The sequence below is a fragment of the Haemaphysalis longicornis genome, unplaced genomic scaffold (assembly GCF_048455015.1).
Source record: "Haemaphysalis longicornis isolate Haplotype H1 unplaced genomic scaffold, Haemaphysalis longicornis Haplotype H1 scaffold_2, whole genome shotgun sequence".
In the NCBI taxonomy this organism is placed as follows: domain Eukaryota; kingdom Metazoa; phylum Arthropoda; class Arachnida; order Ixodida; family Ixodidae; genus Haemaphysalis; species Haemaphysalis longicornis.
In genome coordinates this window covers 67,550,096-67,622,184 of record NW_027526295.1, presented here as the reverse complement: position 1 = coordinate 67,622,184, position 72,089 = coordinate 67,550,096, and the positions used below count along the sequence as shown (strand labels likewise).

At 46.2% G+C, this 72,089-nt stretch overlaps 1 protein-coding gene across 1 annotated transcript; it reads right to left on the bottom strand.

Annotated features, from left to right (window-relative positions):
* Positions 1–22,457: 22,457 nt before the first annotated feature.
* Positions 22,458–59,862, bottom strand: LOC144167165 (uncharacterized). Its single transcript, XM_077696524.1, has 5 exons — positions 59,711–59,862; positions 47,808–47,955; positions 42,868–43,007; positions 25,920–26,037; positions 22,458–22,768 (listed from the first exon to the last, which is right to left on the bottom strand). The coding sequence occupies exons 1-5, from the start codon at positions 59,778–59,780 to the stop codon at positions 22,540–22,542; spliced, it is 705 nt and encodes a 234-aa protein (XP_077552650.1). The 5' UTR covers positions 59,781–59,862; the 3' UTR covers positions 22,458–22,539.
* Positions 59,863–72,089: the final 12,227 nt, after the last annotated feature.

The window sequence follows — 72,089 nt, the reverse complement described above, 5'->3', positions numbered from 1 at the left end:
CTCTGGTCTTCCACTCTGTTTCTGTAATTGTCCACGTGTTGTCGGTTCGTCTCATTACATACTAGCACAAATCCATTTCTATTTGCTTTATTGGAACTATATATAATCTATTCTAGCTTCTTCCTTGATGCAGGAACCTCATTTCTTGTCCCTAAGTGTTACCCCTATCATTATGCGTTCCATGGGCCGTTTAGCCGACCTAAGTGTGCTTTCAAGTGTCTTATTAAAGTGTCAAGTCTCAGCTCAGTATGTCATCACCGGTAGTATGCAGTGGTTGTAGATGTCTCTTTGCAGTGACAGAGGTAGGGTAGTTTTTATTATTTGTGAGTTCTTGCCAAGTGTTCCCCAGCCCATACCTATTCTGCGCCGGCTCTCTGTCTTGTGGTTGGAGTCAGCACTACCCATCTGTTCGAGGTATTTATATTCTGTTACTTCTTTTGGCGTTTTGTTTCCTAAGCGGAAGAAGACGTTCTTGACATGCTTATTCCTGATTACTTTGTATTTATTCGTATTTATTTTTAGACCCACGGCCGTTCTTTATGATTGTAGTTACTGAAGCATGGTTTGCATGTGTTCTGCATTCTCACCCAGCAACACATGCCATCCGCAAACCTCAAATAGTTCAATTATTCGCCGTTTATCCTTATTCCTGTGTTTCCTCATTCCAGCTTTCTGAATACCTCCTCCAGACATGCTGTGAATATTTTTGGCGAGATGATATCTGTTTTTCTTACTCTTTTTCGAATCAGAAATTTATTGCTTTGCTAGTGAAGCATTATTCTGCCAGTGCATTCCTTAAATATGTCTTCGAGCAGTCTTATGTAAGTCTGCTTTATTACCTAGTATTTTAATGCTTCTAGTCCGGCTGCGGTGAGCACTGAATCAAACGCTTTGTGTTAGTCTATAATTGGCATGTAAATGGGTTTAGTGTACTCTGCGGATTTTTCTATGCCATCATTCATGGCATTGATGTGATCCATTGTTGAGTACCCATTGATAAACCCAGCCTCCTCACTGAGTTGGTTGGAATCCAGGCTGTCACCTATAGGCTAGCTACAGCTTTGATAAACAGATTGTAAACAACTGATAGTATTTATTTATTTATTTATTTATTTATTTCAGTACCCTAAGGGCCCGTCAGGGCATTACATAGGGGGGGATTTTCTACAACACAGAATGCAAAAAAGTACAGATTAACAATTGATACAAGTGTGAACACAAAAAACATCGCAAGATAAAGGTACACAGGCGGCGGAAAAAAAAAACATGGAACAGTATAAACGGTGTGACCAAATTTACTAAGGAAAAAGAAGCGCTACAGGAAGAATTGCTTGAAGGTGATCGAGGGTGCTTTCCGCTTGAAGGTGATCGAGTAACGCGGCCTCAAATAAAGAAGCATCCGCTAGGGATGCTATCCTGGCGGGCAGATGGTTCCAGTCATTTATTGATAGGAGGAGGGGAGATGATTTGAATTTTTCTGTCCGGGCAAAAACTGGTGACACCTTGTGCGCATGATCAACACGTAACGAGATGTGATGCGCTGGAAAAATATGTTTTGAAGAAAATAGCGAGCCGTTGTAATACAGTGAGTGGAAATAAACAAGACGAGATAATTTACGACGCCCGTTAAGGTTTAGGAGACCTAGAGAATTTTTAAGGGTCGATACACTTTGGTCTCGAGAGTAAGAACGCAAAATAAACCTTGCAGCCTTGTTCTGGACTGCCTCGAGTAGGTTAGTCAAATTGTCTTGATGAGGATTCCAGATGATCGATGCGTATTCTAGAGATGACCGGATCAGAGTAGTGTACGCATGAAGTCTAGTATCAGCATTGGCTAAAAATAAGCTTCGTTTAAGAAAACCTAATTTTTTCAAAGCCTTATTGGTAATTGATTCTATATGAGCTCGCCATGACAGATCAGACGTTGAGAAGATGCCCAAATATTGAAGTTTAGTTACGTTTTCAATAACAGTGCCGTTTACTACATAAGAGTTCGTAGGGGTTCTAGAAAGCACAGAAAATGTCTTGTGTTTTGTTTTTTCGGTATTTACTTGCATTTGCCATCTCTCGCACCACTCAGTTAGCTTAGTTAGGTCGTCCTGAAGATCAGTAACATCATCTGGGGTAGATATCTGCCTGTACAAAACACAATCATCAGCAAAAAGCCGTATAGTTGAAGTTATGTTAGTGGCAATGTCATTTATGTAGTCCAAGAAAAGCAAAGGACCCAAGACAGAGCCTTGGGGAACGCCAGATTTGACACATGCGGTCTTTGAAACACAGTTATCTATTATTACTGATTGAGAACGTTCTGATAAGAATTCTTTTACCCAGCTAGTTACGCTTTCATCAAGTTTCAAGGCGGCCAATTTCCGGAGTAGACGGTTGTGAGGCACACGATCAAAGGCTTTGGACAGGTCAAGGAAAACTGCATCGATATAATTCTTGGTATGTAAGGCTTCATGAACGTCTGTTACTAATTCAAATAACTGAGTTTGACATGACCGTTTATGCCTAAAGCAATTCTGATTTTCGAAAAGCAAGTTATTTGCATTTAAATGTGACGTTATACGGGTGTAAAGGATGTGTTCGAGCAATTTGCAGCATATGGAAGTTAAGGAAATTGGTCTGTAGTTGGAGGGAGAATTTTATCGCCAGATTTAAACAGAGGCTTTACATAAGCAAGTTTCCAGTCGTCTGGAATGCATCCAGTGTCTAGAGACTGCTGAAATACTAGCGAAAGTAAAAAGGCTGAGCATGGAGATGTTATTTTTAGAAGCTTTGTTCCGATACCGTCAGGACCTGGACTTGAGCTCAGGGGCAATCTGTCGATTGCGCGAACGATACCATTTACAGTAATTGTGATAGGCTGTGCTGGGTGGATGATCAGTGGGTGGGCTACATTGCAGGATTCATCGATCGGGGATTCTAGAGTAAAAACATTGCAAAATTGTTCATTAAATAGATTAGCGCATTCATCCAACGGGAGAGCAGTACCATTACTTTGCTTGAGCACATGAGTCGTTTGCGAGTCTTTCGGGTTAACAGTTCGCCAGAATTTTTTAGGGTCGGATTTTATTAAATTAGGTAGATTGTGATTAAAATATTGGTTTTTATCTGCTTTCAAGGTGGCATCGAATAAAGCCGCTACGTGCTTATAGGTCTGCCAATCCTGAGGTGTGTTAGATCTTTTTGCCTTCCTATACGCTCTTTTCTTTCTGCTTAAGCACCTCTTTGTGCTTACAGTGAACCAAGGAGCATTAGTTCTTGTTCTAATTGTGGTTTTGGGAATGCAAGCCTCTTCTATCTCTCTCAGTTTATCACGAAAAATTATCCAGTTTTGGTTGGCAGTATGGTTTGTAAAATTTGTTTGGAAATGCGATGAAAATTTGGACAATAATCCAGTCATTTTCTCGGTATCGGCCTTTTGATAGTTACGAATGTACTTTGCGGTTTTGGTTTTTATCGGAAGCGGTAGGGAGAGCAAGCAGTGCACAAAACAATGGTCACTCACTTCTTCCAGAATGCAGGTATTCGCAATGATAGGCTGATTTGTGAAAACCAAATCCAAAATATGGTTACCGCGTGTCGGGGCATGCACAAGTTGCGTTAAATCGAACAGCTTTAATGGACGAAGAACTTGGGAACATTCCTGCCGACTAGATTGTAGGCTTGGGGGAGATGATTGCCAGTCTATATCGGGGTAATTTAAAGTCACCGCCTAATATAATAATGCATTGTGGAAATCTATCGCAGATTTTTTTAAGTGAATCCTGCAAATGATCTACGAAATCGGAGTGGCTGCACGGTGGACGATAGCACACACCAATCGCATATGTTAATCCAGAAAATCTCATTGTCACCCAAAGCAGTTCAAGAGGAGTGTCAAAAGTGAAAATAGCGGGCAGATAATTACTTTTTACTGCTATGATTACGCCTCCTCCTCGAGAAGCAACCCTGTCTTTCCTAATATAGTGAAACTATTTGTTAGCGATAATTCTTTGTTCTCGATGCTGTCTGAGAGCCAGATTTTGGTGCCAAGTATGATTTCAGCTGAACACACACATGCCATTGCTTCTACAATATCAAGTTTGGGAAGTAAGCTGCGGAAATTTGCCAGAAGAACAGAAACTTCGCGCTTTGGGCTATCTAAGGCTGGAGGATCAAGTCCACGCTTCCTTTGAGGTGCCCGTCAATTAGAAGGACCAGAATTCTGCGATGCCAACTGAACAACCCGCCCGGAAGTAGCGTCGTAACGATAAGTTATACCATGCAACTGAAGCTTGTTAAAGCGGATATATTAACGCTCATTATTTGCACGGTTGCTCTTGGCAAAGTCCCGCAGCCTTTTCCGTTCCAACTGAACTTTTTGCGAGAAATCCTCTTCGAGCCATACTTTTGGCTCCAAGTCTCTTAACTTAGGACCATTCCAGAGTGCATCAGATTTGGTCGTAAAATTCAAAAACTTGACAATTATTGGCCGTGTGAAGTCTGGACGGGGCTGCATTAACTAGCTCCTCATTTGCTCGTGAAATAGACACCCTAACCTCCTCCACGGAACCACCTACAATAGTAACACCTTTCTCAATCTGGAGTACGCTTGCTAGATTGGTTTCAATGACAGTAACTCGGGTCTTAATGTCGTTAATGCCTTGTTTCATTTCTTCTAAAACAGCAGTCGTGTTTGCATGCTGTTTGTTAGCTTCTGTCATAAAGTCCCGAAGTAGCGGCAAAACGTCCTCAATCTTTGGCCCTGGGTTTGTTTCAATGTCTCCAGCGCAAATCAAGAGCGAGGAGATGCACATGAAAGGAAGGAGTGTACACGGTTTAGGGCTAAGCGCTAAAATCAATCTGGATGCACCGACAGGGTGAGCGATGCATTTTCCATCTAACTTGTGGCAGGCAAGAAAGGTGCCAATTCTAGCGCGGTACAAGCTTACATCAATACCCATCCTGCCGATGTAGCACAAGAGGCACGAAGATTGAAATTCTCACTTTTTCGACGTAAAAAAAGGCAGGGGATCAACGGCCACCAAACATTCGTAAATATTCGACTAGACTAGTAAAAAATGCATACCTATAACAAAGCAAGAACACGTCTTAGCGCCTTGAACAGCGTGGCCGCAATCCCGAAGGGTCGAGGCAGCTTCGCTCCTTTTTGTAGTGTCCCTGGGCGCTATTTCGGCGATGACGCCAAACGGAAGGGCCAGGCGTTATCTTGTGAAGGGTGATTTGATACAGGATACGAGGAACGGCTCGTGGCAGATATATCGATGAACAGCAGCCATGCAATGCAGAGGCACCGCACGCACGAGTAGAACGGAGACCTATAACCAAGCAAGAACACGTCAGCGCCTGGAACAACGTGGCCGCAATCCCGAAGGGTCGAAGCAGCTTCCCTCCTTTTGTAGTGTCCCTTGGCGCTCTTTCGGCGATGACGTCAAACGGAAGGGCCCGGCGTTAGATTGTGAAGGGTGATTTGATACAGGATACGACGAACGGCTCGTGGCAGATATCTCGATGAACAGCAGCCATGAAATGCAGAGGCACCGCACGCACGAGTAGAACGGATACCTATAACCAAGCAAGAACACGTCTTAGCGCCTGGAACAGCGTGGCCGCAATCCCCTGATGGGTCTTAAATTTTAAGATGGGTAGGCTGATGGGTCTTAAATTTTTATGGTCCTTTGTATATCTCCTCTTATGAATCAAAATAAATGTGGCCGTTTTTCGAGTCTATGGGCATTTGTGAGTCTTTAAGCATTCCGGAAATAGTGCAGCAAGCTTTTCCAGTATAATATCTCGTCCTCATTTTCAAAGATCTACTGTTATGCTGCCGTCACCTGAAGCTTTTTTTATTTTTATGCCTTTAAGAGCTTTTCCTAGAATCGTTCTGCTACCTTAACTATATCGTCCTAGTTGTGTGTAATGTTACTCGTTTCTGAGTGCATACATCCTGTCTTTGCCGATGGCTATTTTCCTCTTAGTTGCTGTCGAGCTACCCCTATTCGTAGCGTTACCGCCATCACTGCCATGTTATACGCACGAATGCCGTTTGTTTTACTTCTGTTAGTCAGTTTCCATGGCTCGGCTAATTCAATGTTATCAGCAGGACTTGACACGTTCATGTTCGTACGTTTGGAAATTATTTCCTACGTTTTCTTAGTTGGTTTTCCAGCATTTCTCTACATGTTGCTTCTCCCTCAGCTGCTGTTCATACACTGAGTGCCAATGTTAGCTTGTCATTTAGCCTCTATACACTGATATCGTTCTGTTCGTTCAAAAGCGAGAATTTGTTTGGTACAGTTATTTTAAACTCCTGTGATCTGGTTCTGACGGATTTCATGCAGGGCTCCTTAGTTTTCACCAGCTTCCTTGTTTCTTTTTTGAGATTCATTCTTAGCTTACATCTAACCGTCCTATGATCGCTGCTTCGGGTCTTACGTAGCACATCTACTTTTTGCAGAATATTCGTGTTGTCACTTAAAATGAAGTGAATATTGTTTTTTGTTGTGCCGCCGGGACTTTTGTATGTCCATTTCGTATTCTTGTACACAAATATATTCATCAACATTAGGTTATTTCTCTTTGTGAATCCCACCAGTGTATCTCCACGACTGTTGCATTTGTCTATTAAGAAGTTTCCCATTGACCTTTTCCTAATTTGCTTCATAACGACGTTTGCGTTAGTTTCTCATCACAATAGGGAACTGCGTTGTTGCCTTGTTCATTGTCAACTCGACGTCCTCGTAGAAGCTAACTATGGCTTCATCATCATAGCCAGTTGCTGGCGCATAGCCCTGTCCTATATGTAATCTGTATCGCTTGTTTAGTTTAAACACAAAAGCTGCGACTCTCTCGGTAATGGTGGAACACTTATCTACGTTTCCTGCTATTTTCCTAGGATTAAAAATCCCACCCCATGTTCTTTCTTCCTTTACGGTCCACTGAAGCACAGAATATGCCCGCTAGTGAGCTCCATAAAACCTTCTCCCGTCCTTCTAACCTCGCTTAACCCTAATATATCCCAGTTAATGCCTGAGAGCTTTTCTAGTAGTACAGCTAAGCTCCTCTCTGGACAGCGTTCGTGCGTTAAACATTGCCACGGTCAAGTTTCAATTGCGGCTTGTCCTCACGCAGAGATTCTTAGCACCGTCTGCTGTATCGCTGGCCAGACCGCCGCCGTGGACACGGGTCTACAGCTGCTGGGGACTGAGGGCCGAGAGTTGAGTTGGTCAGTCATGAGAGGTGGCGGCCAACTACTACACCAGGGTGGCCAGATCCTTCTTTGTTGAGGGAGGGCTGTTTGTGTCCATAAGAGCCTTCCTAGCATGGTTAAACCTTTCTAGTGTAGCCCCTTAGGTATACGGGAATAGGGTTATCTCCGCAGCTGGCAGCACTCCATGCCTGCATGGGTTTGGCTCAAAGGGCCAGACGAAACAACAGAGCGAGAGGTTTACCATGGACGGGTTTGCCGCGCATGCCTGAAGTGATACTGAACCAGCGTTTGTCGGTTTAGCTTTATAGGGCCGGTTCTGATGAAATAAGCTGAGGTTCTGGCTTACTTATGACAGATCCACTGAGGTGCGGCCGTTGGAAGCGAGCCAATCGTATGCTAAATGGCAGAGCTACGAAAAATTGGCTAGTTTGAAGCAATAGTGGCCAAAAAGGCCGCTGAAAGTGCACTAGCGCCCTTCCTCGCTCTTTAAACATTATTTTAGTCCGAAAAACTGTTTATCGGGTGCTCTGCCAACAACAGTGGCCTTTTGGCAGGGCGGCGCGAAAGCTAGGCAACTCTGTGCTCTCTAAAGTCTGGAAACCTTCAGATCGGGACAGGGGTGCAAAGACTCTACCGCCGTACTTTCTACATAAAGGCCGATTACATATCTATGTAGCCCTTGGTAGGGCGGTCAGAGCGACTGGATATACTTTTTTGTGCGCCAAATGGTTGTAAGCTCATTCAAATTTTAGCGATGTTACTTTTGTCACACTGGGTCTCCTCCATACTCCTAGCTTGGTATGAGCACGGGAGGGCGACGTTGCGCATAACGTATTTAGTTTTTCTCGTTCGTAGCTTAGTTTCCGATGGTCAGAAAGTCTTCTTTAGTGTTTCTAACAATCTTTTGACTCTGCCTAGCGAATCGTTTCTTTTTTCCAAATTTAGTCCCGCCGGCTGGGCCATTTAGGCTTGTGAATACTGCGGTATGTTTAGCGTTTTGACGAGCGCTGTTATTATTTCGGTAGTTTCGATGTTTTTAAATGCCTGTCCGATGCAGAGGAAGGGTTTTATAACCTATTTCAACTGTTTGAAGGCAGCGCGAGGTTACTTAGTGCCTTATTTTGCGGTCCTCCACCGGTGGCTCTGCCGGTGGGTGCTGCTGTGACGGGCTGTTATTTTACATCGCCTGGGGACTAAGCGCGGTTCCATTCCGGGATTTCCTTATTTCTAGGAGCCTTTCCCAGCAGCGGATGTGTTTTTAAACTATTTCATCTATTTACAGGCCCCGCGGGCTGAGTTACTTGCTAATTTTTCGATTTTGCACGGCCGGTGGCCGATTACGGATAACTGTGACTGTTGTGTGTCTAAATTCAGATTTTTGGCTGTAACTTTACCAAACATGCGCCTAGCGAGCTTATTTAACTTCCCAAACTACCAGAACAGGCCCGCGATAAGGTGAGTGCGGCCTGTAAAGGGTCATCCTGTCGTCGAAGTTAGGTAGGTTTGTCCAAAGTATCTTTTATAAATAAAACTCTACTGACATGAACTTGAAATCTTGGCCCTTATCGGCGCAGCAAAACTGAAGACATATTCACTTGTGTTAACTGAGTTAAGCCAACATGAATAAGCAACTGAGGTGTCTATATAGCTTATTTCCACGAGGTTACAATATATCCGCGTATTTACGTCGAATACTTCGTTTTTCTCCTTGCTAATTTCTTTTGATTTTGTGCGCCCCACGCTGCGTTTTGTTGAGCTGCACAGGCAATGACGATGAGACAGAGAGAGAGGGAGAGAAAAACGTTTTTGGCTGAGAAAACAGGCTAACGAAAATCGTAGTCCTGTTGTTGGGGGCAGGAAAGTAGTAGTTGAGAGCTGACCCCTCCAGACATGTTGTCCTTGAGTTAGGTTGGCGATCTTGTGGAGGCCGTAGGTCAGTGTCTTCCGGGGACCTCTTCCGCCGTCTTGACCAGGCAGTCGTGTAGGCACTGGTCGCGGCTCCGAAGAGCGGCATTCCACATGTCATAAGAACGGATTTAGGCAAAGGGTCCTTGGAGGATGCCCAGAAGATGTGGGTTACGTTAGAATGGGCACCACATATAGAACAGGCCGAGGTTGGGTGCCTATGGTGCATATGGTTCATGCGATGCATATGGTACATATGGGGTGCATATGGTTCATGGTGGCAGCGTTGAAAAGGACCACCTTCAGGAGTTTGCCCCAGACGTTACATTGCTTTAATCTTAGTCATTTATCTGCCTCATGGTAGATATCGCGGGAGAGGAGGTAATAGGTGGTAATGTCGTGAATCTGACAAGTAGGTCCCGCGCAGAGCAGGGTCAGGTGTAGGGATACGGGCTCGACCCAGCTGGGATAGTGAGTCCTCGGGCTAGGTTATGAACCGCCTCGTTTCCTTCGAGCCCGGAATGCGCCGGGGTCCAGATCAGTTGTACTGGAGATGGTGGGGGGTTCATTCGCAAACTTTTTAGTGCCGTTAGGAACATGCGTCCAATGGCAATATTTTGGAGAGATGTTTTAGAATCTGTTATGATTTTTCAGGGGGCAGGGTAAAGTGAAAGGGCCAGCGCTATTGCCGCCTCTTCTACCAATTCTGTGGTGGGCATCCGGACTGCAGTAGAATCGAGGGTTATAATGTTTGGGTAATTGCAAACGGTGTTGGTCGTGAAGGCCTCATTGTGTCTATACTCCGCTGCTCCTGCTTACGCGATTTGTGAGTCGTTTTTGTACATCTTGTGCAGGGTGCGGGCTTGTTCTTCCTTCCGACCGGTGTGGTTTGTGGAATTTATGGTTTGGGCGAGTGGTTTGGCTTTGATGTGAGTGTGGATATGGGGGGGAATGGTTGTCGCCTTTTGGAATAGGGTATGGAATCCTATTCGCAGGTTATGGAGCATGTGCCTTCCTACGAGGATTCGAGCAACGTGTTGGTAGTACCCATTAGACGGACTTCGATAACTTCCCTTGCCATGCTGTGAAGGCGTAACCATTCTTGTCTGGCAGTGGACGTGGCGGGGGAAGACGTAGCGCCGTCTTTTAGGAGCGTGTGATGAGAACATCTATTTTGTTAGTTTCTGTCGTTCTCATTCTAATGTAGGTAATGGAGTAAACTATCATGATCACGACGAAGACTTGGGGCAGGCGGACCCGCTCTTGCTTTATCATGCCTGAGTGCTTATTGGTGCCGCTTTTGAACAGATTATTCGTTTGGTTTACATGCCGTTCTTTCGTCTTGAGGAAGTTTTGATTTAGTCTGGTGGATTGTATCTGCAGCCGCGGGACTTTGAGGCCCGTGAGCTCTTGGATCTCCCTCCCTTCGACGTGGAGGTTGATGTTTGACCGGAGTTTTTCTTTCAGGTTTCGGGGAATGATGAGTAGCCAAGACTGCCGGTGAGCAGACCAAGCCCGCTATTCCCGCCTACGCCACCACCACTTCTCTGCCTCTCTGCAGCATTTTTCTGATGAGGCAATCATTCCCCCGGTTAATAGAAAGGGTGATGTCATTTGCGTAGGAACTAGAGGTTGGGGATCCGCAATAATTTTGGGGGATGTCTATTATTCCTAGATTGAAAAGTAATGGTGACAGGACGGCTCCGTGTGGAGTGCCTTGACTGTCTAGCGGAATAGTGGCTTAGGCGATGCTATCGAGATGAATGGGTGCTGTCCAGCTTGACTAGAACTACTTAACGTAATTGTAGGTTCTTTAGCCCGAATTGACCGATCCTAAACCCGGCATTGGCATTATGGCCTCGTGCGGGGCGTTGTCAAAAGTTTTTTTTTCAGGTCCAGGTCCAGTATCGCCGCCGTACTTAGGCATCTTGGGGGTTTGATGATTTGGACGACTATTGTTTTGATGATACGAAAACTGCGCAAGCACATTTGTACTGTGTACAATTTGTAAGAAGATATATCCAAATTAAAACTGTGAGCTCGCTCCAAAGCTAGTATTCAAAAATGTTTGCATAAAATTATTTCTGCCCTACCCAGCACCCTGACGATTGCCGGGGAGGTATTGTTGATTGCTACGCGGTGATACACGCGAGCAATATTTACGCGTCCATAATTAGTTAAATTAAACATGCAGTTCACTAAAGGCTCTGTGCAGAACGCTTTGAGAGGTTAAGATTTTGTGAACGGGAAGGGGGCACTAAGTTTAGGAATTTTGAAATTTTCATCACAAATATTCAAAAACTCTGGTCAAATACCGGGCATTATGGGGCAGCGGCGTGGTGAAATGTGGAAACTCTTAAACAAAATATAAAACTGGTATGTGCAAGCAAGCATTAGCTTCAAGGTTTGCCTGAAGCGGACAATCTGAGACTTCCAAGCAACCTCTTCAGACTCCTTTGCCCATAAGCAGATAACGGAAGATGCGGCGCACTGCTGCTGGTGTTGCTGTCGCTCAGTGGCTGTTTTAGTTCCTGAGGCGCACATTTCAAACATTTCAGCCGGAGCTGTGGGCGGCCTATTCGCCCCGAGCGCGAACACAGTCGACCCCTGGCGGCGGCGAGACCAACCGCTCCTAGTGTGGATGGCGCTCTCGCGTCGTCTGCTTTTTCACGTTGCGTGCGGCGCAAGACGCGTGCTGCACACGACAAAGCAACCAATATGTGTGCTCGTTTGGCAGTAAGCAATGACATAGTTACCTCTGCTTGCGCATTTCCTCCAGAAACGCAATAATCAGCGGCTGTTGCGGGTTAATGCGCTGGTTTAATTCCACAAAACATCTTCGCCGTGGTCACCGCTTGAGTGTGAAACGTGTTATAAACATTGCTTCCACACATTGCACTTTTCGTATTGTTGAGTGCAGTCGTCTGCCGTTTCGGGAACGTTTAAGGGTGCTTTTTGAAGCTGGCGTGGATATTATATAAAGGATAAAAGTTTAGTACGCGAAACGGGTAAAAAGCGAAAAGACCTGTGCAAACGCGTGCAAATTCCACACCCTTGTAAAATTGCGCTGTGTCCTTATAGAAAGAAGAAACAAACAAAAACATTTACACTGCACACGACCCGTGCGGTATCGCCCATACATTACCGGACACGTATTTTACACCCGCAAGCGCCTGTGTGATCGTGTCCTTCCCGTACCTTTTCTAAAATAAATACCATTTTAAATGCAGAGCATTTCTTTAACTCGCGATGTCACCCGGCGTTGGCGTGCCTCGGCGTCCGCAACAGCCGTTCCAGGTGCGCCCTCTCCCCCACTCCTCCTCTCCCGCATCACGCTACCCTCCTCGCTCTCAACAACAGGACCGCACCCCTCCCCCTACACTATATAAAAAAATAATACTTACCGGTGCCTGGTTTCGATCCCACGACCCCGCGGGCGGAACGCAAGGTACATGGTACTCTACCCACTGCGCCACAAAGCCGACACAGAATGGAAGGCTACGAACGCGCCTTATATCCTTGACTCATTCAAACTACGTCAAGAAGCTGCTGATACAACGCATTCACTACCTGTGGGCGGAACGCGAGGTACATGGTGCTCTTCCCACTGCGCCACAAAACCGACACAGAATGAAAGGCTACGAACGCGCATTATATCCTTGATTCATTCAAACTACGTCAAAAAGCATTCACTACCACAAACTCCCCAAACACTAAACGTTAACGCAATACACCCACCCCCTATGCGACGCATTTACTCGAGTCCCCTTCGCGCGGAGATGGGCCCTTTTTGGACTGTCGTTGTTTATACTAAGGAGGAGGAATAAACATTTATTCAACTGTATCGACTTGCTAATTTTACGTATTATTTAGGATACGTTTCTATGGATGCGCTAGAGTATTTAGGGGGGATTTTTCGGTAAAAATAAGCAGTTGTGAGTTTGCGTCTGTCATATGGCATTCCGTGTGTCATTGTCATACATATCCTTTTCAAATCCGACATGAATCACCTTGTCCAGAAACGTGACTCACTCAGCATAACCAAATGCCTAATATGGTCACGTCTTAACATTTTTTCCCACAATGCTTGCTTTCAATATTTGAAAATATTCAATGCTTGCTTTCAATTTTGAAAAAAGGCGAGCCACAATTCCTGGACAATCTCGGACGAAAGGGGGGTTAATCAGTTTTGAAAATACGTGTTAAAGTACTGCTTTTTCACCGCTAGAGAACACAACGCCTAGTGTAGTTTCGATTGTAAGTAATAGTTATAAACGTAGTTTGGCTTTTTGCGTTACATGCGTTCTCTTCTCGCGGCTCTTGCAACGTTGGCAGGACCCCCCCCCCCCCCTTTCCGAAAACGAAATGCACAGAATTTTATTTTTTAACCAATCCTCAAGAAGTAAATGCCAAGACAAAGGCGATATTCAGTTTACTAAACAAAGTAATTACCGGGAACCCGTTGCGCTGATTCGCAACGAGAAATAAAAAGGAAATGTTTTACTACATCTGCAACAGCGCAACTTCATTTATTGCCATCCTTAGGGTTCGTAAGCGACCTTATACGCAAGAATGCAAGCACATATCTCGCTGTTGCATGCACCTGTTAGGTTTTAAAAGGAACGCAAATGGTCAACAGAGCAGCCTTAACAGAAAATTTGTGCTCACTGTGAGGTCCCAGAAGCTTGGTTTGCACACTGGAAACCTGCTTGTCACTTTGCGAAAACCTAGCTAAACATGAGATGTTGATTGTACTGCGTGCGTTTACAATTCAATTCGCAAGTTCACTTGCGACGAAAGCCGTAAATAAGTGACCCGAAACCGTTATTCATCAAACCTTCCTTCAAAGTCGCTAAAATTTCATTTAAAAGACCCGTTAGAGCGGTTACATTTATATCTCTGCGCTGACCAAAATTCAGTAATCTTATGTTGCCTTTTGAACACACAAAAAATATAGTAAACTCTTAAAAAGAATTTCGGGGCAGTTAAGTAGTGTTACCATTTCAGGGCACCCCACAAATGCAAGAATGCGTCATGCTACCAGTGAAAGCGATTGAGATTGTCGTTGTAAACTGAATTTCAGAGATCGAGGCTTCCTGATTTGTTTCTATTTATGCTTTTATTGAAGGCTCAAAGCCATAGTCTGGAAAGATCGAGCTTGCTACGAGCCACAGCGTACAAGTTCATTGTCACAATTACGGCCATTCTGAGATTCCCGATTAGTCGTCGCTTTTTTTGGCGGAGTATTGAAAACTGACTGCCGCTTCCATGCTATACATTGAACGTTGAGGAACCGAACTACAGCATACCACCCTTGTTTGCACCTTTCGTGCGCACATACGGCGAGAAAAAGGCACGAAGCGCGCCCACAGTGTGCATTCTTACGGGCCGCTCAGCGCAGCATCCACACTAGCAGCGCGGCGCTGTCGCCACCTACATGTCGAGCTCGCGGCGAATAGCAGTAGGCGGTGAAGCGGAGCAGTGGGCGGCATTTCCACCGCCGCCCACTGTGGAAAGAACCATGAGTTCACTCTTCATTTATTGAGGGAGGGGGAATCCGACTGCCACTATCCTTCTTGTGGTCCTCCTGCCAGCTAGGCAAAAGTGGTTTCGGTTGCATAGTTTTATTTCGTTAAAACGGCATCGGTGGGTGGGTGTCCGGACCCACTGCCGGGGTGACCAAACCCCAAGGGAGCAGCAGCGACTCCCGGGAACTTTGTGTCCTAGTTCCTGCCCAAGATTTGGATGCCTGATGCAGAGCCAGGCCCGGACAGCGTAAAGGGTTATCGAGGTTGGCTCTGGAAATTGCAACAAAAAGCGGTGAAAATATCCTCTTTTATAAGAGGACACCGCAGTCCCCTTTACACCGGACATACCAGCTAGCGGCTGACGAGGAGGTTCCTGGTCTGGAGGATCAGGTCCTACACACTAAACTTTCTTACACCCTTTTCGGCTGAAAACGGTGGAAGAATCTTGCCCCAAGGCAAACAGCTTTAAAAGGTGTTATAGCGAAAAAAGGGGGTACGGATGAAAAAAAGGGTGTTCGTGGGAATACCCAAAAAAGGGTGTAAGGTTGCTCAACAACCTAGAATAAGGGTGTGGCCAGGGCAGCAGCTACGCGTGGCGACGTGAATTGGCGGAGCGCGCGGCATTTAACACAAACAGTCAATACGCATAAGTTACATTTTGAACACGAATTAATTGAGCAAGGAAACCGACGGGATGAAAGCGGTGCAGGGAGTGCATACTTACTTAGTAAGACATTTGCTCTTCTTGCTTTTATATCCAGAATAGGAAGCCCTCCGATCGCGTCCGATGGTTTGTCGCAAAAAACAGATATTTAGCTCTAATTTTGGAACTATGAATTTTACAATGAGATTATGCAAATCAACACGTTGATTTGCAAAAACCTTTTCATCATGAGGTAGTGTTTGTGTTCCTTAACTTATAGAATATTATTAAATACCAAACAAATATTCTCCGCCACCTCAACACCCTTTAAAAAGGGTATTCATTATTTCAACACTTTTTTTTTTCAGAAGGGTGTAAAGCAACAAATTAGGGTGTTCGAAACTAAGAAAAATAGCGTAAAGAAAGAAGGTGTAAGGAAAAGGGTGTAAGAAAAGACCACCAACTAAGAAAAAAAGTGGAGAACTCCAACTTTGGAGGCATTTTGTGCCTGTTTACAAGGGAACTGAACATTTTCTACAAGCGGGGGGTGTTTTGTACCTCACGATGTTTGAAGCAATATGAATTGGCATAATTTATTACCAGTGAAGCTGTTTAAGCTTGAGCTAGTTTCGATGGCTTTAGCAAAAAAATACAAAGAAAAAGAACTGCGGCATCTGTAAAGGGTGCACTACCGCAGATAGAGTATTATAACAGTGAAGTCGGCTTTCCGACTTGTTATAGTGTGAGCACAAGGGGCGAATGCGTATGCGCAGCTCTTAATATACCATTTCAAAGGTACTAGTCTTTTTTGGATTCTAAAAGGCAAAAAATTGGCGCAGTTTGCATTACTGCAAGGTGGAGAAACAGCATAGCTGGGGGCCGACCTTGCTTTTTCCCTCTTTTTTCCCCTGGCAGGGGGGGGGGGGGACAAACTGGACCAGCCTTGAAAAATCCGGTTAAACTTGGCCTCACCGCTCAGCGTTCATCCTAGCTTAGCAAGAACATTGCAGATCTTAGCAAACATAACAAAACTTAGCAGCAACACCGTAAGAAACTAGGTCGACTCCCAGCTCCGCTGTTCTTTTTTTGCAACTGAACACCTATTTCATACCGTTTCAACACCCTACAGAAAGCCAAGCGTGTTGCAGACGGTAAAACCCTTTTCGCCGCACGACTATAGGGTTTGTAATTCTGAAGGTTCGAATTGGTGTTTCACGTGCGAAAGCTTAACTTGGGCATGAGGTGCACCGCATATGGAAACAAGCGATCATTGCATGCGAGCAATTTTTTTTGCGTTTGAAAATTTCTTGCGACTAGAGGCGTATATGAGGGGATGTCTTGTTCTTTACAGTGCTAATATGCATCCAAGCATGGCATTATTCAATGAACAGCTGAACACCTTTTCCACAGCCTTTCAACACCCTAAGAAAAACCAAGTGTGCTGAAGTTGATCAACACCATTTTTTTCCCACAAAAAGCGCGAAGAGCTAGGAAAATGGTGTTGAGATTAAAAAAAAAAGTGTGTAAAGGCCTCCCAACACCATTTTCCCACTTATGCTACACCCTTTTTGGCTAAAAGGGTGTAAAAATGTTTAGTGTGTAGGCGAAGGGCTCATGCCAGTCGGAGAGACAGCCTGCGCTGGAGAAACACCCTGGCCTGGTGAAGAGAACGACGAAAGAGGAAGCAAGTACACCGATGGTGAAACTCATCTAGGCTTAGTATCCGCTGTAGGGGCCGGTTTAAAAAAATTCCTAGACAGCCTAACCCTCCTGTCCGAGTGGGAGGTCATTGCTAGTGGGCGCGGATTAGGCGCAAGCAGAAGTAATATGTCGACGATCGAGAGGGTCGATGGTCGTTCGTTGCTGGCGCATACGGGAACCCGAAAACCAAGAAAGGCACGGAGGGTTAGTAGCTGGTGTAGGCGGAAAACGCCCTGTGTAGTTGTTGACAGGGCAAGAACGTAGAAGAAGCTCCGCCCACAAGCGTTGCATGACCTCTTACAGACTTTGCGTGGCTAAAAAAAAGTTTTTTCTATTACAGCTGCTTATACCCATGATTGCTAATATAAAGAGATCGCAGTATAACGATTTGATTTTAAAGCCATTTTTATATGCTTCATTACCAAGAGTTAATTATCTCCAAGGAAAAAGGAAAAAGTCATCCTCATTGCAAATTCACTGAAGAGAAAAAAATATTCTCAAGCGAGGTTTATCCTTGAGACAAACTATTTCCGATGTGCTCTAGAAATACCTCACTGCTAGCTGCAATTTCTAGCTGTTAGACAAATGAAATAAACGTAAAAAACATATGCATGTCATTTGCAATCTGTATACTTCAAATTTTACTCGCCGCGCGTCGCTTATTGTCTGTTCGCAGGAAAGGATGCGGTCATATGTTATATTTGGCCATGCTCGTCGCAATCCGATTTCTTCTCGTAGCGCTGATTGCACTGATGTCAGAAAATGTAGGCGATAAAATATTTTCTATTGCTATTATCAGGGGTGGAAGAGAGGGGTGGTTTGTCGCCGCAACGCTTGGATACAGTGCACACAATGTGTAAGCCCAGGGTGAAACTGAATCTTACGGTTAAAATTCATCGGCGACGTTCAGAAATCGGCCGCGATATCAACGCGCAACGCAGTGTTCTGTGGGAATGTTTTGAACGCAGTACCGTCCTGCAAACACTTATCGGTGTGACGAACGCTAATCGCGATGTCGCATGGGGTGTCCTGTCTCGCCAAATCAGTTGTAGGTGTGAAGAAACTAGCTTTATTTTTCGTTCTTAGGCTCATTTTTTATTTTTGCGTGCCTGATAGCCGTCCGCTATCAGGCGTGCTCATCAAGCGCCCGCGGAAGTACGGTGACAGTGCTAACAGGAAACTGCAACTGGGGCAACCAAATATGAAGGCTTGCCGGAATCTAGACTGCTGAACAGAGGCAATCAGATTGTGGAAAGGAGGACAATGATACTACGGTCGCTGCAAAAAAAAAAATTGAAGAGATTTTAGCAAGCGCCACGCCTGCGTACTGGAGTTTGTTGCTGTGTAGACACCATTGCCAGCCGTGTCCGCAGCTTACTTCTTCAAAGCGCCTCTCTGACGACCTAAAGCGCCTCAAGTGGTGTCAGTGCGAACATTGTGTAACCAAGCTTAAAAAGGGAGCAAAAGAGTAACGCCATTCTCTCGAAAACCAAGGAAAGCCTGCATTGTAACCAGAAACGAACTAAAATGTCTCCCTAAACGAAACAAAACCCAGTATATGTAGCGTCTAATTTCACGAATTTTGAAACTGAAAAATTTTCGCGGTCGTCTAACCGCCGCAAGCTCTGTCCGCCAAACGGTGAATGGCGGCACACGGCCAACTATAAGGAACCTACAAATCGGCCCGCACGTGGTCTCCGAAAGAAGTCAAGTAAAAATCCTCGGAACGGCCCTACGTAGAAGCGGCAGAGCCGATCTCCCAATCAGCAAAATACCGAAAATATTTCACCATTTAGCCCCCATTGTAGAACGCCTACACTGGAAGGGCAGGAACGACAGTGAAAATGATCAAACGTGTTCAAGAAGGGATCATGACACGGATAATGTGCAACCTGCATTACCAGAAACTTCTTAGCCACACTGAGGAAGGGCACATAAACACCATCATCAGGGAACAAAAAGGGCAGCCCTTATCCTACTTATATTCACAATCACGGCAAGGGCCTTTAAATTGTGTCTTATAATCCATTTGACGCAATCAGAGAGGCCACTCCCTAGCACAGCAGGTGTGTCTGGGAAAACAAAATGGATATGACACCGATCCAGTGACTTTCCAAACCCCCCCCCCTCCTCTTCCCCCCTACTGAGAAATATGGATCCAAACGTACGCGAGGATACCTAAAAAGCCAGGATCAAACTGCCTTGAGGAAAGTTCCAAAACCATAAAAATAACAGTATACGAATAATTACCAGCAGCTTCTTGGCCAATCCCCGGCGTGGGTATGAGATTTGAGGGTCCCCCCAACCTCTACAGACAGCATTGGCGCCTGTATGTGATGTGTGTGTCTACTTCGTCTTCGTCTGATTAGCGCCCCTTTTATTCTTTCCAAGCATACAGTTTCATACTAATATATACTAGAGGGAAATCTGGCGCCACAGTCTAGGGGAGCCGCGCTTCAGCGAGCGTGCCGTCATGTACCGGGCAGGCATGTTCCACTTGTCCTTGGCATGGCTCAAAAACAGGCTGAAAAGTTGGCTTTGGCTGCAAAAATGCAACAACATTACTGCAGAAAATTAATCAAATTTGTTCTGTTATTATAAAAATAAAGCTCCCGAAATATTTATTTGTCAGGGGTTATTTAGAAGCTTCATGGAAGATGAACAAAAAAACAATGTTACCCCTTTTGGCGTCAAGACGAAAAAGAAGCCATGTGGCTAACCAAGCCAAGAAGGCGAGGAACGTCGCTAGCTGCATGGCGCCGCCCACGGCGGCCCGCGAATGCAGCGCCAGATTTCCCTCTAGTATAAATTAGTGTGAAACTCTATGTTTCCAAGCTCTTCACCAAGCTCAAGTTCACCAAACGGTTCGCTGGCAACCGTTCAGTTTTGTTCGCATGGTTTGCGAGCGCGTGTGGTTTCAATCGGGTTTACGCAGTGCTCCGGCGCGTGCAATCCAGTGTCTAATGGTGATGCGTCTGACGGTGTCATACCGAATAAATATAAATAGCCACGTGCAAGTTCATAGCGATGCAGAATAAACTTTCCACGGATCCTGTAAACGCACATTTAACTTTCGTGTTTTACCGATTCCTATGAAAGCGGGATCAACCGCAGTTTTTTTTACCTATTTGGCGATATTCTGCAACGAAGCGGCTATGCATAGCCACGGGTCCACGGTTCTAAATACCCACATAACACATTTTTTAGTGCCCAAGCACTTTGGCGGCCGCTACTGGGGCTTGGAGGTAGCGATTGCGACGGCGCTGGCGGCGTAACCGAGCTAACGAAGGCAGGAAGAAAATGGCGCAGGAAAATGTGGAGAAAGTGTGCGGGGGAGCGCAGTGTCCTGAGTCGGCACGAGGCGCTCGTTGGAGCGTCTGGAGAAATTGTTAGGGGGAGGGCGGCACGCGCTGCTATGGCACCATCTCTCTCACTGCCTCCCCTTACACTTCCGGCACATACTAGTATTGTGTGCGTGGCTAATCCCACCCACTCTACAGTTGAGCGGGAGGTTCAAACACGATTTGCAACAACATGCTCGCCGGTGGCGGAGTCGCGCTGAAGGATAACAAGAGAGTACCGCGGGCTGCTGTGCGTTCGCTGATCACTCGAGAACTTTCTGAGAAGCAGCAGATATGCGCCGTGACCGAGAAGACCGCAGTTGGCGCTGCGCAGAAATTTCGCATTGGGGAGTATACAGGGTGACCAAACTTGAGTCGACAGTTTTTTTTTTTAATTAGGCACTTAGATTCGCGTGAAAACCACCTCTACAGTAACATTTGGCGACCAGGGGGACACATAATTAGTGGCAATTATTGGTGTCGGTGGCCGAATTACCTAAAATTGAATAGTGAACTTTTTAGTGGCTGCAGTAAGCAGGCGTTTTTGTATTGAAAAGTTAAACGCAATCGTGTTTCCACTCAGTTTCATTTGGCAGAATTCTTCTAGCGCATCCGTACTCCGAGATATTGAACTGCTAAGTTTAGTTGCCGTTCGCCCGATTACGCATGCAACACAGCGACGACCAGCGCAAAGCTCCTCCCTTTTGTGACGTAGGTGCTGTGTACCGTCTTTAGTTTGACAACACGGTGAAGGCATAGGCAAAGTGATCACTGGCATCCTTTCAGTCTTGGCTGGCGTTATCCAATCCGCAGTACTCGGAAATGCTATCGTAACACAGAAAAAAGGGGAGGAGCTTCGCGCCGGTCTTCGCTGTCTAGCATGCGTAATCATGCGAACGGCAAGTAAACTTCGCAGTTCGATATCTCGGAGTACGGATGCGCTAGAAGAATTCTGCCAAATGAAACTGAGTGGAAACACGATTGCGTATAATTTTTCAATACAAACATGCCTGCTCACTGTCACTGCAGCCCCTAAAAAGTTAATTATTCCATTTTAGGTAATTAGGCCACCATCATCAATAAAAATCACCTAATTACGTGTCCCCCTGGGCGCATAACCTCACTGTAAAGGTGGTTTTCACGTAAATTTAAGCACCTAATTTTAAAAAAGCCTGTCGACCTAATTTTGATCTCCCGGTATAATTGTGAGTACATTTTTTTTGCAAAACCTCTTCGCGACCCCTTTAAGGATAGGGGGTTGACGAAAAGAGGTTGAGTTCGTGAAGTGTGGAGGTTGACGTATGGGTGATGTAATTTAAGAGAGAGAACTGCAGGTCTCAGAAAATGTAACTAGGGTATGGGGACGTAGGAATAGGATGTTGTGGCCCACGTGCGCTGCCTGCAAACAGTGCCGTGTTCGCGAAAAGACGGTGCTGTTAGAGGGATTATTTTTCAGAGTGCCCTCGGTGTTGGCGCAAACCACGATGGATAGATTGAAACCTACGAGGGGACTGATGAGTGCACAGGGCAACTCGGCTCACACAGAGAAATAAATACCTTGTGTTTATTTGCCCACATAACAAACAACCGAAGACGAGACAGGCAGTAATAATTCTCTAGTCCTACTTAAAAAGAACGCAGTAGTTTTAGACTAACGTAACACGAAATTAAAGTCTCTACAAAGTCTTTACAAGTGCCTTTAGAAAAACGTACACGTAACAAATTTTCCGATTATTACTTCGTCTGCAAATATAAATATCAGAAACCATTTCTCCGCTTCATCACCGAAAACTGCCAGGCCTGGAAGCCGAAATGACCTCCACGTTTTACGCTTGCGTCTATCTATATTTTGCACGATAAACAGCCTGTACACGAAAACAGTGCCAACTGTAACTCATAGGAAACGTGTTGGTACGCTGTGCAATGACTATAAACATGTCCTTAGAGGAAAACTCGTTCGCTCCAGCTTGTTACGTTGCGGAATCATTGCGTCGCGGAAAAAGTAAATTTAGAAAAATATATTCAGTGCACTGTCAGGTAGTTCTGCCTGTTCTATACAGAATAGTTGCTGTGTTGTAATACAATTCAAGTAAATCCCCAGAGCGACAAAAAATCAGACGAAAGTTTCTCAACATGTCCTATGATGTCCTTGTGTTTATTTATTGTATCTTGGTGGATCGGCTCTTTGCCCGTCTGAGCGCGTTACAGTAGCCTCGTTATTAGTACGGTAGTGAGAGCTAACGAGAGGATGTCGTATGGGCCATGCACTGACACGAGTTTCTTGGCCCCGTTCTTCTGCCTCGTACAGTCTAGGTTGCTGAAAACAGTAAGCACAACACTCCGGGCACCTTCTATGTCGGGAGTTTCTCCGCACAGCTCCAGATCTCCGAGCGTGGTGTCGACGCACTGCGACATCCTGAGAGAGACGGTCCTGCGACAGTCGAGAAGCGAGCCAAATGACGCAAGGGTAGCCCTCCATCCGTTGTTCTTGCTAATCTTTCACACCAACCGAATCCAACCAAACATATCTAGCTTAACCCAACCCGAACAAATTTAAACCAACAAGACCTAACCATATTACACCTCCTCGTCACCCACTCCCACTTTCCACCTTCCCCTACCTCCTTCCAGTCACGTGACCAACACGTTACCGTTTGTAATCTTTGGGTCACGATTTACTTGTCCATGACCAATTAATGGTCACCACTGGTGAGAAACTAGTTACCCATTAGCGAGCGGACCCATTGAGGTAACGACAGACAGACAGACAGACAGACAGACAGACGCTTACTAAAGTTAAGGATGACCGTCTCCTTTAGAACCCACTGCCGTTCGTTGATAATTTTCAGCTAACAGCAATAACAATATCCGACAGCAGTTCCGTATTACACAGGGTCCAATGAGCTTTCGCCTCTACATTTGTCTCAGGCGGTAACCTTAGGAGCAGTGGTTCGCTTGGTATCGCTGCAAGTTGCACCCATTTTGTAGGCGCGAAGTGAAGAAGTTGCTTGAGCGCCCATGCACAGAACCAGGAGTATTCGATCAAGATTGAGTTCTACGGTGTAGGAAAGTTGAAGCTAAAACGTCTTACTAAAGATCGAAGGTTACTTACAGCGTGCTCCAGAGCCACTAAGCTTGTACGAATTACAGTTAAATAGTGGATACTAGCGAGCAAGCCTCCCTTTACTTTTCCAGCTCTACCTTGTTTAGATGTCGAGTCCAGCCACATGCGTCTTTCCGTAAGCCACCAGGCGTCCCAGCTTAGGTTGTCTCAGACTACATTTGCTCGCACATTCTGTTTTGCGCTTGTGTAAACTACAGCTGTAGGCTATCAGGACCATGGCTGAAGTAAGGTGACACAGAATGTAATTGATTAGGAGCGTTTCAACAAGACTGAAACAAGGTTGTACTTCCCATTTTCTGTGTACCAGAGCGGCTTTGTATTCATCGCCTATTTATCCTTGACAGCACGGTTCCATTTCTTCTTTTTGTCTGTTTAGGGGACTTGGACATTAACCCTAGTGAGCCTCAGAAATAAACAGGGTTCGGGGGGTACTAACTCCTCTATTGGTTCTTTTTTTTTCCTGTGCGCAGATTTCCTCTTTGGGCCGCTCATACTTACCCGTTATGCAGTGATTTTACATCTTCAAAGCGAATAAAATGTGTTTTCGCAATTAAAAGAAAACTGCTACTCTCGATTTTGCATTTACACTTTTCTCCATATGCTAAGGGAGGGGGGGTGCAGCGGATGAGGCCACTGATTCCTTCTGTAGTCGGACAACTTCTAATAATCATTTTTTTTGTCTCAAACTATGCTACAAGCTTACGTGGCTTCGGTGCCGGCTCACAACACCACAATGAGCGACTTTTTCCATTTCCGTAACGACAAAAATGCGCCCATGGGCTCCGCACAGATGGTTAACTAGCGAAGCTGTGATTTGCTGCAGGTGTTTGCCATTGCAACGTTGACACTGCTCGTTCCGCGCCACATCTGCCACTGGTCGCCGTTATCACTTACAGGAACACTGAAGCCAAAATACAAGTTGCTCTAGATCAATGGAGCTAGCCGAGAGAAAGAATAGGTGTAGCTTTTTTTTAAAATAAGCTGGTAAGTAGCGAAAATGTGAAGACAGGCGCCGCCCCCACTGGCTATATCGCGCAACTTGCTCTGAAAGTGCTTAAATCGTCTGGCGTGCGCAACGTCTTTTCTGGCTGCCGCTGGATGGCGCTACTCGTCCATAGTTGACGCGGTGGAACCGCTTTTTGAGGAAGCATGCGAGCTACGCACGAGAAGTTAGTTGGACGCCAACATTCGCGAGACCCAAAATGACGATTCGTTTTTCTTCAACAAAGCGTCAATAATGATCAAGGGACTGATTAAGGGACATTTTCCTTACTGGTCTGGAACTGCTAAAGACGTGAAAGTTCGGGAAAGCACGACTGATTTGACCGAAACTGACCAAACCGTTCGGTACGTGGTAGCGTTGTATTTGGTGGCTGCTATACGGCTTTATATCACCGCTGCCTCACTTGCTTTCAGTTTATCCACTGCCGTCGCGACTGCAAACTGCGACTGTCGTCGCTGTTAGCGTCCTTGTTGATTGGCGATTTTTCAGCAATGAGGCCATCTCCTGGCACAGCATAAACGCTAAAATGGCTATGGGAAGGTGAGACGTTCATTTGAAACCAACTTGTCGGTTTCCTTCAGTGTCCCTTTAAGCTGTGCTTCACGCAGTAGCCAGCAGTAACCACGCTCTGCTGCTCCGAAGAGAAAGGGCGTCTTTATCGGCGCAGCCAAAGGAGCTCCTCTGTAGTCACCTTTTCCCACCCTCCGATGCACGGTTCCCACTTACTCCTGTGAGTGGATTCGAGTGTGGGTATCGCCTTTCATAAACCCCGCAAATGCCTCCCCTCACTTTTAACTCCTCTCCAACCTGTTTTTTTTAGGTGCGAAGCACCTTAGGACATCGCTTTGTCCGTGACTTGTCTCTTGGCGTCCGTAGACACAGTGTTGCGCATGCGCGAGGAGCATTGACTTGGATTGTATTGGATTAAATTGAATTGTATCGGATTGGACTGGATTGGAATTGTATATAGTCGATCCCGGATATATCTAACCCAGATATATCGAATTATTGCATATATTGAACAGTCCAAAATCCCCCTGTAAATCCTCTGCGAAAGCAAATATTTTATATATGGAATTATCGATAAATCGAACTTATTTGCGATCACCTTGGAGTTCGATATATGCGTGATCGACTTCATACTGTACACACGCGTTGTCACTTATTTACACACGCGAGTGGGCAATGCCAGGGATGATTTACGGTAAGAACGTTCTCCAGTGCTTCGCCCACTCGTCATGATTCACTTTGTGGAGATGCGTGAATTTTTTTCTTGCGCATGTGCATGGGATTGTGCTGGATGAAACGTATGCGTACAGGGGAACAACGGATATTCCTTCCGTCCAGCCGTTGAAAACTTCGCTTCATGAAACAAAACCTGCAGGCGAGAGTGAGTACGCTTATGGCTTCGCGAAGTTGTGAATTTGTTTGCCCTCGCAAGACATCACAACTCACCTGCATTGCTCATGAGTACGCTTTGAGCCAAATATTGCTGCTGCGTTGACAAGCCCGCCGGGGTAGAGACAGTTCCTCATCTTAAGGAAGTCCCAGCAGTGGAACGTCCACGATAGATCTGCAGAAAGTGACGAAGTCGTGGCACATTACTAAAAAACACAGGATCCGAATGCCTATCGGACGCGATGCTCTTACGATAACGAAGTCGTAGCGTTTTTTTTTTGTTTCGGTATTATGGTCGTACTTTTTCAGACTTCTCAAGTTTTATTTCGAAATCAAAATGGTCGGAATAAAATTCCAAGGCGAAACAAATGAGCCGAAATTTCGAGCGCGAGGAATAAAGCGCACGCGAAGTAGACCGGACAGAATGCTTTGTGTTCCTAGCATTCCTGCTGCGCTTATTTGCGCCGTGAATGGCCAACTGCAGGAACCACACCAAAAAGTAAGACTACTTTTCCTCAATTTCGTATGAAGCGTCCCTGTGACAGCGTAAGCAAGTTATGAGAAGAGAGCAGTCGATTTCTTCAGCAATTACAGAAGGGGCCAACTTCGGGGCACGCTTTCCACACGTACGTTTTTTTTGACTAGCGGTCACCGAACACAACACGAACCGAACAGCAAGGAAACAGACAGGCGGTAGGTTTGAACCAGCATTTTTTTCCCATCTCTGTTTCGGGTACTCAGTTTCCACAATAAAAACCTACAGCACGAAACACACTATGAATGAAAGTACTAGGAGCCTGCCTACAAAAGAAACATTTACAAGACGTTCACCTTCATAATCATGCGTATAAAATATCTTTCTTCTTTCATCCCCAAGCATGAACACGCTCAGGCAAGCATGTGACCAGCCAACACCAGCAAACACCAGCACCGCTTCACAGTATTTATAATGCCTCTCAACTGCACCCGCGTAAATCTTGCATACGACGCCCATGATCCGTGCTCGCTGCACGTCGGGATGTGCGCTTGAAAGGTTTCTGTAACCTTTCCTATAAACGCTTTTACTCTTTCTTTCGCGTCTGGAAGCACAGCACGGCGAAAGCTATGGGCCAGCACGGAGTTGCACTGCGTGCGTTGCTCGTCGCAGGAGATACGACTTCAGTTTCTGCTTTGCTCTTGTGGTTTTTTGTTAAAGGGGCTATGGAATACATTCATTGCTGTAACTCAAAGAAAGCCGGCTAATAGCGGCTACACCGCTGTAATAGCGTAACTTTAGCGGTGGAAGAACGCCAAGACCGGAAAAGAGAGGGAAATCGTTTCAGCAATATTCTATGTTATCTGATGGGCTTTGACCAGTAATTTCTGACTGAGGTACTTTGCGACCCCATAATGTAAGTACTGAATGTGTTGGAAGCTTGGAAGCTTAAATGTGTGGAAGCTTGGTCTTCGTAAGGCGGATTTCCACATTGTGCGTTGAGCAGTGAAACGTGGCCATCTACGGAGGGGAACGGTTACAGCCTCACCTTTACCTCTCTCCATCTCCGCCGCCTCTTTCCCGAGTCGTGTAATTAGAGCACTGCACAGGCCTGATTTTAAAGCCCGGGCCTGGGTGGAGCCTGCTTTATGAAGCCCGAGCCCGGTATACCTGGTGTCCTTAAGTGAGCACACCCCGGGCACGTTGTTTGAAGACTAGGCCCGGCCCCGCCCGGGTCATTTATTTTTAAGCCTAGGGAGGGCCCGCATGGGAATGACCAGTTGCGGACTTAGACGCTGAAAATTGTTTTACGTGCGAAGCACCTTCATTATCATCATCATCATCACCACCAGCCTATATACGCCCACTGCAGGGCAGAGGCCCCTCCCATTAATCTCGAATGACCCCGGTCCTGTGCTAACTGCGACCAATTTATCCCCGCAAACTTCTTGCTCTCATCTGGCCATCTAACTTTCTGCCGCCCCCTGCAGCGCTTGCCTTCTCTAGGGATCCACTCTGTTACCCTTAATGACCAACGGTTATGTTGCCTTCGCATTACATGCCCTGCCCACGTCCATTTCTTCTTAATTTCTACAAATATGTCCTTAACACGCGTTTGTTCCCTCACCCACTCCGCTCTCTTCTTGTCCCTTAATGTTACACCTATCATCTTCCGCTCCATTGCCCGCCGAGTCGTTCTCAATTTAAGTTGAATCTTCTTAGTGAGCCTCCACGTTTCTGCCCCGTAGGTGAGTACCGGTAAGATGCAGCTGTAATGCACTTTCTTCTTCAGTGACAATTGTAGGCTGTCATTCATTATCTGAGAATGTCTGCAGTATGCACTCCACCCCATTCTTATCCTTCTAACTATCTCTGCCCCATGGTTGAGATCCGGGGTCACAACTTGGCCTAAGTAGATATATTCGCTTACCACATCTACTGCCTCGCCACCTATCTCAAACCGCTGTGCTGTCCCAAGGTGATTGATTATTACTTTGGTTTTCTGCATATTAATTTTCAGGCCCACGTTTTTACTCTTAGGACCTTAGCACCATAGGACCTCGCAATGTCCGTAATCCGTGCGTCTTCCGGCGTGCGCGTACAGTGACTACAGCGAGCTACACGAGAGGGCGCTACGCGCAAGCACGAGAGGGCGCTCCGGTGCAACGCGTATATAAGCGCGTTCCGCCATCACGGATCCTCTTTCTGTCATGAATGGGAACGAACGCAAACAGCGGCATGCTGCTGCGCAACGTCTACGAAGACAACAAGCGTCCCCGGAGACAAAAGCGCGGGAAGCGGCGGCAAAACGGCTAAAGCGTCAAGCAGACCTGGAGATGAAAACGCGGGAAGCAGTGGCTAAACGGCAAAAATAAAATGACACATCTCCAAGCCGTGAACGATGCCGAGGCTGCGAATGACGCGAATTTTCTTGCGTGTGGCGCTTGTCATTACAGTTCATTACTGCACCTTAAATCATTCAAAACTCAGAGTGCATCATCACGCACGTGCGATGACGCTCATCACACAGGCAATACGCAACTTGCGTCCCAGTGCTTCGCACCCTCGGCATCATCGTTCACGGAGTGGAGATGTGTGATTTTTTTATGATATTTGGTTGAGTGTTTTCTTAGCGGGCAATCAGACGGAACATCTAGTCTGTACAGAATTCATTGATTGAAATGCGAAAATTTAGGGGGACGTAGTGCACGTACTTTAGAGTACGCCGTCTTCAGTTCACGTCACATCGGCGTAGTAATAGCTCGCATTCTTACATCAGAGACACCATCACCTTTGATGACTAGATTCTTCGTGACATCATGGGTTTGTCTTGGGCACAAGCTGGTATGCTGAAAATTTTGATACCGCATTTGATTCCGCGAGTACTATACGTGCATCGAAATATTTTACCCGCAGACGGTTGCTCAGCAATGCTGCTTCTCTAGCACGCTACTTCGATTTCCAGTCACGGCAGCCACATTTAGATAGGTGCGACACGTGAAACACACGAGTACATAGACATACGTACAGAGCTTCAGGTTGCCTGGATTAATCCGGCCGCCGTGCACGGCGCTACTTGGGATCTTATCTTTGGTATGCTATACCCGAAAATATAAACTCTTCATGCAATCCATGAAATGCGATTTTAATAACAGTACATTGACTATCAGACGGAGCAAAACAGGTTTTTAAAACAATGCCAACACCTAACATCAAGAAGCACGTGGTAATAAACTCAGAACATTCTTCTTGATGCTCTTGTTTACACTTCACGTCGGAAATATCAACAGCCCAGGCCCATGGTTTCATGCCCGAGTCCGGCCCGGGCCCATGGATTCAAGCCCGAGCCCGGCCAGCTCTCGGGTCAGACCGGGCCCGCGCAGTGCTCTATCGTGTATACTGCTCGCCACGCGCGGCGTCTATCTCGCCCCTGCCATCTTTTATGCAGGCATTGAAGGGGGGGGGGGGGGGAAGGGGGGTCGAGCACGCGCAGGGAGGCTTCACGCGCTCACCATTCTGAGGGGAACTGGAGTTTCACCGTGGACGCCATGTGACTGCTGTCCTTTCTCGTCGAGCGGTTTGGGTTAGTGTGTTGCACAGGCAGTAAGATGCCTACGACGCAGGAGGCGAACGGACAGCCCCAGGATTGTCCTAAAGAGCGCAACTGTAGTCCTTCCAAGTTTCATTAATCTAATTGCCTAGAGAGTATGCTCAATCGAAAATTACACACAAGCTCGCTCTGTTTCCGGCACTCCTTGCACTGCGCCCATCTTTGCTGCCAACCCTTCTTCACGGAGCGGAAGGGCACTGGTTCTATTTTTTGCACAGCTGGACAGCTTGCGCTCTCAAATCCATCACCGCAGGGAAAAGACGCAGCTCAAGGAAGAGAGTGCCGTTCTCCGTGAGAAACACCCCCACAGTGTCAGCGACAATGAAACAACCCTCTGCCCAATTCGGCCCCGAAATCGGATCTACCTGATTCCCGAACCTCAAGACCCAATGTCGCAGCACACCCTAAAAAAAAAAACGGCGTGAGGGCCAAATTGATAATAAAATTAAAGCCGTTCCACTCAATGTGAAAGCTGTCGGAAGTGCAGAGCAGTGATTCGGCCCAATAGGCTGTACCGCCGTTATCCGCTTACTTCTAACACCGCATGCAATTCAAATTTCCCGCCTTCGGAGTGCTCGCGCGCCCCCTGCCTGAAACTGCGCCAGCGGGAGTTCTGCATTTCATTGATTGGATTGGATTGGATTTTGGTTGGATATGGATTGCATGATAAGCAGCAGTGCGCATGATAATCAGCTAATCCTAGACAACCAGGAAAGCTAAGAATAACCAGCTGAACCTTAGCTCACGCTACGTGTATCCTTTCATAGCCGCTTGGCTGTTGAAGCCTCTGTGTTACGCCGTGGCGAAGGGACCGTGACAAGCTACACTGTAACGCCTTGGCGATATGCTTGGTTCCAGCTAGGACGAGAAGGCGAGCGCCTGAAGTGCTCTGCACTTAAAACGGCTCAGGACCTTGGCTGACAGTTACGGAGTTTCACCGTGGACGCCTCACGGCATGGTACCATGTGACTGCTGTCCTTTCTCGCCGAGCGGTTTGGGTTAGTGTGTTGCACAGGCAGTAAGATGCCTACGACGCAGGAGGCGAACTGACAGCCCCAGGATTGCCCTAAAGAGCAGAACTGTAGTCCTTGCAAGTTTCATTAATCGAATTGCCTAGAGAGTATGCTCAATCGAAAATTACACACAAGCTCGCTCTGTTTCCGGCACTCCTTGCACTGGGCCCATCTTTGCTGCCAACCCTTCTTCACGGAGTGGAAGGGCACTGGTTCTATTTTTTGCACAGCTGGACAGCTTGCGCTCTCAAATCCATCACCGCAGTGAAAAGATGCAGCTCAAGGAAGAGAGTGCCGTTCTCCGTGATAAACACCCCCACAGTGTCAGCGACAATGAAACAACCCTCTGCCCAATTCGGCCCCGAAATCGGATCTACCTGTTTCCCGAACCTCAAGCCCCAATGTCGCAGCGGAGTAAAAGCAACGCACGCAGCCTAACATCTAAACAGCATCGAAAGTACAGTTCGGACATTATGCAAATATTTGTGTTATTACGGGCACACCCTCAACAAAAACGGCGTGACGGCCAAATTGATATTAAAATTAAAGCCGTTCCACTCAATGTGAAAGCTGTCGGAAGTCAGTGATTCGCCCCAATGGGCTGTACCGCCGTTATCCGCTTACTTCTAACACCGCATGCAATTCAAATTTCCCGCCTTCGGAGTGCTCGCGCGCCCCCTGCCTGAAACTGCGCCAGCGGGAGTTCTGCATTTCATTGATTGGATTGGATTGGATTTTGGTTGGATATGGATTGCATGATAAGCAGCAGTGCGCATGATAATCAGCTAATCCTAGACAACCAGGAAAGCTAAGAATAACCATCTGAACCTTAGCTCACGCTACGTGTATCCTTTCATAGCCGCTTGGCTGTTGAAGCCTCTGTGTTACGCCGTGGCGAAGGGACCGTGACAAGCTACACCGTAACGCCTTGGCGATATGCTTGGTTCCAGCGAGCGAGCTAGGACGAGAAGGCGAGCGCCTGAAGTGCTCTGCACTTAAAACGGCTCAGGACCTTTGCTGACAGTTACGCCTGGCAAAAAAATTCCAGGCTGCAACTGATCCTGGGACTGTCGAACGTGGGGAGGGCATCCCAACGAAGGTTAAATGGAGAAATGCACTGGGACAGTGAAGCATTCCTTGAAGATCCCACCGCGGAACTTCTGTACTTATTCTCCATCTGGCTCCGCAATTTTGCACCCCATTGTACAGAATTTATGCTTCTTAATTCGACTCCAGGAAATCCACACCACTGTTGAAGGAGCTGGCTTTACAACTTTCAGAGAACCTTTATTCAAGACAACCCTTACGAAAATGCTATATATGGCCTTATATAAAAATTGCCATATATGGCCACGTTAGGAATTGGGCATATGTGTCCATATATGCCAATTCCTGAAACGGCCATATATGGGTGGGACCATATATGGATGTAGGCCATATATGGCCTTATATGCCCAATTCCTGACGTGGCCATATATGGGCGAGGCCATACATGGGTAAGCCATATATATGCGTAAGCCTTACATTATATATGGCTATATATGGATTGAGCTTATGACCACGTGGATAGCATATATAATAAACTTCAGTTAACAGCAGCAGTTAATGCTGCACCCCAAATGCTGCCAAACACTTTATGACATACGTGCCACATTTTTTTACAAAAATGATGTGCGTGCATGCGAATTAAGGTGGTTGCAGGTTGCTTTGTTTTTGGCTATAGGTCAGTGGTTGCATTCTTCTTGGCCAGCTTGGCCCCCTTTGATGGAAGCACAAGTCTCTCTCTGCATTTATTTAGATTTACCTCTTGTATCTAACTGTGGCTTTACGAAATCTTGCAAATGAAATGAAACAAATAGGGTTATCAGTAGTCACTGCCCAAGTTCTTTTTTCATTAATCCTGAAAATAAATTTCATAAAAACCACTGTCACGTCCTCAAATAATTAGAGGGCCTGAACCAATTTCTCCCCCTTGTTAATACTTTTATTCTGCCTTACATTCTTCAGAACAGGATACAGAACACAATTGTTATTAGTGATGCTGAAAGGTAATTCCTTGCAATTTTGTCACCATAGTCCATGTCAAAACTACTATGAAACTTTTACAAAATAAATTTTATTTGTTTAAATCGAGAACTCCTTATTTTGACAATTCATCTTCAGGTTTAAACAAATGCACTTCAGCTATTCACTTCGTCAAATGGAAATGCACATTGCAGCCCACAGAACATTTTTAAAGACGATAGTCTTTCTTGGGCTCCTTAAACCCAGAAATTTTGGTCTGTCTATATGTCTGTCTGTCTGTCTGTCCGTCTGTCTGTCTGTGACTCGATTCAGCCACCCGGCCAAAGTAAAACAATGCCTGAGCAATAGTCTTATATAGTCACGGCTAAATGTGCCCGTGTAAGTCCGGTGTAATGTTCATACTTGTCAATATTGTTGAAGAATAACAAGACATTATGCATATATAAGACAACAAATTAATACAGAAGTGATATTTGCAGCGTTCCTTGATAAAAAATCGTACATGTTTGATTTTGGCGAGATTAAATACTTCATCAACTGAAGAAAAAAATATCACTCCGCCGTCGCCTGCTGTCGCTCGCGCCATATAGCTTCTGGCGGCATTTGAGGAAATCAAGTGGCAAGAGTTACGAAAGGTTCCACCAGATAGGTTCCACATTCCGCTTAGAACGCACGTGGACTAGGGAAACGCGGTTCTATAAACGTTGAAGTAGGGCGCCTCGATTCCCACGCGTCTTCGCCGTACGGCAGCGTTGGCATCGAGACAACCGGTTTGCAGCAGTGGAACGCGGGAAATTTAAAATGATTTAAGCAAACGTTTGGCGTCTTTACCCTGGGAGGAGCGCGACGCAACAGGAACAACATGAGAGGTGAGCGGGAAAGCGAAGGGAGCCATTTACTTGGCAAATGTCGATAAAGACTCTCGTCTTTTGACGACATTTGCTACGAAAGGAGCAGATACGCGGCCAATTTTTTCTGCTTATGTTGATAAGAGAAAAAAGCAGCCCAAAACGGCATTAATTCCTGCATGGAGAGGTATCTGCTGGATGGCTGGAATGTGCAAACATTTGGCTTTTAAACCCTTTCTGGAGAATGCGACGAGGCAAAAAAGCACCTCATTATTCAACCCCACTCTAGTGCTAACACCGAAAACAACAAACAGAAATGATTGAAAATTCATTAACCACATTCAGCAGGAGAGCATGCTCATGCAAGGGGCACATTTCTCGGGCAGATTTGACGTGGCGATAGTGCTAATAAGATTTCATTAGCATGCATTTATATTCACTGATTTTTCTTTTAAGTGTAAGTGAAAGCCCCGTGGATATTATTTTGTTAAGATGCGTAAGCTATATTTAAATGCCCAGCGGAGTACAGATGAATGACGCTATAACGAACGCTAATATAGCGAATTATCAGCTGCAGCGAACTTAATACGAACTTTGGTTGGTCACGCTCCAATTCAGTGGCACATTCTTTTTTAACAAAACTAAAACATTAAGCCGTATGCTATATCGGCTGTAATAAAGCAATATTTGGCTAGCACGGATAAAAAAAATTTTAAGATAAGACATTACTTTGAAGAAACTTGAAAAAACTACCGACGTCCAAAACAGCACAAGTTGAAAACGCCCTTTTGTGCGTGGACACTGTGAAAAACTTCATCCTAATCCGAGCTGTGAAAAGCCACCCGATAAAGACCGCATCTTTCAAATAAATGAGACCGCGATCCTGTTTTGCCAAACAAGCGATGCTGTTGTTCTGTTGAAAACGCCCTTTTGTGCGTGGACACTGTGAAAAACTTCACCCTAATCCGAGCTGTGAAAAGCAACCCGATAAAGACCGCATCTTTCAAATAAATGAGACCGCGAAGCTGTTTTGCCAAACAAGCGATGCTGTGGCTGCTTAGCGCGAGTGGAAAGGGTGCACCCGCACGGAGCCTTTCTCCCTTTCCAATCGGTGTTCCTACGACCCCTACGACCCCACCGCGAGCTGCCGAAAGAGAAAAAAGAAAAACGTGCAAGGCTGGACAGCATAGCCGCTCCCCAAGCGGAAAGCTGAGGAGTGCCCCTTTGTTTACTTTGGGGAGACGCCTTCCAAGAATGGCGGACCGGCAGCCCACATGCTCACATCGCTGCTGGAAAAGGTCCATTTTCTTTCAAGGTGCCATGCGCTGTAGGGCTGTTTGAATGATCTGAATCACGCGCCACGCACGTCATGCTGTAGGTAGCGACCGCGACATTGGGTAGGCGCAGCAGGCTGTGCCGCTTCGGCGCCGTGCTCTAGCTATCGCTAACCGATCGAGTTGCGTCACTGTGTAGCGTCCTCGATAAACATGCACCAGGGTTGCCCCCAAATCCGGCGCGGTGCACAAAGCCCCGCGGCGGTGCGCACCGGCACGGATCATTATTGGAGGACAAACTGAGCGGTTCTACCGTAATGCCATCTCGTTAGCTGTGAAAGCAATTCACGAATGCTTTCACAATGGCAATAAAGCAGTGCAATATGACACATCACTACTTAAAAGATATATTTATTGAGAGGCAATGATTTTATGTGGAAAAACACCATATCTTTCTCAAACTGGAAAAAAATCACGATAGCAGAATAATTCTAGATTGATTGATTGTAGTGTTTAACATGCCGACGCAACGCAGGCGATAATGTGCGCCGTAGTGGAGGGCTCCGGATTAATTTTGACCACCTGGGCATCTTTAACGTGCGCCGAAATCTCGTACACACGGGAAGAGTTCTAGGCCAGAGTGTGATTTGTGAACATTCTCTTTGTCTACCGAACGCAATTTTAAACCTACTCGCGAGAGCGCTCCGATTAATAAACAGGTTTCAAGCTTTTAAATGCCACCACTACTTATTTTTTATACTGAAAATATATTTTTCTCGTAACTAATTAAGGCTGTTAACTGCGAAATGTTTTTCACAGCAAGCATAACCAGCTATTGGACGATGCTGTACATAAATGCTGTGTTAAAAAAGAAAGAATAAAAACTTTGTTGTGCTGTTGCATATATGACAAATAAAAAACTAAGGCAGCTGCATTAAATATAATTGCAGTTTTGAAGTACGCAACGAAAGATCTCTGTATAGTAAAAAAAAACTATCAGCAACGTAACTGGGTAATTAAAGAGAAAGTGTTTTCGGATAATTTATATTGACAGGGAATTCATATTCCTGTGATTGTTGATTAAATAGTTAGAGTATTTGCATATATAATACCTTGGAACTGCGTGAATCAATTGTATATATCAGTAACTGGCCGCATATCTGGCTGCATTTAGTGTAATACACAAACCTGATTGTGTCATATAGCTGTTGTTCAAGCCATGCAGGGTGTCCCAGATATCACGCACCAAGATTAAAAAAAAGAGTAATGGTGTAACTCGAAGAAAAACTAGTGCATAATGTTTGCAGTATTGTGAAGAAGTGGGCAGCATTTTTTTGGTAATGAGACAACTAATTATTGGTAATTAATTTTCTAACTCGAGAAGTACTGTCCTAGTCACTAAAGTGTCAATGAGGCACTTACAGGTACCCACGAGGGGCATCTAACTGCGGTATTTTCAGCGGCGAACCAATTGCGTACTCATTTATTTTGACTGATAAAGAAAACCCGTGAAATATGAAACATACCACGTGACGGCGCCTCCGCGCGCATTGTAAAGCAACGCCCTCAAACAGGTGGCCACTGAGTTAGCCAGAATGAAATAAACACAAGAAAAAAAGAAGAAATCGCGACCGAGTTTGTGCATTATCAGCACACGCGCCCCGCAAATCTTGCTGTTGCTGGTCCTTCCATGCACGCCATTACCAAATTGATGCGTTGTCTCTTCGGGCAGGTGAGAGGGGAAGCAGTTGCTTTCAATCAGCTTATGTGGGGATGCTGCTTTACAATGCGAGCGGAAGCACCTTCACGTGGTATTTTTCATATTTCGCGGGTTTTTTTGTCAGTCATAATACATAAGGAGGCAATTAGTTCATCGGTGAAAATACCGCAGTTAGATGCTCCTCGTGGGTACCAACAAGTTCCTCATTGACACTTCAGTGATTAGGACAGTAATTCTCGAGTTAGGTAATTAATTACAATTAATTAGTTAAGTATCATAACAAAAAAAATTACTGTCCGCTTCTGCACGGTACTGCAAACATTGTGCACTAGGTATTCTTTGAGTAACACCATCGCTCTTTTTTTAAATCTTGGTGCACGATAGCTGGGACACCCTGTATAACGAAGAACGTAGCCCCATATATGGATGTAGAAGTCGCCATATATGGGTTGACCAGGCCATATACGGCTGTACTTGGCGCCAAATATGGCTGTAATTGGAGCCATATATGGGTTGGACGCGCCATATATGGCTCCACGTGGGGCCATATGTAGCCATATTTGGTGCCATATATGGGCTGATCACGCCATATATAGCCCTATTTGCCCCCATATATGGCAAGTTATAGCCTGATATGAACACATATATAGCTTTATATATGGCCACATATAATTTATATATGGGCCATATATGGCATTTTCGTAAGGGAAGTCTTGATGGTCGTACTTTACTCTGCACGCCCTCGATTCTTGTCACGTAAGACATGGATCAAATAAGACATGGATCAGACCTGGTCAGATAAGACATGGATTGCTTCAGAATTTCTGTCCCGGTATTATAGCAAGGAAGAAAGGAAGGAAAGAAGGAGGTAAGAACGACAAAAAAGAAACAAAGAAAAAGACACAGATAGATAGATAGATGGATAGATATAAATAAATAAATAAATAAATACAGAAATAAATAAATAAATAAATAAATAAATAAATAAATAAATAAATAATGCAGGAAAGGCAGGGGGTTCCCCAGGGATCTGCCCGGTAGGTTTCCCTACAAAGGGGGATGGGGATACTGGAATTCAAAAGGAAAGAAAGAACTTCGGTATATGCACAACACAATGGTGTAAGAAAATCACCAGGTTAACGAGTTCACAACAGCTTGCTCGGACGTTTTGACATTTTTTGCTTAGGAAAAGACCTCATCCGGCTGCAGAAGACGCGTCTTACATTCCTCTATGCGGAGGCTACGCGTGAGTCCCTGAGTGACGTCGTTCACGACGATAACAAGCCGTTCGATGTTGCTCGTGTTCACCACAAGAATTAGTATGAACTGCGCAAAGGACATTTTCAGTTTGAGGTCGGGAACTTTGTCATGGTAGAAGCGTGATTCGTTTCGTGCCGATAAGTGTAAACAGGGGTGTTGATGTTTATGGAACATTCTTAAAGACTGCATCAGAGCTAGGTGCCGTATCCGATTGATCTTTCAAATTCGAAACAGCATTATCGGCCTAACTCCTCTTTCGTACTTTCAGAGGAAGCCCTTAATGGCTTGGGCGCAGTATTTCTATCAGACATTTTAGTTACCGTCATGATTATGTGATTTTATTTTCTCTACATTTTTACATTTATTTTGTTTACATTTCGTTTGGTAAGCCCTGGTCAATGTGTCATAATTAATTTTGATACGATAGGAATTATATCCCCTGTTCCAGCAGCATACAACCTCCGGGATGGCGTGAAAACTGCACGCGACTAAACATCACACGACAAGAAAGCGCAGCCATAAAAGAGCACGTGACAAAAGTGCACAGCGAAAAAAACAGGACACCGACAAAACAGGACAGTGACCAAAACAGCACGCTTTTATGGAACACCTCAAGGGGCAATTATTTACATTTTGAGCGTGTGCACTTTCAATAATTAACAGTGGCTTTTACTAATTAGTGAGCAGAAGCGGTTTGAACGGTTGGGTAAAAATCAAGTCATACTCTTCCCCTGCAAATGAGAACGACGTTAGCGAGGGTAGCCGTCCTGCATAGGAGCACTCTGTCTTGACTTTTTGAGCCACTGGCAACTCCGGCTCAGTCACGACCCAGAGTTGCGGTTAATCTTGTGTAGTGATCCTGGTTCGTCACTCAGCGAAAGCGGTTTGGCTTTTGTGGAAAAATCAAGATTGACTACCACCCTACAAGACTGGAGGGAAAGAGAGAGAAAACATTATGATGAGCTCAAAAGGGAGAGTGGAACCCTGGTCCGGGTGTCCATGCGTTGCACTAGCCGTCTTGGTCCGTGTCACCACAACAGTCTGGGCCTCCGGTTGACAGCTGATCAACAGTGTCTCCCAGAGCTCAGGAAAGGAACGAGTGAAAAGGGGTGGTAGAGCTAGGTTGTTAGCACATTCCAGAATTATATGCTGGAGGGTACCCACCGGTGGAAAAAATTTGCATTGAGCGGTGTGCTGTGTTAGAAACAATAAATTCATTCGAACCGGGTGTAGGGTACGTTCCTACTTGTAGTTGTCGGTTTGTTATTTCCTGAGTTTTGAAGAGTGATGGGTCAGGGCTCGGGAATTTTTGTCTGGTGCCATGAGGCTTAGACCGTTACCCTTGCTCCGGGTGTTTTTGGTCGCGTGCTTCTTTCACCTGTCGCTGTTTTACCGATGTGCTTTTTGTAGCTGTGCTGCTTTGCCACTGTGCTGTTTTGTCACGGTACACATCCTATGTCTCCTTTTTCATACTGCACAGGTATCTCTATCCTGCTAAAGGCGAGCAGCCTTATTTAGGAAACTGTCATATGGTGCCGGTCTAGAGCAGCACTGGCGCTTTTCTCTGCGGGTTCATCCTTGGACTTGTGCCTAAGCATTCGGGTGCCACAGCGTCACCTCCGCGGGAGCGTTGACACCACCACACTGACTCAACATGAACCATTCGTGATGCAGTAGATTTCTCGGGCGGTACTTCCCGCACCAATAGAACGTCGTTTTTCCGTACCGTCGACTTCTCGTCTCGCATGTATTAGGGAATTTTTGGGTTCGTATGATTTACGGCCGCCATCATATTGAGCCACAGGAACGTACGCGACAGAGGAAGGAGAGATAACAACCTATATGTAGTAGCTCAAGTCCGAGCCGTGGCGTTAATATGAGTCCTCGGAGGAAAGGGGTCTTCCACGGTCCTGCGACGGTGGCTGGCTTGGCAGAGGTGCACAGAGAGTTTTGTAGTAGGCAGCCAACAGGGAAGGGCTGCCCGTAGATTCTCGAAGGGGGCAGGGAGAGGGGGGTGGGGCCGTCCAGCTGGGCCACGAATAGGGAATATCAGAGGGGAAGGGTTCGTGGAAAGAAATGTCGGAAACACAGTGGCACGTAAAGGGCGCTAATATGTATGTCCATTATCCGGATAGCCAACGCCTATCTGACGTTGCGGACGACCCGGAGACTTCTGTATGCAGTAAAGAAAAAGATTACAGGGGAGAAACAATGTCTGCGTCTGTCGGATGTGTGTGTCGTGTCTGCGTGACATGATTTTCGTTGGGAAGAGATAGACAGAGACAGAGAAAGAACTTTGTTCGCCCAGAACTAGAGTGGTTGGGCTCTTTATGCCGCGTTAGTCGGCCGAGGTTTTCTTTCCTGGCGGCTTCGGCCATCGGGACAAGGCGGAGCTGCATTAAGGGATTGGAGCTGCCCACCAGGGTTTTCAAGTGCTCTATCTGTTACCTCTGTGTGGGGGTTAGGGACGTGTTGTTTATTTATCTATTCACGGGTACCACAGGCCCTTCTGTAGGGCATTGAGTAAAGGTGGCAGACAAAGAGAAGAAAAGTGCACGTTTGTCTGCAATATACAGAAGACAGGCGTAAAACGTATCTAACAACAAGGAACACTGGATCATGAAAAAATAAATAAATTACCATATTGCATCAAAAACACCGTAAAATACAGATGTGTAACGAAAATTCGCTAAAACTTCGAAAAATGTACTAAGGGATATCAACATCAGAGGTACCGTAATTATTGAGCTAGAGCTTATTGACAATACAAGGCAAAAATTCACTGTAAAGAAAAACCAAAGCGCAAAAAGGTGGTTTTAAGTTTTTTATGGCGTGCTGCAAGTGCAACACACTTACAAAAAAAAACAGAGTATTGAAGCATGAAACTATCAAGAGAAGTGTAAGCGTAACTTTAGACGGAACGAATCTAGGCCAGTGTCAGATTCTCTAATCAGGAAGATCATTACACAACCTGATTGCACGGAGCAATGCGGATGCGTTAAAATAATTTGTTTTCCCATAGATTCACTAGAAACTAAGTCGGTTATACAGTCTAATTGATAAGTAGGGGGGTCGTTGAATGTGTAGTCTAGTTATTTGATGTTCCGTTGTTATTATTTCATGTTCAGATATTTTATGTCATGTTCCGTGGTTTCTTTTGGCATTTGCACATAATGGGCGTGAAATCTGCGCGGTGGCCGCAGTGTTTGCACTTATCCCGGAAGATATCTTGATGGAAGTGACTATAGGCCACGGGGTTCGAATAGCAGCATTTTTTCTGCCCGCAGGTTGCCGAGACGTTCGCAGCGCTATTTATGATGAAGAATGAAGAATGAAAGTTTACTGCAGTCTCGGTAGGGTACATCACTACAACATCGTTAATAAGATATATAGATATGCATTGCTGTATCCTGCCTTAACTGAGGGCTGCCCGGGAAATGAGCGTCACGGGGTAGAGCGTGTAACATCGTTCATTATACTCTATGCCTTGGTGGCTAGGGACCCATTCCAGGAGAGCGCGTTGGTGGGGATGTATGAAATTGCATCCGTGGCGAAGCTTCGTAGTGCTCCCTGGCTGTCCGTGCGGATTGTAATGTGGGCAGTCCGATGCTGGTGAAGTATAATGGCTTCTGCGATGGATTGAGTCCCTGCAGTTGTGGGCGGGGGGACGTTGGCGTGATGCCGGACGTGAGCTGTGCGGGGGCTAACCGATGCTGTCGTCGGGGCATGCATCATAAAACTGTAGTCTGTGTAGCGTGTCATGGGTGGGTACCAGTAGGAATTTGAGCGCCAGATGCTCTGCGTTGTTGATCTGTGGCTGGACTCGTTATTTGGAATGGGTCGCACTTCGATTCTTGGTATGCTCTCCCAGGGTGTCGGCCGGGGGGGGGGGGGTAAGAGGGGGAAGGGGGTACTCGGGGGTGAAAAGAAGTTCTCGTTTTTGCAGAGAAGTTTTCGGATGGGGGTGCGGACCCCCATTATAAACTGACGCTTTTTGTGCGAGTGTTGTGGAGGGTAGCGTCATTGGCTAATGCCGTAGGCACAGCAATTTCTGTGCGGAGGCATTTTATGATGGCCGTTTCTGTTTTGTTGCCTTGTCTCTTGGTAAGGCTCTGAAAGGGGTATACGTGTACAGGACGCGTGAGCAAACCAAGACTTCGACTACTTTGCAAAATCGTGTTCTTTGAGCCCTTGCTGGTGACGCGTCAAGCGGCGGAGCGTGCAGTGGATTTGAATAATTGGTGCAGTTATGAGCCCGTTCTCTGCTTTTCGACACCGGTCGTAAGGTTTAATTTTGCTCACACGTGACCTCAAGGCAAATTGAACAAAAAATAGCGACCAAATACAAGCAGTATGTTTGTCATGGACAACGCTATGGTGAGGGAAGATTAGTTAGGGGGGAGGATACTTGTTGCACACGAAGATAGTGTGCCCGGGAAATGTTCCTTTTTTGTATAACGTATTACTCCCGGAAACCACAGCCTGTAGCTAGAGGTCCACGAATGCACCACACGTACGCACACACGTCGACACAGCCGGACACTCAGTAACGAATAAAAAGTGACCATTAGCAACTGTCGCTATTCGTTTCTGGCCATCGGAGAAAGCTTTCCTGACGTAAGTTTCCACGTTTAAAGCGTACTTTCAATCACAAACAGAAAAACAGAAACAGCGCAAAGAAAAATGGCGACCACATAATATCAAGCAGTGGTCAAGTATTAAGATACGGCTGCATTAAGAAATAAGGCTGTCCGTTTATTTGCGTTGTTTCAGTACTCACTCTTTAGAAGAGATGCGTTGTCTTTGCAGAGCACGTCAACAGCCCCGCTGAAAGCTGCCACCGTGCGGTTGACGGTCAGTCGCTGTGCGTGCGCGCAATCCTGCACCAATTGCTCCGCCTCGCATTTCCTCTCACCATGTCTGTCGGAAATAAATTGTTGAGCAATAAGCGAATAGCCGGCAACCCTTAAAAAAACCTCCCGGTGGTGCCGAACGCGCACCACTAGGAAGTTCGGCCGCGGGTTATATTCCGCAAGCCGTACTCTATCAGGAGGGAACGAGTTGAAGAGCTTATTTTCCAGAAGGCTATTGTCTCCATGACGGAACGAATGGCAGAGAAGAAACACCCGTCAACCAATTACCATTAGGCCACACAAGGACGCGTAGCTTTATGAAGCCATTCAAAAATTTTAGGCAAAAAAAAAAAAACAGCCACTTTAAACTGTACCAATCTAGAGCGTAGGAACACGCCTGTTTTCTTCCATCAGTTGATGACAGCGCGCGAAGTTTTAAACCGACAAACCAGCCATGTTACGGCCTTTAAGCCGAGTTTTATTCGCAGCATTTCTCCCGCAAGAAGTATTGCAGCAAAGTTGTTTTGTTCCTTTGAGTATGGCACATACACAATCAAAGGATCGGCCAATCATCCGTGAATAGTGAAAAGAAAAAACGTTTCTTGTGCAATTGCCGGTAACTGCGGAAAAGTAATTTAAAGCGGTTGTAAAGCAATTTGAATCCAGAAAAAAAATAAAAGAAAACTGGAAATTGGGCATTAGAGTAATCAATGCCAATTATAATCTGAATTGATTAGAATTTTGAATTAAGCGCAGGATGGCGGGGCAAGAAACCCGGCGGAAGAACCCCGTTTTGGAAGCCCCGAGGGATAGAACAGCCCGCAATGATAAGGTTGTCCCCAAACAATGAAGTCGCACCTCAAGGAGCTGATGCGTGAGGCCTGAAAACTGTCGACAAGTGAAAAGGTTTAGTGATCGATATTCGTCTTTATTACAGTAGCTGCACAGAGATGTTTGGACCAAACAAGGCCTGTGTAAGTGCCTATTCCTATTTAACTGGTGTAAACGACAACGAAGGCCCCTAATAATAACCTCCAGGTTGCCCGAAAGGCACCATTCAGATTTCCACGAAAATGTTAGATGCGAAACGTCTTTTTTCCGAGTGACAACACGTGCATTCCTCTAGTGCTTTTCAACGGCCCAACACACCGTGTGAGTGCAGACGACAGACGCTTTCTCCATGTCTTCGTTTCGCACCTCAGGTATTCATCTGCGTGTTCTAGGGGAGCTTGCGCCAGTCTATGAATCGTCCCTCGATGCGCTAGGTGCTGAAGGCCGAATTTTGCCGACAACTTCCAGCCACGCTGTTGGCCACGAGGATTGCACCGACCGAGCTTAAGGCGAAAGTGAGGAAGTACCCTTGCTTTTACTCAGAGTTCCTAGAACACCTTTTTAACACAAACAAGGCCTCCACAATGAATCATTGTAGTCGGTTGGAGGACCGACGTTAGGCTGCTCATGATGTACCAGGTCAAAATATGTAACTGTAGTTTCTCCCAACTCGTCGATAACATGGGGAGAGGAGTGTCATACTCGCCGCTGTGTGGCTGCGGCTGAGGTGTTGCTATGCTGAGCCCAAGAATGTGGGTTCGATCCCGGCCACGGTGGCTACTTTTCTGATGGAGGCGAAAAGCGAAAGTGCCCTTGTGTGTCGAGATTTCGGCGCAGAATATGAATTCCCAGGTGATCAAAATTAATCGAGACCTCCATTATGGCGCGCTTCATAGCCCAAGTGTGGCTTCCGCGCCTTAAACTCCTCTAAAAATTTTTTAAAGAATGCTGTGAGTGTCCGATGTACGTTAATTCTTTTTATTCGACAGCAATAAATGGCGCATCGTGCAATAAGGCCGGCATGCGGTGTCGGCGTTGGCGTCTGCGACAGGAAAGAAGGCGTCTCGGGATAACTTGCTCTGATCTTGCTGTACCAGTTATGTTGGCACATGTGTGCACGTTAGAAGGCGTATGTCTGCCGCAGTTATATGCCGCTCTTACCTCGAACAGCCGTCACATAGGCGGGAGAGGAACACCACAAAGGGCGGCTGTGTCGTCATGTGCGAGCCACGTATAACGGGAGCAACGAAGAGGCACGAAGAAAGCTCAGAGTTGCCGCTGTGCCTGGGACTGCGGTGTTCGGCTGATTCTCAAGCACGCGCCCAGCTGACCAGACACAACGGCGTAAGAACCACAGCTACCCTCAGTGTCGTTCAATTTGGCATTAACGCTTTCGCATTCAAAACCCGTCGCAAGTACACCAGTGTCCTCGGACCTTTTTCGGGAGGAGTGTGTTGGTACATTCATCCACCATTGAAGATGGAGCATCACTTTACACACTTCTCTGATGTTATGGGGTTTAACGTACCGACGCTACACGGGGGATGAGGTGAACCGTAATGGAGGGCTCCGGATTAAATTTGACCAGTTGGGGATCTTTAACGTGCGCCGAAATCTAGAACCCACGGGCGTTCTCGCTTTCCGCCTCCATAAAAAAAGCGGCAGCCGCGGCCGGGAATTGAACCCGTGTCCTTGGGCTCAGCAGCAGAACGTGCCTAAGCTCCTCAGCCACCGCGGCGGGGGTGCGCACTTCTCCTCTTATCTTGCCTTGATGCGAGCTTATTTAGACACAGCTGGTGCATAGCCATCATATTTAAGGAAGAAATTAAGTCCCGTATGTTCGTATCAACTAATTTTCGTCATACGTTTTGATATGTCACGATGAAGTCGAATCTGCTCCTGGAGCTGATTCCGTAGACGCCTACACGCTATATCAAAGATGAAAGCTGGGATAGTTGATTTGCTGGCATTATTGACTAGTGCTCGTTTGCCGTCGTTTATTAACTATTTTTTACCTGTCAAAGTCGCGCCGGGTAGTCAAAAACACTGTATATTACGCATTCTCAGGAGGCGGCTTTTGCTGAGAATAATCCTGGGTTTTCATTTCGATATGCAAGCAGGATGCTTTATAATCATCGAAGAAAGAATTGTAAACGAAATTTTTTTTGTTCAGGTGCGCCGTGGTTATGTTCGCTAAAAATGAGCCGCACCAGCCGCCAGAGCGAGAGTGAGAACGCTTATCGACCAGATAGAAAAGAAAAAAACGAGAAGCATTGAAGGACTCTGGTTTTACCATTGAAAACAACACTTGGATTATTGGAGGCACCATAGCGGTGGGTGGCTGCAAATTAATCTTTCCCTCGCGCAAAAATCGCTACTGACAAGTGTTTACAGCCTTTTCGTTTCGCCAGAGAAAGCTGTACAGTGCGGGGTACACTTTCCGGGTCGTACTCTGCGTGATTTTAAAATGGTTTAAGCCTCTCGTGTCAACTAGCGCACGTCGTCATTGACATTGTTGTTTACAATTTCATCGAAAGGGGAATAAAGTGATTAATGTGAACATTTTGGGTCGCTTGGTAATCCACAGTAATGAAACATTGCAACTATAAAATGATGAAGCCCGGTATTGTCGAGCTCTGCCTGGAGGACCCTCTCAGAATCGTCTGGTTCCACAGGTGAGGGGAGGTTTTCGAGGGTCAGGTGAACTTCGAGGGTGAGGCATAACTTTAAGATTTTTATAATTAATCACCCTGCCGTACATCGTTTGCATCATTTATATTGTTAATAAACAAGTAAAACGAAAGCACGTGCAAATAATGTCACATATATAATGTAAGTGCGGTAGCCAATAAAAGAATATCTGCCGAAAACCGCATTTCGCCTTATCCCATTTATATTGTCGAGAACTCACTCTAGGATGATCAATTCCCTTATGATGTGGAGGCTGCAAGCTATATAAACGACCTTAGGCAGAAGCGTTTATCATTTGGCCCATAATAGGGTGACACTAGGTGCGTGCTAGAGAGAGCACACAGCCGGACTGGTGAGACTATTCGAGTAAATTATGTCGAAAAAGCTGACGAGCACTGATGCATCATTCCGCATCGCTCCACGTTATTGCGTTTGAGGGGTTTGCATAGAAAGTTTGTAGGCATCTCTGCTGAGTTCCATTTTTTTGGTCTAATAGCTCAGGACTTCAAAACAGAAAGCGGGAAGAAATATGTGCATTCTACCTATTTGTAACACTGGCAATGTAATGTGTACGGCGCAATTGCTTATCATAGTTTTCATTTACTTTCAGGGCACTTTAGGTCCCGCACGTGGCCTATGGCATGCCAGCTTCAAATTTTAAGTTGTTAAAGCGAGATGTGACACTCTTTATCAAGCGCACATGCATGCTCTAATATTTACACTGGTCATTTCCGGCGAGGTTTGTGCTGTCAGTTTCTGATTACACACTCAGCCATGGACTTAATCCCTATACGTATTGCCGCGAACTAGGCATTGGGTTTGTTTGTTTGTTTTGTTTTGTTTTTACTGTCCCGCCGTGTCCGGCTATGCTATCTGTGTCCCAAGCAAAGCGCATGTTTCATCCTTTATTTTGATGCCGTACGGGTTATCTCATTCTGATACGGAGAGCGTTTCGCCGTAACGTCACTAGCCTCGGATAATCTTCTTTGATCTACAACGTTCTAGATGTAAATCGACGGTTCGAGAAACACTTGCACCAGAAGATAAAAGCCTGCAGAGCTGACGCCGCGGGATTCCGATCGCCGACGCTCGCTTGCGTACATCACGTCACTGGGCTGACTGCTGCTTCGCCGCCTGTGTATTGTTTGAGTTGTTAGGGGAGCAAAAGTTCGCTCTAATAAACATGTTTTCCTTGAAGATATCTGCGTCGTCTTTGGCATCGTGACAATATTAAAATGCATAGCTTGTACAAAACCCTGCGCGATCACCTTAAAAAGCGAGCTCAGACAAAATAAAGAGGCAACCAAACAATACCTTGTTTCAAACGAGAAAAAAACATACTTACTGGCATACCTCGTCGATAAATGACTGCTTCAATTCTTGTTTCTTCTTTGCCGTGGTCGCCACTTTTGCAGAGCGCAGTGTGGCCAGGTCTGTGAGGCAGTTCATCGCTTTCCGATATTCGCATCCGTCTGTCATTCCGGCTGCCTCAGCTGCCGGAGAAATTAAACGGAAGTTTATCTGCCTCCCTTTATGGTTGTCACATTACACTTCAGCAAAGATAAATATTGGTTTCTCACCATGAAAACAAAAACTGTACTTAGTCTTTCGTTTAATCTGCTCGAACAAACAAAAAATTCTACAGCAGCCTTTGGCGCGTCTAGTGTAAGGGTTGAAATTGAATGTTTTCATACCGGAATCCAATGGGTACTGATCTATGGCTTTAAAACAATATAAACCGCCACTTTAGTATTCGATAGGGCTCCTACGACTTCCACATAGTACAAAGTTCGAGAAAGGCAGCGGGGAACCTTACTCTATGTGTTCGGCCAGCATAATTTAGCCAAGAAGAAATCCTGAAGTTTAAAATTTTTCTGAGCCAAGTATTGGGGCTATATCTATACAAATAGAGTCTGTTTGGAACGAAAAAAATTTCTAAGAAAGTAAGGCGTCAGTTTTGCTCGAAACCCCAATATTTTACTCCGGAAAGAGAATCTGGCACTGTAGACTATTCGACGGATGAAAAGATTTATAAAATACCCGGCTCCACACATCCCATTTATATTGGAGTTAATAACATCCGCAGCTTCTATAGTTTGAAAATAATTGTCAATGTAGTTAAAGCCCAGAGCCCGTTGGATGGATGAATGAATGAAATAATGAATGAAGGAAGGAAGGAAGGAAGGAAGGGAAAAAGCGAAGGAGGGAGGAATGGAGGAATGAATGAATCAAATGTCATTAAAAAGCAAGAATCAAGGGACAGATAGGGAATTTCAAGAAAGTAGAATAGGTGTAAGGCGTTCAGGTTTTAACTATAGAGGTTGATGATGATGTTTATTTGAAATTCCATAGCTAAATACAAGAAAAGGGATGACATAAATATAGAATGTCTTATTGAAAGATGTATACTTCCCTAAACCAAGATATCGCCGGTTGCGCGATTTCTGCTGGCCGCGTGACGGGCGGCTAAAAGCGGCAGTGAAGCCAAGACGGTGAAGCAGTACAAAAAAAAAAGTCAAGCCCATTAACAAGAAAGATAGTTGAAACGCGAAGCTTTCTCTGTGCGAAATTGAGTGGGCGTTTGCGACTGATTTGGAGTAGCTTAGAGTATGAGTAGATGCTTACACCTTACACGTCACAAACACCATCTACAACTTTGAACTTGTACATTACGGCTTCATGTTCAATGTGGTACACGTTAGAGGGTGGGCTATCGTAACACGACTAAGGTCGTTTACGAACGTTACATCAATGCACGAACGATTCTGCGTCGTGCTGCGCGGCGGACTTCAGCGAGTAGTTATCAAGCATGAAACTCTCCATTCACTTCCCCGCCGCGGCCGGGAAATTAATCGAGAGTTTCGAAACCGCAGGTTTGAAGCGTCGACGTTGAAGTCACCGCTATCAAGGTGCGTAATCCAGACTGCTTCATAGTGTGGGAATAGCACAATCGGATAGACTTCGTCTTCGTTTTGAACTCGAGGGCACCAGGTTCGATTCCGATCACGGGAAGCGTTTTAGATGCGACGGCATCTCATTCACTCGCCTTGTCCCTCCATACGGCATTGTCGTTGTCCGTCCACACCCCTTCCCCATTCTCCTCGCCGCGCGAGCTGCGCTCTCCGCCGTTCACCCCCTCTCCTCTCCGATAGCGAACACTCTCTCGCGAGGGGCATTGGCTTGGCTTGGCTTGGCTTGGCTTGGATTAGATTGGATTGGATTTGGATTGGATTGGATTAAAGTGGATTGTGTTGGATTGTGTTGCGTCATAGCCGCGGCCGGGGGTTCACGGCACGTTTCACACGATTGGAGAACCAACCTAACGGAAACAACGAACCCCCTATGCATCGCATCTACACAGGGGTTCCCGCGAGGGGAAGTGGGAGTAATTTTTTTTCTCAGGCGCTTCGCCTTTCATCATCATGTGCCCTTCTGTTAAAGCCCATTGCGTAAAGTTGGCGTTCCTGCTATGTGTTTTTGTTCTACGACCTATACGGTGAGTGAGGCATGGAAGGCTTCGCTTTAATAGCGGGGAGATTGGAAACGATCCCAAAACTCGGAGCTCACGACAACCAACACGGTAAACAACAACCCCAGAAGATAATGAGTGAGACACAACCGCGAATTGAGCCGATCTAGGACAGATACGACACTCTTCCGAAATGAAACACAACAAAGAGCACAGGAACAGCCTTTTCCCTGCTATTTTGTGGGAAGACCACGTTGCACTTAAAGCAGGAAAGCTTTAGAGGCCATGCCATGGGCACGTGCAAGGTCTGCCGACGATAACGTGCACACCATCCGTCGGAGACATTGTAGCGCGTGTACAACGACGTACGAGAGATGGACGGAGGTGCTCCCACGCACCCCTCGATTACTGTGTTTCGTAGTCGGGTCATCGTATCTGAAAAAAAGGTGGGCGTCACAGCGGCTTTCAAGGATTTCGCTGGTCAACCTAGCAGGACTACGGTACCCGTAATTCCCGGCAATTTATCCGTACCAACGTTCAGACGTCTGCGGACACCGCTTCCTTTGTACCACCATACAGAAGATACCACGAAAATCGCGATCATCGTTATGTTCAGTCCCGGATAACTTTCAGGGGCATCCTCAACCTAGTTCTAAGGGCTAGTTACAAAGCCTTTTGCGTATCATCAAGAGGTGCCATCGTGTATATATTGTGGAGTTAACGTACGTTGATATTCTTAGTGGTGTTCTTTGAAAAACGCTTGGATGGGGATTCCCATCCCGCTCCTTGTGTTCTTACAACGTAATCATCGAGAAGTTGTAGGTACTTTGTATTCTAGGTCGGTTATAATCTGTCGCTCCGCTTCTTTTTGGATTCCCTGTCGTAAAGTGATTTCGTTTACACTTCTAGAGTCTCTTTACGGCTACTGGCGAAGTATGCCCATCAAACCATGCTGTCACGAGTTGTCATATTATTAGATCTTCCTACGGGAAAACCACAAAAGAGGCCAATGCATTAGCTTGCGCCACAATATAAAAATTACAGAATGTGACGTCAACGAAGAAAACATAGCGCGGCTCTTTCGAGCATAACTTAGACCCCACCTCCAACATAGACCTGGCCCCCATATAACTTGTCCGTTGAGGTGTACACGCCAAACCTCACCCCGCCATGAGCTTGCTGCCGCAGATTTCAACGCAGCCTGATATAACTGCCGCGTTTGAGGTCCATGTGGATGTACAAGTTTCAAGCCTTGTGACCTGACCAAAGCTCTGTTACTGAGTAATACTGCCCATGGCACATATGTGAAGTAGGGACAGACGGAGAACATTAAAAAAAATCCGTGGTCAAGAATATACCAAAACTAAGGACTATTATTTACTTTTAATACTACTGGCGATACCATCCACTTGGAAGTTACTTCACTGAGCCCATGATGACAATTCATCATTATCATCATCCGTTGATAAATACGGTTGAATAATTTGTTTCATCATTACTAAAGCATTTATTTTTAACAGTTGTTTAAAATTAAATAGGTAAAATGTGGAACCTGCCCGTACTGAAAACTTCGAGAGCTGTAACGCCACAACCCACCTTGGCTCGCATTCTTATGTTAGACATGATGCTTAGCCGGGCTTAAGATGCTTAAGATATTTAAGATGCTTAACCAAAATACCTAACAGAGCACTAAAGCAGTTTAAATAGCATTACATTTCCCATACACTATCGTTCACGGCGGCACCAAACTAAAATTTCTCCTTGTTGGCTTGCGCAACTAATAAGGCATTGCCATAGTCAACGCGGGTGCCTCGCTCCTCCTTATCAGCACCAGCGATTGAAAGGGAAGTCGCATCCGTGACTGATGGAAGCCCCGTGCGGATCAGCGGACACGGTTGTGAAATGGCAGGATTACAGCAGTGGGCTCACCGCCCCTGTTCCAATCACAGGGAGTGATCCCTCTGCAGTCGGCGGCATCAGGTACCATATAGGCAACACCCCCTCCAGGGGAGAAAACGCAGTCTCAACCGTACCTCTTTAAGTAGGGGAATGAATTACGGAGGGTTATATTTGCGTGCCACATCAATGAGACCAAGAAGTTCCAAAACCCCGCTCCTCATCCCCCCCCTCCCCCTACTACCGTGAAATCCTACAGCTATACGCCTCGAGCGCGGACTGTAGGGGCGCCACTGAAATCCCCCTAGCGGCCCGTTTTGAAAGCAGCCGCGGGAGTCCGCGCCCCGATCCCCAGTGCCGCCGCCGCTTTTGCGACCCCTTCACGACTGAGATTTACCGTTTGCGGGCGCTTGAAATCCATGTTTATGTGGAGAAGTCACTCTGTTCGCAAATGGGATGTGTTTACGACAGTGTAAATGTTTCTGGAGCGATCTAAGTGTGGTATATTCGGTCTGTATAAGCGCCAGGTGTGTGTCACAGGCCAGTGTCGCGGAACCGGCGTATGATGGAGCCGATTGTAGTTACACTGACCTGAATTTACTACCCGTCTCTCCGTAACCACCGGTTACTCAGGTGTTCATGCTACGGCTATACACTACGATTTAAATAGGTTTTGTGCGCTTACATAATCAGCGTAGCACTCATACCTGACAGCATGCCAGTTACGTTACGTTTCCCAATATTACACCTCAGATATTGATCACTACCATCTACAAGCCAGTCTGTGTTAATTTAGGGAATATTCAACAAAAGTAAGATGGACAATGCATAATTATACTCGGGGATCGGCACACGACAGAGTCGTCTCGTCGTGAAGTGAGGGCCCGCAAACATTCATCTTCTACATATATCCTCTGCGAGCAGCGTGGAGACGGGCTTAGAATACAATCCGCGTCCGCGACTAAATGCTTCTTCGAAATATCGTCATATGGCACAGGAAGCCCGCAGAATGAAGCAGAAACTGAAATCAAAGGGCCTTATCACATACCACACTCTTCCAACGACACCTTTCATCGCTTGTTGAACAGCCTACCCTGTATACTTCCAAAAATGCGTCCGCCGTACGATCAGCTCTTCGTGGAAGTAGAAAAACGAAAGGAAAGTGAACGCGAGATTTGTGTGTGGGATTACTAAAACATTCATTGCTGGATTCCGCTCCGCATTTGTACACTGCGTCCCCCTCCCCTCCCCTCCCCCCCTCCCCCTTCCCTCCCACCGATGTCTCGCGAAATAGCAGTTCATTTCGCGTATAGTTGGTCTAGTGAACCCTACTTGGCTTAAGTTTCGACGAACGTATTTAGCATGTCAGAAGCTGCACTGTTTCTTTTTTTTTTCATTTCCGTTAGAGCTCTTAAGTTTCTTAATTCCGCACTTCCACAGTTCCACAGCATTTATTTTTCCGTGGTTTCATTAACTTGCCTTGGTTCTTGCTATATTGCGTGTGTGGGCACATATTTAACAACGCACAGGCTTAGAATATACTTAACATTTTCGCATTGTTCATATTCTTACAAAAGACATAAGTTATTTTCCAAGATTGTGTTATCACATACCCGAAACATATTTTTCTGCGACGTATATATTCTAAACGAAGCCGCATTCGTTGTCCACGCTGCAAAATCAAGCCAACCTCTCATTGTGCCAGCATCAGGTCTAAACGAGGCGACAGTAGAATTCATTTGTGCCTGATGTTTTGGAAATGACATGGGTGATATATTGCTGCCGTCGCCGACGCACGGAAGAGCGGCGACGAAGCGCGCAGAACCGCGTCCCCGGGTAGCTCTTGGAGGCAATCGCGTACTCTACGAAGACGCAGCTGCTTTTTAATTTACCTTACGTACTCTTTGCCTATAGACGTCACCATAACAAGTTTGTTTTAGGGCGCGGAAAGGCGAAAAGAAGCGAAACAGAGCCCAAACACTGCACGAGCCCCTATCAGCCACGCAACGCAAATCCCGTCAACGCCGCGGAGAAGCGGCGGCAGGCGGCGCAGCGATCGCGAAGCTCGAGGCGTATACCGTCTCTCACAATAGAAGCTCTAACCACTCCGCAAAAAACTCAGTTTAGAAGTATTCGCAATCTGACGCCGTCAGATTGACAGGTGCTCTCACATAGGCCTATTTCACGCCATTTACCCGAGCCAGTCCACTTCAAACAAATGCCCTGAAAGCCCGGTGAATGCGGAAATCTGTACGTCATCACACGGACTCCTCGAAACCACTAATAATCCCTCCAGTACCAGATTCACTTCTTGAGAAATCAAACGCCTTGCTGACCAACTTCTACCTGGACGAACAGCTTATTGTGATCACAAGGGCTCGGGCCGCTGCGCTAGAATGGGGTGCCTTGTACGAAGGGTACCACCAACTCAGGAAGCAAGCAAACTTTTGCTCCCCTGCAATAAAAGTTTATTTATTTATTTATTCAAGAACATACTGCAGGTCATGCAGGCCCAAACAGGAGGGGCATAATGTGGTAACAATATAAACCAAACGTTAATTAAAACAGTAAACTGCAAAAACCAGAAACAAGAACTGGAGTATAAAACAGTGAACGCTAGGCGCAACTACGAAGGCACAACTAAACATTTGCTTCTAATGAACCAAGAGAGTATAGACAATTTTCGGGTGTGTTGTTCCAATCATTAATTGTGCGGGGAAAAAAAAGAAAATTTAAACAGATTGGTAGAAGCGAACATTGGGGTTAAGGACAGAGAATGGGAATGACGAGTACGGCGAGTGGCAAGGGGTTTCAAGAAAGAACTACAGTCCAAAGCAAGTTTGTGGTGATAAAGTACATGCAATAATTTAAGGCGGTGAAACTGTGTTCTGGACTGCACGGTTGGAATTCCGTTGTTGCGCATGACCTCAGAAACCGAATCTGTGCGATGAAATTTTGAATAAACAAAGCGAATAGCTCTCCTACGGATCTTTTCTAATAAGTCAATATTCTTTGATGTATGATTGTCCCAGTTCTTCCTCCTCTTGGCGAGTGTAAGAAAATAATGCGCTCATCACATGTCATTTCCCCTTCTTACAAATTGCTCCCAAAGGGGAGTCTACCTGCAATTCTTTCTTTTGGTTTGTTATTCAATCTTACCATCATCATTCACAGTCCATTCGTCTCCACTGCAGGACGAAGGCCTCTACCAGGGAATTTAAACCTCTTCAGTTGCGGCCTTTCCAATTTGTCCAAGAATTTTGTTGCCTACTTCGAAGGTGAATTTCTCTCTTGGCATATTCATTCAACTTTACTTTAGATTTCTGTGTGGATTCTTAAGTCTGCAGCCAATCTTTTAAAGTACAGTTGTCGAAGCATTTCCCGGACCGATTCAAATCGAGAATATCCCTAACAAATGCCAAGTGACTAAATTGCTTTCTTTTATTGGTAATACAAATTTTTCCCACACAACCCAGGCTGTAAATAGCTTGACAGAGATGGTCTCTGGTGACCCCTTTTTATGAAGATACCGCTTAGTTTATTTATGAAGAAGTATCGCATCCATCATTCCTTTGCGGAAGTTCACAGACAGCGCTATGTAGGAGGTATAACTGGAAGAAGGTAGGTCAGTCGGTGACCGAAGACGATGGCAGGTTGGCTGACGGCACGTAGCAGACCACTATTTACCGGAAGCAAGACGATCAAATGGGCAGTTTATTTGCACGAAGTATTTCCAACTCATAGGCCTGATCAGAAAAAGGAGGTCGGAAAGATGCCGAATGCAGCGGGGCACCCCTATTTCCCCCGCAAAACGCCAAGCACGTGAGTTTTATTCTGAAAGCACCGATTTCCAATCGGACGTAACAATATAGAGTGAGAAGGACCTCTCAACTACCGCTCACTAGGCCGCTGATTGGGTGCAATAACAACCAATCATCGGTGTGTACGTAAACAATCACGTGATCCACTCTATCACTCTCACGCAAAAACTCCAAGGTCAACGAAGAAACAAAAAACAAGCTGGCAGCGTTCAACGATCTTAAAGTATTGTCCACATGATGCACGCCGGCGCTGTGCCCCACACCTACAAAATTCATTTTCTTTATAAACAAGTTCCTGGAACTCGCTTTGCGCACGCACAATATAAGAGCCTTGTGACACTTTCCGCTGTCGTGGAGACAGACAAACAAATTTACGCACCCCCGCAACTTCCGCCTGTGCAGCATGTTCTGGCACCGCGACGCGTTTCTCTATTTATAATTCTCACCCTTCGGATGACCTCGCAGCTAACGTAAATCAAACCAAAGCCGCGAATATTTCCATTGCCAACACGCGCTTCCGCCTGTTGCTGCCATTTGCAATGGCAGCAGTCATGATCGTTAGATAAAAGAGGGCCCAATCTTCCAGCTTCGCTGAAGAAACGAGGGAAAACATCCTTCAAAAGCGAGGATCGCTTCTGGCTGCTATTGTGGCGACCCTGGCCTCTCTATCGGTCTTTTTTCGAGCGTAGTTGGGGGGGAAAACACATAGTTAAAAGGAAAAGCCTCCTAAAGCAGGCCGTCGCGCCCCTCTCACACTACGTCAGGTCGGCATGGATGGAAAAAAAAACCCAATAAAGCGAAACACGCTAAACAGTACGACATCAAGCTGCCGGACAGTTTTCATTAATTACGTGAGGTGCCCGAACTTAGCAGTGTGGCTTAGTACTCCGCAATCCCACAATTATTTCATCACAGTGGTGGTGGCTGCTGGATCTAACGGTTTTTTTATCATAAAAATGCCAGATACAAATAATTATTGCCTTTTGTAGACTTTTCAATTGCCTGGTTGACGTCATGAATAAGACTGATTACTCATAATCTCTGTTTAATTCCAGCTTGCTCTCCATGATTTGAGAAACTTCAGCGGGTCGGTTGTGCGATTGAATATTATCTTCGCGAATTAATTGTACAACCCATATGAAGAACTTCGACAGGGATACAATTGATAGTAAGCTGATGGGTCTGCGCTTTTAAATTATCCGACATTACAATTCTTTGTATACGATTATCGCTTTGTTTTGCCTAGCTAGGTGCATTTTAGGTGTGTTTAGGGAATGTTAGAATGTTTCGGCGAGATATCTTGCAAAGTGACTCCATCATGTTGTTAAAAATCTGCTGTTGTGGCCACTTCGTTTGGCTCTTTCCTTTCTTTATACTTTTGAGCGGGTTTGCAACATCATCTGCAGTAATGAATGGAGCCAGTTCCGCAGGGCGAGTGCGAGTCCTAACAAGTCGGTTTTCTGAGATGTCGTCTGAGGAGAACAATTTCGTATAGAACGTTGGGATGTTTGGCGTATATCTTCTCTTTTGTTTGTTTCATCAGGTAGTCTCTCTTGCTTGATTAAAATTTTCGCTGCTTTTGAATACTGCTTCATTTCTAGCCATGTTGCCAAATCGAACGCCCGGAGCTTTAGCTTTGTTAATCTAGGAGAATCGAAGTAATGGTAGTAATCGTTTATTTGCGTGCGCTGCTGTAAAATTCTGGCGTCTTTGAAAGAGGGCCTCCATTTTGGGAGCCATTTGATCACTTCCTTCCACAAACTGTCCACTTCCCCCAGTGAGCCGTGACTCTGCGATTATCATAAACAGGTTGTTCTTCAGGGCATCAACGCTACCTTGTCCTTCTACAGTGAAGACAGCGAACCTGTTCTGAACCGCTATTTTAAATTTTTCCGCCCTCTCTCTTAAGGACTGCAAGTTCGTGTCTTTCATCTGGAGAGTCTCACATTTCTTTCCTTTACATATCCAGCCTTACCTTACTATTCCGTAATGGCAGCACTTGACCTTGCTGGGCACATCAACGCTGGGAAGAATAATTGGACGGGTGGGTTGAGTACTGTCTATTTCGTTGTTATTTTTCACACTAAGGTTTTCCATGTGCATTTTCTCTCATTTTTTTTCTAATACAGAGGAGTGCATTCATGATGTTCAAGCTTTTTAGGCAAATTCAACGACTGTATCTTCTCGTGCGTTCGGATAGCACATTCCAGTGTGTCGAACTACTTGCTAATGTGCGTGTCATTGCGCGATATTTATGTTAAACGTGCCGCTTGTTTACTATCGCGTATTGATTTTTTTAATGGAATCAATGCTTATTCGTCATCCTCGCAGGAAATGTCGGCGACGTCATCCTCGTTGCTGAGTGTACCTGCGCGATCCGGCATTAACTTCAGCGTGATGGCAACTCCCGCAGCGCTTTCGTTACTACTACAAATTCCTCCACATCCTCTACTATTTGTATGTATCCAAATGTCCACTTCAAGCTTTCTTGTGAAGTCATGCTCTCGAAAGAACAGGATACGGTCATTATCGACTTCTTACACCGTCGTTGTTGTAACAAGATACCGGTTTTTCTATCCACCTTAAAAGCTTGTGATGTTGTCCAATTTTGGGATCTACCAACGACAATGGTACAGAAATATCGCTTGTATCTAAAGACGCATTGCGGTAACAAAACTCCTTGAAGTGCTTACGCAGGATTTCAGTGTAGCGATGTAGCTAGGTGGGGGCAGAAAAGACGAACAAGAAAAGAGGGAAGATGACTAAACAAAATTCCACCACAAACGGCGAATCTATTAAAAAAGGACCCAAACATCAGAATGGAGTGGGCCCAATCGACTTACTCTTGGTATTATTTTCCCGTCCATTTTTTTTTTTCAGGCGGCGGATGTGAATTGGTTGATCGAAACTGCGTAAGTTAACTTAGGCATCACTCCAGACAAAAAAAAATGTTTATTAGTTTGCACTTGAATTATTTATTGAAATATTTATTGAAAGGCCGAGCCAGTGGGTTTGTCCGTTCCCTTGTCCCCTAAAACCTAAAAATATAGCAGACGATAAGCTCTCCTGTGCGTATTAATCTTCGTCCTACGCAGGGGAAAATGTAAACATTTTTAGACGGTTTAAAGTGGGTCTTTCGCTGTTCCTTGTCAAATACAAAAGATTTACAAGCGTAATAACCTTATAAGCCTGGACGCCAGGGGTCCCATTACAATGCCAGACAGTGGATAGGAAAGGGGGGTGGGGTGGGGGGGAGAAGATATAATTGGCTGATAATACGCAGCAGCTGCTGCCCTTACGGCTGGATGTGAGTCTCGTGGTACTGCCAAAATCTGGTGCCATTTTTTTCATACCACTTCCTGTTGATTCACTGTGTACTTGGCAATAGTAATGAAGTCAAAGTGACTGAAACTATCGCTGAATCGGTTCGACAAATCTATTAATGACCGCTAAGGAAGGTTATGGTGGAAGTACTGAAACACAAATAAGACTTACAAAAGGCGGAGCATGTCAGTAGGAACACTTGTTTTAAGGCCCTTGTGGGTGCACGTTTACGGTTCATCACAGTTACTTCAAAAGTGATTTTTTAGATGGTATTCGGTATAGTGCAACGAATTTTTTCACGGCTAATATTAGTGCTGAATCTTGCTCTGTGCATATTTTCAAGATAACAACTTTGCTTTATAACATGTTCGAAAGCTATCAAACAGTATCAGTGAAATGTGTAAGCAGTAACTTGGGACCAGGAAATACACGAAGTTTTGATACTTTTGAAATAGATTTTTACCGTGCTTATAGCAACTTGACTTCTTTCTTTGTGCAAAATATCACGTTCCCGCTATCGTTTTACTAGGTTCATGAGTGGTTGCCTTTTTGAGCAGGAAAGATGGCGATGTTATCGCACACGAAGAAAAAAGTTACGCTGATGCCCATTTCACTCAGCCATTGATGCCTGGGGAAAATAAAGTACGGAGATTGATTACCTCAGCTCTTCCCCTTTCCACCGACAGAGCGCGGTGAACCTTAAGTGTTAAACCTACAATGAAGCGAATTGCAACTTACCCTGGCAAACTGAAACGATCGCGAAGAGAGCAGCAGCAGCAGCGACGATTCCTCTCCTAGGGCCCCCCATTACATCCAGCGCACGACGCGCGTGCTGTGTCAGCGTCCCGAGGACAGAGTGTCGGCTTGCGCGTAGCAGGGCGTCGGACGGAGCCGATATCTACAGCTCCTACTGGAAAGCGTTTTCAACCACTGCCGCGCACTCTTACATAGGTGAATGAACTTTGGTGAGGCGTTCTGCTTCCACGAGAACGGTAATCCATCTTGTGAAAGCCGAAGTTAGCATCAAAACAACTCTGCGCAGGTACCAAAAACAAGCTTGCTTTCAGAATAAATAAATAAACGTAGGGGTGCTCGCCTTCTACAACCAGTGTGAAGCTAACTCACAGGACTATCGTGTTTCATCAGAAAGAGAGAGAAATAATACACCAGTTAACTCAATCTGTCCGAGAAGTTGACTCGCAGTTTCACTAGTTTCCTCTCTATACCCAGTCGAAAATGACGACAAGAAAAATTTCTGTAATTTTGTCGTATTTTTGCGTGTCGTACTGTCGTCTTGTCGTATTCGTGTTGTGTCGGGATTCCGATGTTCTGCCATGTGTCGTATCCCTGTCCTCATTTTGATATTCCGTCGTACTGATTTCTTGTCTTGTCGTGGTCCTGATGTTCCATCAGTAGTTGCAAATGGTTTCAACGTTAATTCCCATTGTGAAGAGTAGCGTAAATGGCAGTTCTCTTGTGACTACAGGAATGTTTGTCGTTGAGAAAATTGACTTTTTCGTTATGACAGAAATGTGCGTTGTAACCACAGATGGCTTTTTTTTTGTAACAACAGGGCTTTCGTTGTCCCAACAAAGTTTTTTGTCGTGCGACAGTAATACTTGTTAGCTTCTTGCGGTATTCCTATTGGGATTTTAGGCTGGGTATGATGCTGTTTCTTTTCATTAGGGTGAGAAAAAAACACGTGCAAATGTGAACGATAGTGTTCTCCTTCCATCGTTATATGCCACTTAAATTTCCGCTTAAGAGAGTGAGTTCGGCTATTTACAACACGGGCTATAGAGCCTTAAACAATGAACGCCTACTGATAACTTCCGTTCTAAACGTACTATTTGCAGTTTTCTAGCTTTGCTCAAATTACGTTACACTTTGGCTTAATATCTGCGGCGATCAACACAAAATTTACGAGTACCTTCTGGCACGCGCACCGGTGCTCTACTGGCAATGCGACGTGCTTATCAGCGCTCGGCAAATGGAAAGACAGCCTCACCAACTGCCCTGTTCTCGGAAGATAGGATGTTGAGGTGTTCGAAAATTTGAATACTAAGCCGGCAATCGGTTAACAAATCGGACTTTATATTAATATTCCGCACACTTCCAATGCTACATTTCTTAAATCCCGAAACTCTGGGACATGCACTGTTATAACATCCGAAGTCCTTCACGCATAAATAGAAATTAATTCAACTCCACGTAATTTTCACACTAAAGGCTGTTATTCCTGGTTCGATGTAGTTGACACATGGTAAATTAAACTTTAGCAAAAAAGAAAAAAATAATTTTTGGACAGAGCATGAAGCGCTCAAAAATAACGTTTTCTTTTTTGTGCAAGGGGGGGTGGGGGTTGACAAACGACGGTGTATTATGTACGGGGGGTGTTATCTAAGGGTGTGGCAATGCTTTTGTAAAATTTGGGGCAAGAAGCCGCAGCGGACGGAAAGCCGAGCTCCCCCGTTCAGCGGCTAGCAGCGTTATCCGGCGCCGTTGTTATCGCAGCCGCTACTTGATCTGCAGACACGCAGTGAGCGCACTGAGAACGCAGCAAGTGGAGCTCATCACACTTTTTTCTTAGTTCCACGATGATCGTCGACGCTGGAGACACGTGAGGCGTCTTGATGCGATACGTCGACCACCATGCATGTGTCACGAAAGAGCCGAAGAAGCGCTTATCGGTGAAACGGAGCTATGATAACACACACCGCTTTCTTAACAAGTGAATTTCACTTCACAGCCTGTGTTCTAATAAATGCACGTGAACTCAAATCATAAGGCGTCTTGCCGCTTAGGCCACTATATAATAGACCCTTTGCAATATGGATCGAGCGCTAGCCGATGAGCAGTAAGCCATTCTAGCAATGCTGTGCGCTACCATCATGAAGGAAGCAAAAACAGCGAAGAGGCAGCAAACGTCGAGCAGCTAACGTCCGCCACGGCGTAATAATCGCGCGTGCCTCTCGCAAATTTGTTTTTCCCATAATCGGGTGGAAAAATACCCCTGCTGCTATTCCTTTGTGTGAGGAGAAGCATACTCTGGGATTTTATTCGACGACGTAGTCGACTGACAGACCGTACAAGATCCTACATATTCAGCGTGCAATACCGTCGTCTGAGAAGATGATCAGCAGCAAACGAATGCAGTATTTGTTTCTAAGAACCAATGGCGTTACCTCTGCCTACTCGTTAAGTCGTCAAGTTCTGTGTTTGTTCGATGCGCCCTTGCCCCGTCGCAGTGGCGACTGACGTCAATGAACTGACTATGACGTGCCCGTTCTGTGCTGAGCGCTCCCGTTGCGAGTGTTCAAACTTTCTAAATCGTTGACGAAAAGGACGAAAACATACATAAAGACACTTTACTTGCCTCTACGAAATGTTCCGAACAAACGTTTGTTGCCTTGTACAGAGTAAAACGTTGTCCTTCATCCCTCTTGATTGTTGCGTTCCATCTTCTTTTTATCTGTATGTCAGTTGGAAACACGTGATATGACACATGCAAAAAAAGTTATGCAAGTTATAAACATGTGATGTATCGTCCACCTGTACCACCTAAGCAGTACCATTCGTACATTGAGTCAGGGTGTTCGTACTTACATTGAGATTTATATAAAAACAGTATTCTAATTCAGTTCGAGTACGGCGTTGTTGCTGCACGATCTGCGCCGTTAACAGCACGAGAGAACGAAATTCGCGTATGTAAATACAAAAAATAAAGTCCTAGACCGCATTCTCGATCTTGCCGTTGAAATGTCAAAGCAAGCAGAGGGAAACACGCCTGCAGGCTCGAATTTCGGCTGCACCGACAGAACCCTTCTGCCTGAATGTTTGCGTTAAAACTTCGGCAGTCACAATCCGCACGTGAAACTATACCACAAAACACCTCTAGAAAAATTGAGACGAGCGTGGTTATGGTCCACAGATGTCAAAACATTCATCAGCGCAGGCAGAGTGAAGTAGGGATGCAGGTGAGTCCAATTCGCCCAAAACGAAACAACTCTGCTGCCTAAACGTGCTGCCTCTGCTGCGAAACAAAACGAAACAATTCTGCTGCCTCTGCTGCCTCTTCTGCCTAATAACGGGGCCAGTCGTTAGCGGCGGGTGAGACGCAGCTCTCAAAATATTTTATAAAAAAGACGCACTACCATGAAGATTGCCAAATTAAAACCGGATACGCTAAGGGTTCGCGTCGTACGTACCTCTCGCCCAGTATCAGTGCACGTAAACGTACCGCTTGCAAAGACGTACGCAGCAGTGGGCATTGCTCCTTATAATGCCAGAAGAGCACTAGCAGCATGTACAAAACAACCAAAAATATCTGTTTTTGGGGCTGCAGAATGGTGACGCCATGTGCCAAAACGTGTACCCGCAACGGCGTTCCTGCGCAACGCTTCCTTTATCATGGCATCGTCACGTTAACTACCCCCGCTGAATGCACATGCGGCCTGCCTTTTTACAAAGTGTCTATAACGGGAATTTTTTGGAGATTTTTATAACAGGCAAGTCATAATGAAAAGATTAATACTTCATACCATAGACGTTTTAGCGCGATTCACATTTCAGAAGCACGCGCTTCCAGAAGAAATTCTGAACACCAAAAATGGTTATCCGTGTAGGGCCTTTTACACGAATATGCTTGGGGCTCTTTTAGTGAGCATACTCATAGCATGCACACTCTAGCCAATAACAACACTGAAGGACTGCTGAGAACAGTGTCAGCGCTATTTAGTCGACTGTGTTTGGGCCACGTACGTACATACATACATACATACATACATACATACATACATACATACATACATACATACATACATACATACATACATACGGGGAACAATAAACCTTGGAAGATGGTAGAGAACACAGGAAAACTTGGACAAGGTAGCGACAATGATGGTTGCCAACGTTTCAGCAAAGAGACTTGCTTTCGTCAGAGACTTGCCCTGATGAAGGCATGTCTCTGTTAAACGTGGGCAACAATCCTGGTCGCTACCTTGTTCGTAGTTTTTTCTTACATACATACATACATACATATATACATACATACATACATTCATACATACATATATGGAACAATAAATTTTGGAAGATTGTAGAGAACACAGGAAAACTTCGGAAAAGGTAGCGACCACGATGGTTGCCAACGTTGCAGCAAAGAGACTTGCCCTGAGGAAGGCATGTCTCTTTGCTAAAGCATTGGCAACAAGCGTGGTCGCTACCCTGTTCGTAGTTTTTTCTTACATACATACATACATACATACATACATACATACATACATACATACATACATACATACATACATACAGGGAACCATAAAACTTGGAAGATGGTAGAGAACACAAGAAAATAAAACTTCGAACAAGGTAGCGATCACGATCGTTGCCAACGTTTCAGCAAAGGGACTTGCCATCGTCAAAGAGACTTGAGCTGACGAAGGCAAGTATCTTTGCTGAAACGTTGGCAATAATCGTGACCGCTACCTTGTTCGAAGTTTTCTTTTCTTACAAAAATGCATACATACATACATACATAATACATACATACATACATACATACATACATACATACATACATACATACATACATACATACATACATACATACCACGGATGCCCTGGCCTCCTGAACCCCCCGCCCACCTCTACCATGGCTAGCAGACCCTGTGGGAAAGGCCAGCGGCCACGCATCCTACAGTGGAACTGCAACGGTTTGGGGCGTCGCAGCGCGGAGTTGATTGAGCACCACTGCGGGAGTCATTCGACGTGATGGTACTGCAGGAGGTGTACGTCTACGGAGACACCCTGCGCCTGGCGGGCTACGTGTGTCATCTCAGCCGCACCAGCTTCCGCCTGAGGTCTTGCAGCAGCACACCGTGCCGCGACGCCACCCACCCATCGGGAAAGTCGCGGGCAGCGTCAACAGCGTCACCGTCACCGTCACCGTCACCGGCAGCGTCACCGTCAACAGCGCTCCTGTTACCCTGGCCCCAGTTGCTGACGGCCCCATGGAGTGTGCCGCCGCGACAGCATGCATGGGACCACAGTGGCCAGCGTCTACATCCGGCCGCAGAAACAATTAGACACCGTGACGCTGCGCCGGCTGCGCGCAAACCTGGGCTCGGACGTGATCTTCAAGCCGCCCTGAATTGCTGCCCCAAGCGGCGGAGCGCTCCTGGTATCGACGGGGTGACGTACCAGATGATGCGGAACTGGACGTGACTGGGCTTGCGCCGTTTCTGCGATTTTTTAATTGGGTCTAGCAGACTGGTATCCTCCTGCCACCCTGGGTTGTGGGGCTCATGTCGCCAATTCTAAACGTCGGCAAGCCGCCGACGAAGCCAGAGTACTACCGGCCCATGTCCCTGGCGTCTGCTGCTTGGAAGGCCATAGAGAGTGCAGCCCCGGCCCGTCTTGAGTGGATCGCGGACCACAGCGTCGTCTTCCGGCAGCAGCAAAGCGGATTCAGGCGGCACCGCTGCACGGCTGACTCCCTGGGGAACGTCATCTTCAGGCTGGAACAGGCCCGCCACGACAAGGAGGTGGCCTTCCTGCTTCTGCTGGACATGTGGTCGGCCTTCGAAACGGTTGCCCACGGGGTCATCCTGGAGGCGCTGGACGACATGGGCGTTGTGTGGAGCCTCGTATTCTACATTCGGGCGTTCCTGCGTGACCGGACAATGCGGGTGAAGGTCGGCCGGGCGACAAGCAGTCTTCGAGAAGTCCGCTCAGGGGTGCCTCAGGGGAGTGTGCGGAGCCCGTTCCCACAATAAACTTGGTGCTGGCTCCTCTGCTCGACTGTATCCCTACAGGATTGCTACACCCAGTGGAGGTGGCGGTGTAGGCTGACGACGTGGCACTCTGGACGCATGGCCCCACCGCAGACTGCCACACAGGCAAGGCGTGCCTTCAAGAGGCTCTGGGAGCAGTAACAGTCTTCCTCAAGAGCCATGGTCTACAACCCTCAGAGGCCCAAACGCAGGCCCGTATGCTGCACCTGGGAGGATGCAGGGCTTGACGGGCAACATGGCCCATCACACTCAACGAGCGGCCTCTTCCCTTGCGGCTGACCGTGAAGTACCTGGGTCTGCTCATTGAGTTCCGGCTCACATCGGTGCCGGCTGTCAAGGCCCTCTGGGCAGAGGTCGGCGAACTCACTCATGAGTCCACTCACTCAGACTCATTTGGACTCAAACTCACGCGTGAGTTTGAGTTTCAGTGAGCTCGAGGCTAGTGTGGCATGGTGAGTTTGAGCTTGAGGGAGTTTGAGCCGAGTGAGCCCGACTGGGTTTCAGTCCGGTTGAGTTTGAGTACGCCTGAGACCTAGTGAATTCTGAGTCCATTTTGAGTTCTGAGTACATTTTCAGTTTGGGTCCATTTTGAGTTCTGAGTACACTTTGAGTTTGAGTCAATTTTGAGTTTGAGTACATTTTGAATTTGAGTCCATTTTGAGTTCTGAGTACATTTTGAGTTTGAGTCCACTTTGAGTTCTCAGTACATTTTGAGTTTGAGTCCATTTTGAGTTCTGAGTACATTTTGAGTTTGAGTTCATTTTAGTTCTGAGTGCACTTTGAGTTTGAGTCCATTGTGAGTTCCGAGTACATTTTGAGTTTGAGTCTATTTTGAGTTCTGAGTGCATTTTGAGTTTGGGTCCATTTTGAGTTCTGAGTACATTTTGAGTTTTGAGTACATTTTGAGTTCTGAGTACATATGAGTTTTGAGTCCATTTTGAGTTTGAGTACATATGAGTAGCCTAGCAGGCAGCTATGGTTAGCTGTTATGTTTCATGTGGGCTCGGAATTCAGGTTACCTGCGGGTACGGCACCATTCTCGATCCGCGTGATTGGTTGGGAGGGAGGGGATGTCTGATATTTTTTTTTACTTTCTTGTTGAATTTTCATGACCCTAAGCATTTGCTGTATACCAAGTTTTCGCGGCTGGCGCGTGAGTGATAATTGACTGGTGAGGTCATAAAAAGGGTTGTCTTAACTTTTCCTCCTGATGGATCCACTAAGAGGGTGGGAAAGGGTTGTGGGAAAACACACTGCGGCGCTTGCTTGCTGGTTGTTCGCCTGCTACTGTTAACAGCTTGATATACTAGGGGTCACAAAGGAAGATGTGAGAGCCGGGGGGAAAAGGAGACGGAGCTGGCCCTTCTGCTGTTTCAAATGAGTTAGCTGAATTGACTGGGCAACGCCCCTTTAGACAGAATAATGACCGCATTAGATTGGGTGAAATGTCAAACTGATGACGCTAAGGCGTGTAAGGTATCAAATGTAAGGTCCCGATTAACGGAATGACGCAGGGTAAATACAAAATGCTTCCTGATTGTAGTCATCAGGCAGTCATAATGAATGATAGATTGGGTTAAAATTCAAAATGACGCTGCGAGGGCATCTGGGGAATCAAATTCAAGGTCTCCATGTGGGGAATCATTCGGGATAAATTAAGTTATGGTTATATAATGACGTAGTCATCGTTAGTCAGAGATTCGGTTAGAATTTAAATTCATTGCGCTAGGGCGTGTTGCGTATCAAATTAAAGGTCTCGATGAGGGTAATCACGTGCTTCCTGATTATTATCATGACATACTCAAGGTGGGTCATAAATTAGGTTAAAATGCACACTTACACCACTGGGTGTGCGGGGCATCAAATTGAAGGTTCCGATGAGGGAAATCACGTGGGACAAAAATGCGGTATGGCTATATCATGAGATAGTCATGGTTATTCATTGATTGGCTTAACATTCAAATTGATTCCGCTAGGATGTGAGGGGTATCAAATTAATGGTCTTGATGAGAGGAATCACGTGGAAGAAATACAAAAGTGCTTCCTGGTTATAACCATGGGATAGTCATGGCGAGTCTTATATTGGGTTAAAATTCGAGTGACCCCTAGGACGTGTAGGGCATCAAATTTACGGTCTTGATGAGGGGAATTACGTGGTACAAATAAAAAAGGCTTCGTGGTTCTAATCATGAGATAGTCATTATAAGTCATAGATTGGGTTAAATTCAAGGTGAGGCCGCTAAAGCATGTGGGGTGTCAAATTGAAGGTTTCAGTTAGGGGAATCACGTCGGACATTTAAATAATGCGTCCTGGTTACAGTCATGAGAGTCATGGTTAGATTGACTGGTATGAATTCCATATGATCCTGCTAGGGTGTGTGGAGTATGAAATTAAAGGTCTCGTCGAGGAGGCGCAGCCACGGAGTTCATCATGCAAGACACCTCTACCCCCGTGCCTGTGCGTTTAGACAACACTTCCTCGGAAGTAGATATGGATTCTGATAACACAGAAGAAGGTCACTCAGTCGGTAATAAGGAAACTCAGCCTTCAACCAACACAGCCTCGGACACTGAAATGGACCCCGGTATTACAGAAGATCACTCAGTTGAATGTAATCATCACGAGCATGACTTCATTGAGGTGGTCTCCCGAGCTCAATGTCGCCGGCAGCGCAGTGTCGCCGCAAGAAACCCTGCCGCACCCGTGTCACCACCACAGACCAAGCAAGCCCCGGCACCCACAAGTAAGCCTTCCGTCAGGCCTAAACCATTGCCCAAGGGCGATTTCAAACTAGTATTGCGTCTCCAGGGCGGACTCCCGCTTGGCAGCATTCAATATGCTGATCTCTCCCTGGCACTATTGCACGCCATCAAGGTCACGTGGCGTCAGGTAAATCTGCGCCTCCGAGTGGACGTAACTCAAAACACTGCCACCATCAGTACTCCGTCCTCTGACGTGGCACGAGCTCTTAGTCAAATCAAACATCTAACCCTTGAAAACAAGCAGTACCCCGTCCAACTTTACGACCTGGCCCCCGACGACTCCGTCAAAGGCGTCATCAGTGGGGTCCCGGTCCGACTCACTGAAGCAGACATTCTCCACAACATTGATCAGTCCTTGGATGAAGTATACACAGTTCGAAGACTTGGAACCTCATCTACAGTGGTTCTGACCTTCGCAGGGCCCAGGGCTCCTTACACAGTCCGGCTGTACGGCGCCGAATACCCATGCTCTATCTACGGGAAAACTATCCCAGTGTGCCCTACATGTCATACCGTCGGCCGCAGAGCCACGGCTTGTCCTCGCCCAACCACTCCCGTCTGCCATACTTGCGGGATCAAAGAGCCTCAACCGAACCACCTATGCTCGCCTACCTGTGACCTTTGTGCTGGCGCCCACCTGTCCGGGGCACCTGGCTGTCCTAAGCGTTATGCCGAACCGTTTGTTCTTCGACAAAGACGACTCAGACAAGCCCATGCCAGCACATCTGATACTTCTGGAGCCTCCTCCCCATTTCGTGGCCGTCATCGAGACCGTTCAACAACTCCTTCAGCATGGAGACGCAGCCATTCTCGAAGCAAACAAGTAGCCCAGTCCTGGGATTCAAAGCCTTCTCCCGAGACCGATTCCAACCAGCCAAAAAAAGTAAGCTGGGCCCAACGGGTCTCTCCCACAGCTCAACCCCAGTACCTATCCACGCCCCCTCAACAACAATCCGAGCACCCAACTGCCTGTGTTGAATGTAAGCGCCTTACTCAAATTTTGGAACAGCAAAACACTTTAATAGCCTCGCTCCAAGCTCGCCTTGATGCCCTCGAGAAAGCTGACTCCACTGCTAGCGAAAAGCGCAAGAAACCTAACCCTCCTAGTCCAACGCCAGGACCGTGTAACTCACACCCCTCCAAACAGACCCAACAGCCACCGCCACCACCGCAAATCCAAGACATGTTTTCTACACTCGCTACACAGCTGGCCGCCATACACCAAGACCTTCACAATATTCGGGAAGAGAATCAGAAATTACAGCAAGAAATTGCATCACTTCGCACTGAATATAACACATCCAGGAAAGAAGTCACCTCAATCAGCACTCCATCCAGTTCACTCGAGCACAACTATGATCTCGGCCCCATCCGGCAGGACAGGACTACAAAAGGTTCTTTAAGAACCCACACCCGCGCCGTCCCATTCGCCCGATGCCATCCCAGCTTCCGTATCTGCAGATGGCGCAGAGACAGCATAACCCACCTTCAACGACACTCCTACAATGGAATTGCAGAGGCTTCAAACAAAAAGCTGCGGCCCTTACTCAATACATCACCACCCTTGATTCTAAACCAGCAGTCATTGTCCTCCAGGAGGCGAATTAACATAACCGCAAACTCCGCCTCAGAATTGCAGCACTTAACAAAGAAGCCACTGAATACGCCAAACACCTCTCCAAAGAGAATTGGCTTCAGTTATGCGACAGCCTCCAAGGTACCCTCACCACTCGCCGAACGTGGCATTTGCTAAGGTATCTTATGGACCCGCTTTCCAGCAAGAATGAAACTCAGCGCTCTATTACCCGCACCCTACACTCATTCAACGGATCGGCCCACGACCTCATACAAGCGCTCACGGCTAAATACCTGAACACCTCCCGCCACTTCACCCCCCCCCTACACAGGGTCGACAAACAATGACCTGGATAAGGACTTCCAGCTGTACGAACTAGAAGCAGCTCTTTCCGAGTGCAACAAAAATAGCGCTCCCGGTCCAGACCAAGACACTTACCGGCTTCTTGCCAATCTGGATGGCGACTCTCTCGATCATCTGCTCCACCACATCAATTTATGCTGGGGCTCAGGCCAACTCCCTCCCCAGTGGAAGACAGCTGAGATCCGGTTCGTACCCAGGCCTAATAAGTCCCCTCACCTAGATAACCTTCGGCCCATTTCTCTAACTTCCTGTGTGGGTAAATTGGTTGAACGATTATTATTGAAGCGCCTTCAAACCTTCCTTGAAAACAAGGGTCTCATTCCCAACACCATGTATGGGTTCAGGAAGCATCTCAGTACCCAGGATATTCTCCTTCGAATTAAAGAAGAGGTCCTTGCCCCGGCTACCCGTCACTCCCCGCGAGCCATTCTTGCCCTAGATTTGAAAGGCGCATTCGACAATGTGTCGCATTCATCCATACTATCCCGTTTAAATCAGACAGGCTGCGGCCACCGCACGTACTCATACATTGCTGACTTCTTAACTCAACGCCACGCTATTATCCAGGTAGGAGACGTTCAATCTCAGCCTATTGCACTGGGTGATCGGGGCACGCCTCAAGGTTCCGTCCCCTCTCCACTACTTTTCAATCTGGCCATCCTGGACTTACCCCATCAACTCGACGCCATCCCGTACGTTCATCACGCGCTTTACGCTGATACATCACAATATGGACAGACCCTGACTGCATAGGAAAAATCCAAGACTCACTTCAACAGGCTACGGATGTCGTTAACAAATGTGCCTCATCAGTCGGACTTGAATGCTCGCCACAAAAATCGGAACTTATCGTCGTACGCAAACATCCCCCTGCTTCACACATTGAACCGATTTGTATCCACCTCGACGGCCATACCATACGACCAAGCTCTCACTTCGAATTTTAGGCCTTATCATCCAGGCCAACACGCGTAATGATCAAACTTTATTGAAGCTCTCCAAGTCGTTTCAGCAAGTCTCCAACATGTTTCGACGCGTTTCGAACCGCTGTCGGGGCATGAAAGAGAAAGATCTCATTCGACTGGTTCAAGCTCTCCTGATTTCGCGAGTAACCTATGTGACACCTTACCTTACCCTCACCAAAAGGGACACAGAAAGCATTGATCGATTAATCCGCAAAGCTTTTAAGCAAGTATTAAATATACCTATGAACACTTCGACGGCCCGTCTCCTACAACTTGGCCTCCACAATACGGTATCCGAGTTTATTGAAGGCCACCTATCAAGCCAACGGCTCCGTTTAACACAAACACTTGCAGGGCTACCGCTCCTAAACAGCCTTCATATCACATGCCTGCAATCTACTGTCTGTCAGCCCCTCCCTGACCATTGGAGAAGTAACATCCAGGTTCGCCCTTTACCAAAAAATATGCACCCTGACCTCCATCCCAGCCGCCGACAAGCCCGAAGCCAAGCACATGAGAATATTTATGGAAAAAGAACAGATGTCGCCTATACGGATGCTAGTACCTACCCTAATGGTCAACACAAAGTAGCCGCAGTCACCACAAAGGGCGCCCTCATTACCTGTGCATCAATCAAGACATCATCAACCTGG

Coding starts and splice junctions, on each gene's coding strand:
- LOC144167165 (XM_077696524.1), bottom strand. CDS start 59,780: ATGGGGGGCCCTAGGAGAGGAATCGTCGCTGCTGCTGCTGCTCTCTTC. Junction 43,008..47,807: donor TTTATCGACGAGGTATGCCA/GTAAGTATGTTT, acceptor TATTTCCGACAG/ACATGGTGAGAGGAAATGCG. Junction 22,769..25,919: donor CGTACTCATGAGCAATGCAG/GTGAGTTGTGAT, acceptor CGACTGTCGCAG/GACCGTCTCTCTCAGGATGT.